Source organism: Heterodontus francisci, unplaced genomic scaffold (genome assembly GCF_036365525.1).
Source record: "Heterodontus francisci isolate sHetFra1 unplaced genomic scaffold, sHetFra1.hap1 HAP1_SCAFFOLD_627, whole genome shotgun sequence".
Taxonomy (NCBI): Eukaryota; Metazoa; Chordata; class Chondrichthyes; order Heterodontiformes; family Heterodontidae; genus Heterodontus; species Heterodontus francisci.
The window spans coordinates 440,628-512,716 of record NW_027141410.1 but is presented as its reverse complement, the minus strand read 5'-3'; positions in this window follow the sequence as shown (position 1 = coordinate 512,716).

Genomic DNA, 72,089 nt, shown 5'->3' with positions numbered 1-72,089 from the left:
TCTCCAGGCCTTGTGTTTAAATTTGTGACAGTTCAGTATTTCCTCCAGGCCTTGTGTTTAAATTTGTGACAGTTCAGTATTTCCTCCAGGCCTTGTGTTTAAATTTGTGACAGTTCAGTATTTCCTCCAGGCCATGTGTTTACAGTTGTGACTGTTCTGAATTTCCCACTGCCCTGTGTTTAAATTTGTGACAGCTCAGTATTTCCCCCTGGACCTGTCTTTAAAGTTGTGACAGCTCAGTACTTCCCCCAGGACCTGTCTTTGAAGTTGTGACAGTTCAGTATTTCCTCCAGGCCTTGTGTTTAAATTTGTGGCAGGTCAGTATTTGCTCCAGGACCTGTGTTTAAAGTTGTGACAGCTCAATATTTCCTCCAGGCCCTGTGTTTGCATTTGTGACAGTTCAGAATTTGCCCCAGACCCTGTGTTCAAAGTTGTGACAGCTCAGTATTTACCCCAGGTCCTTTCTTTAAAGTTGTGACAGCTCAGTATTTACCCCAGGACCTGTCTTTAAATTTGCGACAGCTCAATATTTCCCCCAGGACCTGTGTTTAAATTTGTGACAGTTCAGTATTTACTCCAGACCCTGTGTTTAAATTTGTGACAGTTCAATATTTACTCCAGGCCCTGTGTTTAAATTTGTGACAGTTCAGTATTTCCTCCAGGCCCTGTGTTTAAAATTGTGAAAGTTCTGTATTTACTCCAGGCCCTGTGTTTAAATTTGTGACAGTTCAGTATTTCCTCCAGGCCCTGTGTTTAAAATTGTGAAAGTTCAGTATTTCCCCCAGGCCCTGTCTGTAAATTTGTGACAGTTAGTATTTCCTCCAGGACCTGTGTTTACAGTTGTGACAGCTCAGTATTTCCCCCATGACCTGTGTTTAAATTTGTGACAGTTCAGTATTTCCCCCCGGACCTGTCATTAAAAGTTGTGACAGCTCAGTATTTCCCCCAGGACCTGTGGTTAAAGTTGTTACAGTTCAGTATTTCCCCCAGGCCCTGTGTTTAAATTTGTTACAGTTCAGTATGTCCTCCAAGCCTTGTGTTTAAATTTGTGACTGTTCAGTTTTTCGTCCAGGCTGTGTGCTTAAAGTTGTGACAGTTCAGTATTTCCCCCAGGACCTGTGTTTAAAGTTGTGACAGTTCAGTTTTTCGTCCAGTCTGTCTGTTTAAATTTGTGACAGTTCAGTATTTCTCCCAGGCCCTGTGTTTTAAGTTGTGACAGCTCTGTATTTCCCCCAGGCACTGTCTTCAAAACTGTGACAGATCAGTATTTCCTCCAGGCCCTAAGTTTAAAATTGTGACAGTTTAGTATTTCCTCCAGCCCTGTGTTTACAGTAGGGAAAGTTCAGTATTTATTCCAGGCCCTGTATTTACAGGTGTGACACTTCAGTATTTCCCCCAGGCTCTGTGTTTAAAATTGTGACAGTTCAGTATTACCCCCACACCCCATGTTTACATTTGTGACAGTTCAGTATTTCCTCCAGGCCCTATGTTTACATTTGTGACAGTTCAGTATTTCCTCCAGGCCCTATGTTTACAGTTGTGACAGTTTAGTATTTTCCCCTGGCCCTGTGTTTAAAATTGTGACAGTTCAGTATTTCCTCCAGGCCCTGTGTTTAAAATTGTGACAGTTCAGTATTTTCCCCTGGCCCTGTGTTTAAAATTGTGACAGTTCAGTATTTTCCCCTGGCCCTGTGTTTAAAATTGTGACAGTTTAGTATTTCCTCCAGCCCTGTGTTTACAGTTGTGACAGTTCAGTATTTCCCCTAGGACCTATCTCTAAAGTTGTGGCAGCTCAGTATTTCCCCCAGGGCCTGTGTTTATAGTTGTGGCAGCTCAGTATTTCCCCCAGGGCCTGTGTTTACAGTAGTCACAGCTCAGTATTTCCTCCAGGACCTATCTTTAAAGTTGTTACAATTCAGTGTTTCCCCCAGGCCCCGTGTTTATCAATCTGACAGATCAGGATTTCCCCCAGGGCCTGTGTTTATCAATCTGACAGATCAGTATTTCCCCCAGGGCCTGTGTTTATAGTTGTGGCAGCTCAGTATTTCCCCCAGGGCCTGTGTTTACAGTAGTCACAGCTCAGTATTTCCTCCAGGACCTATCTTTAAAGTTGTTACAATTCAGTGTTTCCCCCAGGCCCCGTGTTTATCAATCTGACAGATCAGGATTTCCCCCAGGGCCTGTGTTTAAAATTCTGTGAATTCAGCATTTCCCCCAAGCCCGGTGTTTAATATTGTGACAGTTCTGAAGTGGCTCAGTGTCAATTTTTTGTGTTTTTTTAAAAAGTTGATTCAAGTGACATGTGTGTCACTGGCAAGGCCAACATCTATTACCCATCCCTAATCGCCCTTTGAGAGGGTGGTGGTGAGCCATGTTCTTGTACCACTGCACTCCATGGCGGGTCGGTACAGCCACAGTGCTGTTAGGAAGGGTGTTCAAAAATTTTGACACCGTGACAGTGAAGGAAGTGCAATATAGATCCAAGTGAGGATGGTGTGTGACTTCAGTTGTTGTGTGTGGCCATATTTTTCAGATTTTGATCTTTTTGATATATTTTTAGCACGGTTTGATGTAAAATCTCTCCTAAAATCTGCCTGTCTCTCCCTCCATCTTTCTGCACATCGCTCCCTCCCTCTCTTTCTTTGTCTCTCTGAGACCAAGATCGCATACGTCTAATGAATTACTCTCTTAATATATCCTATCGCCTTCAAAGATCGCTGGTCATGATCTGCCAGGTCCCTCTGTACCTGCACACGCTTGAGAAATATGACATAGTGCAATCAAACAAAGTCAACATGGTTTCATGAAAGGGAAATCTCCTTTTAATCTTCTCTGCTCTAAGGAGAACAAGCCCAGCTTCTCCAGTCTATCAGTGTAACTGTAATAATCTCATCAAGAACCGTTCTAGTAAATCTCTTCTGTTCATTCACCAAATCATCCATGTACTTCCGAAAGTGTGGTCCCAGAATTAGACACAATACGTCAGCTGGGGACAAACTATTATTTTAGAAAGGTTTCACATCACTTCCTTTTTCAAACAGAAATGCATTGGCAGTGATATTATTAAAGTCCTTAGGAAGACGGAGAAGGCCATTCGGCCCCTCAAACCTGTCCCGCCATTCACTCAGGTCTTGGCTGATTTGCTCCTTATCCACATTGAGCTGTCTCGGCTCCGTAAACATTAATAACCTTTCCTAACAAATCTCTACCGACAATCAGGAATTAATGTCACTGCCTGTTAATACTGGGGAATTCCTTCCCTAAACCTCTCCGCCTCTCGACCTCTAATACTTGCTTAAAGATGTTCCTTAAAACTAACCTCTTTGACCGAGCTTTTAATCTCAACTTATGTGGGTTTGGTTTCAGATTTTGCCTTTTAATGGACCCTGTGCAGCACCTTTGGGACTTTTTATTTCTTGCCTTCTCCATCATCCGGTCTCGCTCTCTCTCTTTCTCCCCCTCACCCACCCCTCTCTCTCTTTCTCCCCCTCGCCCACCCCCCTCTCTCTTTCTCCCCCTTACCCTGTATCTCCCTCTCTCTCCTCCTCACCTCTAAGACAAGTATATCCTTCCTTCAGTACCGAGACCAGGACTGCACACAGTACTCCAGGTGTGGGCTCACCAAACCCTGTACCATTACAGCAAGACTTCCTCACTCTTGTACTCTAACCTCCTTGCAATAAAGGACAACACTCCATTTGCTGCACCTGCATGTTAACTTTCTGTGATTTGTGTACAAGGACTCCCAAATCCCTCTTAGTACCAACATTTAATCGTTTCTCAACATTTTTTTTTAGAACATTACAGCGCAGTACAGGCCCTTCGGCCCTCGATGTTGCGCCGACCTGTGAAACCATCTGACCTAAATTATTCCATTTTCATCCATATGTCTATCCAATGACCACTTAAATGCCCTTAAAGTTTGCGAGTCTACTACTGCTGCAGACAGGGCGTTCCACGACCCTACTACACTCTGCGTAAAGAAACTACCTCTGACATCTGTCCTATATCTTTCACCCCTCAACTTAAAGCTATGTCCCCTCGTGTTTTCCATCCTCATCCGAGGAAAAAGACTCTCACTATCCACCCTATCTAACTCTCTGATTATCTTGTATGTCTCTATTAAGTCACCTCTCCTCCTCCTTCTCTCCAACAAAAACAACCCCAAGTCCCTCAGCCTTTCCTCGTAAGACCTTCCTTCCATACCAGGCAACATCCTAGTAAATCTCCTCTGCACCCTTTCCAAAGCTTCCACATCCTTTCTATAATGCGTTGACCAGAACTGCACGCAATACTCCAGGTGCGGTCTCACCAGAGTTTTGTACAGCTGCAGCATGACCTCGTGGCTCCGAAACTCGATCCCCCTACTAATAAAGGCTAACACACCATATGCCTTCTTAACAGCCCTATTAACCTGGGTAGCAACTTTCAGGGATTTATGTACCTGGACACCAAGATCTCTCTGCTCATCTACACTACCAAGAATCCTCCCATTAGCCCAGTACTCTGCATTGCTGTTACTCCTTCCAAAGTGAATCACCTCACACTTCTCCGCATTAAACTCCATTTCCCATCTCTCAGCCCAGCTCTGCAGCCTATCTATGTCCCTCTGTACCCTACAACACCCTTCGGCACTATCCACAACTCCACCGACCTTCGTGTCATCCGCAAATTTACTAACCCACCCTTCTACACCCTCTTCCAGGTCATTTATAAAAATGACAAACAGCAGTGGCCCCAAAACAGATCCTTGCGGTACACCACTAGTCACTAAACTCCAGGATGAACATTTGCCATCAACCACCACCCTCTGTCTTCTTTCAGCTAGCCAATTTCTGATCCAAAGCTCTAAATCACCTTCAACCCCATACTTGCGTATTTTCTGCAATAGCCTACCGTGGGGAACCTTATCAAACTCCTTACTGAAATCCATATACACCACATCCACTGCTTTACCCTCATCCACCTGTTTGGTCACCTTGTCAAAAAACTCAATAAGGTTTGTGAGGCACGACCTACCCTTCACAAAACCGTGCTGACTATCGCAAATGAACTTATTCTTTTCAAGATGATTATAATTCTGTCTCTTATAACCTTTTCCAACATTTTACCCACAACCGAAGTAAGGCTCACAGGTCTATAATTACCAGGGCTGTCTCTACTCCCCTTCTTGAACAAGGGGACAACATTTGCTATCCTCCAGTCTTCCGGCACTATTCCTGTCGACAATGACGACATAAAGATCAAGGACAAAGGCTCTGCAATCTCCTCCCTGGCTTCCCAGAGAATCTGAGGATAAATCCCATCTGGCCCAGGGGACTTATCTATTTTCACTCTTTCCAAAATTGCTAACACCTCCTCCTTGTGAATCTCAATCCCATCTAGCCTAGTAGGCTGTATCTCAGTAATCTCCTCGGCAACATTTTCTTTTTCTACTGTAAATACTGACGAAAAATATTCATTTAACGCTTCCCCTATCTCCTCCGATTCCGCACACAACTTCCCACTACTATCCTTGATTGGCCCTGTTCTAACTCTTATCATTCGTTTATTCCTGATATACCTATAGAAAGCCTTAGGGTTTTCTTTGATCCTATCCGCCAATGACTTCTCGTGTCCTCTCCTTGCTCTTCTTAGCCCACCCTTTAGATCCTTCCTGGCTAGCTTGTAACTCTCAAGTGCCCTAACTGAGCCTTCACCTCTCATCCTAACATAACCCTCCTTCTTCCTCTTGACAAGCGCTTCAACTTCTTGAGTAAACCGCGGCTCCCTCGCTCGACAACTTCCTCCCTGCCTGACAGGTACATACTTATCAAGGACACGCATTAGCTGCTCCTTGAATAAGTTCCACATTTCGTTTGTGCCCATCCCCTGCAGTTTCCTTCCCCATCCTACACATCCTAAATCTTGCCTAATCGCATCATAATTTCCTTTCCCCCAGCTATAATTCTTGCCCTGCGGTATATACCTGTCCCTGCCCATCGCTAAGGTAAACCTAACCGAATTGTGATCACTATCGCCAAAGTACTCACCTACATCTAAATCTAAAACCTGGCCGGGTTCATTTCCCAGTACCAAATCCAATGTGGCATCGCCCCTGGTTGGCCTGTCTACATACTGTGTCAGAAAACCCTCCTGCACACACTGGACAAAAACAGACCCATCTAAAATACTCGAACTATAGTATTTCCAGTCAATATTTGGAAAGTTAAAGTCCCCCATAACAACTACCCTGTTACTCTCGCTCCTGTCGAGAATCATCTTTGCTATCCTTTCCTCTACATCTCTGGAACTATTCGGAGGTCTATAGAAAACTCCCAACAGGGTGACCTCTCCTCTCCTGTTTCTAACCTCGGCCCATACTACCTCAGTAGACGAGTCTTCAAACGTCCTTTCTGCCGCTGTAATACTTTCCTTGATTAACAATGCCACACCCCCCCCCCCTCTTTTACCCTCTTCTCTGTTCTTACTGAAACATCTAAATCCCGGAATCTGCAACATCCAATCCTGCCCCTGCTCTACCCATGTCTCTGAAATGGCCACAACATCAGGATCCCAGGTACCAACCCATGCTGCAAGCTCACCCACCTTATTCCGGATGCTACTGGCGTTGAAGTAGACACACTTTAAACCAAGTTCTTGCTTGCCAGTGCCCTCTTGCGTCCCTGTAACCTTATCCCCTACCTCACTACTCTCAACAGCCTGTACACTGGAACTACAATTTAGGTTCCCATGCCCCTGCTGATTTAGTTTAAACCACCCCGAAGGGTTTTCTGACACAGTATGTAGACAGGCCAACCAGGGGCGATGCCACATTGGATTTGGTATTGGGTAAAGAACCCGGCCAGGTGTTAGATTTAGATGTAGGTGAGCACTTTGGTGATAGTGATCACAATTCGGTTAGGTTTACCTTAGCGATTGGCAGGGACAGGTATATACCGCAGGGCAAGAATTATAGCTGGGGGAAAGGAAATTATGATGCGATTAGGCAAGATTTAGGATGCGTAGGATGGGGAAGGAAACTGCAGGGGATGGGAACAATCGAAATGTGGAGCTTATTCAAGGAGCAGCTACTGTGTGTCCTTGATAAGTATGTACCTGTGAGGCAGGGAGGAAGTTGTCGAGCGAGGGAGCCGTGGTTTACTAAAGAAGTTGAAGTGTTTGTCAAGAGGAAGAAGAAGGCTTATGTTAGGATGAGACGTGAAGGCTCAGTTAGGGCGCTTGAGAGTTACCAGCCAGCCAGGAAGGATCTAAAGGGAGGGCTAAGAAGAGCAAGGAGAGGACACGAGAAGTCATTGGTGGATAGGATCAGGGAAAACCCTAAGGCTTTCTATAGGTATATCAGGAATAAAAGAATGACTAGAGTTTGATTAGGGCCAATCAAGGATAGTAGTAGGAAGTTGTGTGTGGAATCAGAGGAGATAGGGGAAGTGTTAAATGAATATTTTGCGTCTGTATTTACAGTAGAGAAAGAAAATGTTGTTGAGGAGAATACTGAGATACAGACTACTAGGCTAGATGGGATTGAGGTTCACAAGGAGGAGGTGTTATCAATTTTGGAAAGTGTGAAAATGGATAAGTCCCCTGTGCCAGATGGGATTTATCCTAGGATTCTCTGGGAAGCTAGGGAGGAGAATGCAGAGCCTTTGTCCCTGATCTTTATGTCGTCATTGTCGACAGGAATAGTGCCGGAAGACTGGAGGATAGCAAATGTTGTCCCCTTGTTCAAGAAGGGGAGTAGAGACAGCCCTGGTAATTATAGACCTGTGAGCCTTACTTCGGTTGTGGGTAAAATGTTGGAAAAGGTTATAAGAGACAGGATTTATAATCATCTTGAAAAGAATAAGTTCATTAGAGATAGTCAGCACGGTTTTGTGAAGGGTAGGTCGTGCCTCACAAACCTTATTGAGTTTTTTGACAAGGTGACCAAACAGGTGGATGAGGGTAAAGCAGTGGATGTGGTTTTTATGGATTTCAGAAAGGCGTTTGATAAGGTTCCCCACGGTAGGCTATTGCAGAAAATACGGAAGTATGGGGTTGAAGGTGATTTAGAGCTTTGGATCAGAAATTGGCTAGCTGAAAGAAGACAGAGGGTGGTGGTTGATGGCAAATGTTCATCCTGGAGTTTAGTTACTAGTGGTGTACCGCAAGGATCTGTTTTGGGGCCACTGCTGTTTGTCATTTTTATAAATGACCTGGAAGAGGGTGTAGAAGGGTGGGTTAGTAAATTTGCAGATAACACTAAGGTCGGTGGAGTTGTGGATAGTGCCGAAGGATGTTGTAGGGTACAAAGGGACATAGATAGGCTGCAGAGCTGGGCTGAGAGATGGCAAATGGAGTTTAATGCGGAAAAGTGTGAGGTGATTCACTTTGGAAGGAGTAACAGGAATGCAGAGTACTGGGCTAATGGGAAGATTCTTGGTAATGTAGATGAACAGAGAGATCTTGGTGTCCAGGTGCATAAATCCCTGAAGGTTGCTACCCAGGTTAATAGGGCTGTTGAGAAGGCATATGGTGTGTTAGCTTTTATTAGTAGGGGGATCGAGTTTCGGAGCCACGAGGTCATGCTGCAGCTGCACAAAACTCTGGTGAGACCGCACCTGGAGTATTGCGTACAGTTCTGGTCACCGCATTATAGGAAGGATGTGGAAGCTATGGAAAGACTGCCGAGGAGATTTACTAGGATGTTGCCTAATATGGAGGGAAGGTCTTACGAGGAAAGGCTGAGGGACTTGAGGTTGTTTTCGTTGGAGAGAAGGAGGAGGAGAGGTGACTTAATAGAGACATATAAGATAATCAGAAGGTTAGATAGGGTGGATAGTGAGCATCTTTTTCCTCGGATCGCGATGGCAAACACGAGGGGACATAGCTTTAAGTTGAGGGGTGATAGATATAGGACAGATGTGAGAGGTAGTTTCTTTACACAGAGAGTAGTAGGGGTGTGGAACGCCCTGCCTGCAGCAGTAGTAGATTCGCCAACTTTAAGGGCATTTAAGTGGTCATTGGATAGACATATGGATGAAAATGGAATAGTGTAGGTCAGATGGTTTCACAGGTCGGCGCAACATCGAGGGCCGAAGGGCCTGTACTGCGCTGTAATGTTCTAAATCTAATTCTAAGAGCACTAACAAATCTCCCCCCCAGGATATTGGTACCCCTCTGGTTCAGAGGGAACATTTGAAAAATGTTCTGTGTTTCTATTCTTCCTGCCAAAGTGAAGAACCTCACATCTCTCCACATGATATTCCAGCTGCCACTTTCTTGCCCACTCGCTTAACCCGTCCATCTGCCAATGCAGTATCTTTGTGCCCTCCTCACAGCTTTCAGTACCACCTAACTTTGTATCATCAGCCCATATAAACCCAACATCGGCCGTGTTTGAGAGAGGAACCTTTGTCCTGACAAGTATTAAGAAACAACTGGTTGATATTTTGTGCAGGATATTTCTGCATATTTATTGGAGTTGTTAAGATGGAAGATCTTTAATAAGAGATTAGAGTGTGTCCTTTTGTGTCCTCTCCCACCCTCACATCCAGAATTGGAAACACAAACACACAGAGACACATAGACAGCCAAGTAAACACAGATAGACTAACACGTCCAGATAAAAACACACACGCGCACACACACACACACACACACACACACACACACACACACACACACAGAGAAATCCACACCCAGGCACATCCACTCCCACTGATCGAGAGAGAGAAAAACCCACACAGAGACACATATATTCACATTGACCAACTTAGACAGATAAACACACATACTGCCTTCTGTTTAAATACTGTTTTTACAAACATCATAATCTCTCTTTTCTCCTTTTATATTTCACTCTCGGGTTTTAAATTTATTGTCAATCTGATTTCTCAGGGACCAGGAGAATTTTTGCTTTCCTTTTCTTGCCTTTGGGGTCAGGGGTTATTGGTCAATCCCAGTGTCCGTCCAGTCTGTTTACCCCTGACCCAGCGCTGTGTCCCCGAGGGGGGTGGAGGGAGTAGGGAGAGTGTCAGTCCCAACCTCTTAAAGGGACCCCGCACTGCCAGAAATGCTCCTTCGGTTTAGATCTTCGAAGGAATCAGTAGGAAATTGAACAAGGATGGGAACAAAATGACATTGAATCTTCCAATATTAATTTATTCAGTGATGTTAATAAACAGCAAATTATCTGCCAACCCCAAATTCACACAAATACTATTGTGAATTCGGATTAATAATTTTAAAGGAGAACCTGTTGTTAATTACTTGCATTTCATTTGCTAAAAAATGACCAAGACCTTGTTTATTTCAGGATGTAATATTGATAAAAAACTTAGGAAGACAGGAGGAGGCCGTTCGGCCCCTCGAGCACGTCCAATCCCCAGGAGACATTTTATTCCTCACCCTCTCCCTTACTATGTGTGTGTGTCTCTCTCTCTCAACCCGTCTCTCTCTCTCTCTTTCCCTCACCCCGTCTATCTCTCTCTCTCTCTCTTTCCCTCACCCCATCTATCTCTCTCTCTCTCTTTCCCTCACCCCGTCTATCTCTCTCTCTCTCTCTTTCCCTCACCCCGTCTATCTCTCTCTCTCTCTCTCTTTCCCTCAACCTGTCTATCTCTCTCTCTCTCTCTTTCCCTCACCCTGTCTATCTCTCTCTCTCTTTCCCTCACCCTGTCTATCTCTCTCTCTCTCTTTCCCTCACCCTGTCTATCTCTCTCTCTCTCTTTCCCTCACCCCGTCTATCTCTCTCTCTTTCCCTCACCCCGTCTATCTCTCTCTCTCTCTCTTTCCCTCACCCCGTCTATCTCTCTCTCTCTTTCCCTCATCCCGTCTATCTCTCTCTCAGAAGACGACTAAAAAATCAAATAGGATTGCAGAAAATACGGAAGTATGGGGTTGAAGGTGATTTAAAGCTTTGGATCAGAAATTGGCTAGCTGAAAGAAGACAGAGGGTGGTGGTTGATGGCAAATGTTCATCCTGGAGTTTAGTTACTAGTGGTGCACCGCAAGGATCTGTTTTGGGGCCACTGCTGTTTGTCATTTTTATAAATGACCTGGAAGAGGGTGTAGAAGGGTGGGTTAGTAAATTTGCGGATGACACTAAGGTCGGTGGAGTTGTGGATAGTGCCGAAGGATGTTGTAGGGTACAGAGGGACATAGATAGGCTGCAGAGCTGGGCTGAGAGATGGGAAATGGAGTTTAATGCGGAGAAGTGTGAGGTGATTCACTTTGGAAGGAGTAACAGGAATGCAGAGTACTGGGCTAATGGGAAGATTCTTGGTAGTGTAGATGAGCAGAGAGATCTTGGTGTCCAGGTACATAAATCCCTGAAAGTTGCTACCCAGGTTAATAGGGCTGTTAAGAAGGCATATGGTGTGTTAGCTTTTATTAGTAGGGGGATCGAGTTTCGGAGCCACGAGGTCATGCTGAAGCTGTACAAAACTCTGGTGAGACTGCACCTGGAGTATTGCGTGCAGTTCTGGTCACCGCATTATATTGGTAGTGTTCCCTACTGGATCTCTTGTTGCGGCATCAGTTCTCATGTGGCCTTGGAACCTGCCGTCACCAGCTTAAAAAGAATCCATTGTGGCTCTGCCCCTGAGCCCAATGGGTTCATTTGTCCAATTCTATCTGTCAATTTAGAAATGTAAAATTTAACAATGTCCAATATGTATAAATTTGACTCTCAGCAATGCAAAAAGCTGCAGCGGGTTAAGTTCTTTGTTTGCCTCCAAGGGCGCGGAGCAAAACATTCTCAGCTACGTCACTTTACAAAACTTTTTTTTCTGATCTAAAAGAACTATCCATTTTAAATTTTTTCAATCCTTTTGGTATCCTTAGGGTTTAAAAACAACAAAATCATGTGTAACATTTTCAAATTCAAAGGAAAGCATCTCCATCAGGAAAGACAGCATTTTAGATTACACTCCAATTGTTTCCACATTTTTTCGTATCTTTTGTAAGAGGTTCCTAATCCAAGGATTTTTACAACAAAGATGATTCCAATTCCAATTCATTGCAATAATATTTAAAAATCAAAACTGCCGATGTTATATGAACGAGTCTTCTGTCCGGAACTTAAGACTCCTCCAAAACTCGACATGCTAAACTTGAAAGTTCATTGTGGTTGCAAATGACATTTCCAGTTCTTCAACTTAAACAGGTCAATTACCCTTAACAGTATTAATTCAATTCAGACTTATTAACTTATAATACTTATTAAGTACACACAGAACAGAATAGCACGTGCTTATTTTAAAATATAGGTAAATTACATCATTTTCTTGCTCTTACTTCAGGCGCCTTTTCAAATGACTGTAATAAAACCAAAAACTAAATAAAAAGTTATTTAACATTCTTAGAACAAAAGACTTAACACCAGGTCCTTACACAAACTTAAATCTTTTTAAACAGACAGAATCTTTCCTATACCTCCTTTTCTATCCTTTCTTTCCCTTAAAACAATATAACAGTCAGTAAAACATGTCTTCAAATTTAGACTGCAAAATAAAACAATAGCAGACTTTCCAATTAAAACAATGTTCCAAACCCCAAATTTGATTTCTGCCAGACCTTCAGACCTTCAAGGCTGAAGCTTATCCCTCAGAAAATTGTTCATTGCCTTTTCACAATTGCAAAACCAACTAAAAATAAAACTTTAACTTAAAATATAATTCAATTTTATATCCCATTCCTGGGTGCACAACACTAAATAGAAATGAACACACTGAACAATCACTTTTCACAATCATTCAATTCCAAACAACTTAATAGACTTCAATTTTCAACATGAAAGCCAGACAACAAAGAGTTAACGACAGTTAGTTTTACAGAACACAAACTGTACATCCCAGATATTCAATTCATTCGTGGAAGCTTCCAACATTCTCACAATTGAATCAAATACACCGTAACTTGTTTTTACTTTAAAACATACCTATCTTTAAAACACATATTTACCGTGACACTTCTGCGTCTCCTTCAAGGGGGCAAACAGACGTGGGTCGCCTTTCTCCAGAGGACATGGATTACTCGTCCCCGGGGGCGACCCTTCCTTCTTGGAAGCTGTTGAGTCCATTCTTGCATCTACTTTCTCAAAACCTTCTAATTTTACGAGCTAATTTCTATGGAGTAAACAACATTAACACAAACAAAAGACAAAACCACACACAAAGAGACGAACAGGCGCAGTTAATGTTAAATTCTCAAGGTCAGCGAACCGGCTCATCCCTGTCTCTTCAGGTCAACGGTACTTTCGTTCTCCAACTCTTGTCACCCGCATCTTTCTCCAGGGCCAGATCAGCGGGTGTACTCAGGAGCCCCGAAAACGTGCCTGTTGGGTCAATTTGGTAATTTAGTTACAGCCCCAGTCATCTCTGTCCCATATCTTGTCACCGTATTTTACTCACTTCCCATGTGTGAGAGTTAACTTCGTATACTCAATGGGATCAGGTATTCGGCCCAGCCGATGATGCCAGATTCCTAAATTTACTGGATTTTCCACTTATCTACTTTTCAACTTCCCTTCGCAGAATTACTCACTTCCCATGTGTGAGATTTAACTTACTCAATTTTAGAACTTTTCTGATCAGGTTTCATCCAATTCTTCCTTGACCACTCTGTCCCCCCCTCTCCCAGTTATCTGGCCTTCACGTGGGGCCCATCGCCCTCTTAATTCCGGCTCAGGCAGCGTGATTGAGACACTAGGGTCGCCGAAAAGTTGACTTACCCCTGATCCTGTCGATTAGTTTTTTCACTAGGTTCTTTTGGATCCCGTGAACTCAGGGATCCTGACGACTACACAAAACTGTTGGAGAAAATCCAGATTGTGCCCAATTGTTGAACAAATTCTCTGGACTCAGACGTTGAGAACAAACACTTTATTTTTGATATCATGGGGGAGCAGCACTGGATCGCCTTTAGGTAAGGTGTGCTCCCCCAAGATATCAAAAATAAAGTGTTTGTTCTCAACGTCAGAGTCCGGAGAATTTGTTCAACAATTGGGCACAATCTTGAGTTTCTCCAACAGTCATCCGTCTGCAGTGACAGTTCAGGGGATTGTTTGTCCATGGACCGAGTCACCACACAATCAGTGAGAATGCCAGGGACCTTCTCCTGTAACTGCTCTGTCTCCCTGACCTCTTTTGGTCTCTCCAGAGCTACTGGGGAAGCTGCCACCTTTTCCCCTGTCAGATCATTACCCAGGAGCTGATCGACCCCTCCACCGGTAAACTAGGTACAATCCCCATGGTTAGCAGTCTTGAAACTGGGTCACATTCCAAGTGCAGTTGATATACAGGTATGGTCATATATCATCTTCCGATACCATTCACTAACACTCTAGCATTCACTGCACTCTCTCGGGTAAAGGTCTTTTCCCAGCAGAAGGGTTTGTTTGGCCCCTGTATCCCTCAGTATGACTATGGGTTTGCTTGCCCCTCTCGAGGGGTATGGGGTCACTTTTCCTTGGAATACAAATTCCTGGTAACTCTCAGGGATTTTGTTAAGTTTTCCTGCACTCTCTGTGGTGGGGTTACTGTGTCTGACTGTTACAGTTAAAGGCACAGCCTGACCTGCTGTGCTTTCCATCAGGGCCCGTTTTCCAGCACTGATCTGGTGGACTCTGATTAATCCTACAGGTTTTCCCCATCACTTCCATTAGTCAACTCAATGGTGACCTGCCTTATTACTGTGGAAACACGCAGATCTTCAGCCATTACTCCTGCTCTCAGCACCTATTTGACCTGAGGATGGACCCTTGTATGTCCCGCTTCTTGCCCATGGCTGCTCGGGCTCCGATCTCCCTTCCACCTTTTATTCACGGATCTTTGGGGTGACGAGGAAAGGGTTTTCCTCTGGGGTTAAGGCTTTGTGTACATGGGAAAATTCATCAGCCAGAATACCTTTGAACCTTCTGTCCCTCTATGTGGGTTTTACTGGGAGGGGGCGAGTTTGTGAACTCCTCGAGGAGGATCACCGCTCTGAGGGTTTCATATGTGGGCTCTATCTTGAGAGCTCATATCACTGGCCAAAAACAAACACAAAAATGGACTGTAAAATCTTCTATAGATACGTGAAAAGGAAACGTTTATCTAAGACAAATGTGGGTCCATTACAGGCAGTGTCAGGAGAATTTATAATGGGGAATGGAGAAATGGCAGAGAAGCTAAATGATTACTTTGTGTCTGTCTTCACTGAGGAAGATACAAGAAATCTCCCAGAGTTAGCGATCCAAGGGACTCGGGTGAATGAGGAAATGGATTTAATTAGTATTAGTAAGAAGGTTGTCTTGGAGGAATTAATGCAGCTGAAGGTTGACAAGTCCCCAGGACCTGATATTCTACATCCCAGGGTGTTGAAAGAGGAAGCTTTGGAAATAGTGGATGCATTGGTGAATATCTTTCAATATTCTGTAGATTCTGGAACTGTTCCTGTAGATTAGAAGATAGAAAATGTCTCCCCAGTATTTAAGAATGGACGGAGAGAGCAAACAGGGCACTACAGACATGTTAGCCTTACATCAGTCGCTGGGAACAAGCTATACTCTATTCTAAAGAATGTGATAAATGGATCTGATTAGGTAGAGTCAACATGGATATATAAAGGGAAACAATGTTTGACGAACCTGTTGGAGTTTTTTGAGGATGTTGCTCACAGAATTGATAAAGGGAATTCGGTGGACGTGGTATACTTGGATTTTCAGAAAGCTTTTGATAAAGTCCCCGACAGGAGGTTGGTTAGTAAAATTGAAGCACATGGGATAGGAGATAATGTACTGGCATGGATTAAGGATTAGGTAACAGGCAGAAAGCAGAGAGTAGGAATAAATGGGCAATTCTTGCCTTGGCAGGCTGTGACTAGTGGGGTACTGCAGGGATCAGTGCTTGGGCCCCGGCTCTTCACAATATGTATCAATGACTAGGATGTGGGGACCAGTGTAATATTTCCAGGTTTTCGATGCCAGTAAACTAGATGGGAATGAGTGTTGCGAGGAAGATGCAAAGCGGCTTCAAGGGGATTTGGACAGTCGTAGTGAGTGGGCAAGAACATGGCAGTTGAAATATAATGTGGAAAAATGTGAGGTTATCCACTTCGGTAGCAGGAACAGATGTGCAGAGTACTTCTTAAACGGTAGGAGATTAGAAAGTGTAGTTGTACGAAGTACAACTTTGTAGTATGTCCTCATCAATAAGTCAGTGAAAACAAACATGCAGGTGCAGAAAGCAATTAGGAAGACTAATGGTATGTTAGCCTTTATTGAAGTGGATTTGAGTGCAGTAGTAGTGACGTTTTGCTGAAATTGTATGGAACCTTGGTTAGACTGCCCCTGGAGTAATGTGTGCAGTTTTGGTCCCCTTACCTTAGGAAGGATGTTATGATCATAGAGGGAGTGCAATGACGGTTCATCAGACTTGTTCCCGAGATGGCGGGACCATCCCATGAAGAGAGATTGGGGAAACTGGGCCTGTATTCTCTAGAGTTTCGAAGAATGAGAGGTGATCTTATTAAAACCTACAAAATACTGAAAGTGATAGACAGGGTAGATGCAGCTAACATGTATCCCCTGGTTGGGGAGTCTAGAACCAGGGGAAACAATTTCAAAATAAGTGGAAATGCACTTAGGACAGATATGAGGAGACATGCCTTTTCTCAGAGGGTTGTGAATCTTTGGAATTCTCTACCCCAGAGGGCTGTGGAAGCTCAGTCATTGAGTATGTTTAAAGCAGATATTAACAGATTTATAAATGAAGTCATAGAGTAGTACAGCATAGAAACAGGCCATTCGGCCGTCCACGTCTGGGCTGACTATAATGCCGATCTATACTAATCCCAACTGCTTGCATTAATTCCATATCTCTCTATGCCTTGCTCATTCAAGTACCTGTCCAGATGCCTCTTAAATGTCGTTACTGTTCCTGCCTCCACCACATCCTCAGACAGTTCATTCCAGATACCCACTATTCTTTGTGTGAAACATTTACCCCTTTGATCCCTTTAAACCTCCTCCCTCTCACCTTAAATCTATGCACTCTAGTTTTAGTCACCCCTACCATGGGAAACAGACTCTGGCTATCTCCCCTTTCTATGCCTCTCATAATTTTATATACCTCTATCATGTCTCCTCTCAGCCTCCTTCGTTCCAGGGAAATCAGACCCAGCCTATCCAGTCTCTCTTTATAACTCAAGCCCTTCAAACCAGGCAACATCCTTGTGAATCTTTTCTGCACCCTCTCTAGCTTAATCACATCTTTTGTGTAGTGTGGCGACAAGAACTGCCCACAATACTCCAAATGCGGCCTAACCAACGTTATGCACAACTGTAACATGACGTCCCGACTCTGGTCCTCAATGCCTCGGCCTAAATACCAGTGACATAAAGGGAAATGGGGATAGTGTGGGAAAAAGGCATTGAAGTGGATGATCAGCTATTATCATATTGAATGGTGGAACAGGCTCGATGTCCTACTGCTGCTCCTATGTTCCAATGTTCTGAAATTGCTTAACTCTTTCAAGCGCCAGGTAGGTTTGGTCAGGCTGCTTTACAAAGATTCTGAATTTCTGCTGGTCCAGCTCCAGTACTATCTCATATGGGCCCAGGATAGCATTTTCAGTCCTCTCATAATCTGATGAACTTTCATCTTTCCTGTCATTTTGTTTTGTAAAACCAGCATCCAGTTCTCTGACGGTCATTGCAGTTGCTTTGAAAACTTTTTAAAAGTAATGAAAAGTGCTGCCATATCCTCCTCATTGAACTTTAGAATGAACTGGGAGATCTTTAAGAGCTCAGCACATGATCCTGAGCTAGGGATAGCTCCGTCAGCAGCTGTGCCTTCACTGGGTGTACTGGGACTTCCTCTAGTTGTTTGAGCCACCTTAACTCCCTTTTCTCCTTCTCCTTCTGGAACACTCTTACTTTTTCCCTTTCTTGACTCTCACTCTGCTCTTTCTCGCTCTCTCTGGAATTCTAATTCAAGTCTCTTCTGTTCTCGTTTTACCTTAGCTAACATTACTCTATCTTTTAGTGATTCTAACCCTGTTTGAGCCTTCAGATTCAAGTGAAATATGGTTGGTCACAGTCTTACTATTTCGGGTTTCCTAGCTTTTGGACGGAGTGTAATCCCTAACCTTCCAGCTACATTACTCAACTTTCCAGCAGACAGGGTTTTAACCTGTACCAAGTTACTTCACTCTGTATGTAACACCTTTATTCAAAAAGGGAGGCAGACAGAAAGCAGGAAACTACAGGCCAGTTAGCTTCACATTTGTCTTGGGGAAAAAGTTGGAAGCTATTATTAGAGGTGGTATAATCGGCACTTAGACCAAATCGAGGTAATCAGGCAGAATCAACATGGATTTATGAAAGTTAAATCATGTTTAATCAGTTTGTTGGAGTTCTTTGATGGAGTTACATGTGCTGTGGATCAAGGGGAACCGGTGGATGTACTGTACTGAGATTTCTATAAGGCATTTGATAAGATGCCACATCAAAGTTTACCGCAGAAAATAAAAGCTCATGGTGAAGGGAGTAACTTATTGGTATGGATAGAAGATTGAGTAGCGAACAGGAAACCGAGTGTCGGCATAAATGGGTCATTTTCTGGTTGGCAAGATTAAACAAGTGGTGTGCGACGGGGATCAGTGCTGGGGCTTCACCTTTTTACAATTTATATTAATGAATTGGATGAAGGGACCGAAGGTATAGTTGCTAAATTTTCCGATGACACAAAGATATGTAGGAAACTAAGTTATGAACAGGACATAGGGGACTGCAAAGGAATATAGATAGGTTAAGTGAGTGGGAAAAGACCTGGAAAATGGAGTATACTGCAGGAAAGTGTGAAATTGCCCACTTTGGCAGGAACAATAAAAAGGAAGCCTGTTATCTAAATGGTGAGAGATTGCAGTGCTCTGAGATGCAGAGGGATCTGGGTGTCCAAGTGCATGAATCACAAAAGGCTAGTAAGCAGGTACAGCACGTAACTGGAAAGCTAATAGAATGTTATTGTTTACTGCTAGAGAAATTGAATAGCAAAGTATGGAGGTCATGCTTCAGTTTCACAGGGCATTGGTGAGACCACATCTGGAGTATTGTGTACAGTTTTGGTCTCCTTGTTAATAGAAGAATGTAAATGTATTGGGGGCAGTAAAGAGAAGGCTTATGAGACTGATAGCTGGAATCGGCGGGCCGTCTTATGAGGGAATATTGGACAGGTTAGGCTTGTATCCGCTGCAGTTTAGAAGGGTAAGAGGCGGCTTGATTGAAACATATAGGACTCCGGGGGGTCTTGACGGGGTGGATGTGGAAAGGATGTTTCCCATTGTGGGAGAATCTAGAATTAGGGGTCACTATTTAAAAATAAGGGGTGGGGGTCACCCATTTAACACACAGATGAGGAGATTTTTTTCCTGTGAGGGTCGTGTGTTTTTGGAAATCTCTTCCTCAAAAGGCGCTGGAAGCAGAGTCTTTGAATATTTGTAAGGCAGAGGTAGATAGATTATTGATAAGCAAGGGGTTGAAGGTTATCGGGGGCTGGTGGAAATGTGAAGTCGAGTTTACAATCAGATTAGTCATGATCTTATTGAATGGCAGAGCAGGCCTGAGGCGCCGAGTGCCCTACTCCTGCTCCTAATTCATCTGTTCATATTTTCATAAACTGTGGCTTAGGATGGTACTGTCTCCGAATGTGAACTTTTTAGTGCTGTAGCAGCGAAAGCCACAATAAAATCTACATTGAAATCTTCATTTTTTTCTGGGAATCAATTGTTTTTCCTACTTCTAATTTCTCGTTTGTCATTGGGTTACAATCAATTTCTGTTACAGCCATGTGAGGAGTGGTCCCAGGTCCCCTCTTGTCCTATCTCAGATTTGACCACAGTAGGCTTTATTCCTTTTTAGCAGTGGACGTGCTGACCACCTCAGTGAGTATTTTACCTTATACTTTTATTGTGCTCGTGAAAGAGCCAATCAGACAGGTTTTCTTGAGATTAAACAAGAGGTGAGTTTATTAGACTTAACAAACTAAACTGGATCTAAATAAAATAATAAACATGTACGCCAGACATTCACGCAGACACGAGAATCATACACAAATAAATTAGAGTGAGAAATACACTGGTGTTGGATGAGAGTCCATGATAAATAAAAAAAAATACACAGTCTGTGAGGTTGGATAATTCTGTGGTCTGCGCCTTTGCCACTCTTGCATATGAGTTTCATGTCATCTGCAGGAGTTGAAATTGTTTATTTTTACATTTAATTCTATATCATGTATCTATCTATATGTCAGGAACAGCACTGGTTCTAACACGGACCCCTGAGAAATAGCACTGTACACTCCCCCTCCCCCAGAATAAACAATGTCTGTTCACAACTTCTCTCTGCTTTCTGTCCCTGAGTCAATGTCATATCCACACTATCACTGTCACATTAATTCATGTCTTCCATTTTTCATAACAAGTCTATGAAATGTCATTTGATCACAGGCCTTTTGAAAGTTCATATACATAACACGAAACAAGCTGACCTCATCAACACTCACAGTTATGTCATCAACTAACTTGATCAAGATTATCAGACATGATTGATTATCAAGCTATCCATCCTGTTTGTCATTTATTATCAGATGTTTTTCCAAGAAAGATATATTTTTGAGCTGGGTTATGGCCTCCAGAAATTTCCAATCGCCGACATAAGACTGTTTGGTCAGAAGTTACAGGGTTTATCCCATCTCTTTTTTTAAACAGGGTGCATAATTTACAGTCCTCCACTCCCCTGTCACTACTCCCATAGCCAAGGAGGAGTGAAAGCTTCTGGCCAGTGACTCTGCCACTCCTTCCCTTAACAAACCTCATACATAACATCCAGTCTGGGTAAATGTTCTACTTTATTTTGGGACACTAAATGTTGGTTTGACAGGGGTTAACTGAATATGTTTGTTCAGTGTGTGTAATTAATGTCAGTCTCCATGCACCCTAATTGAGTCATTGGAGAGTGTTCCACTTCCATTAATAAGGGATTTCTTTCAATGTGTTATTCCAAGCCGGGAGCATCACCCCCACACTAACAGCAGCTCCAGAGAGTGGGAAAGGATTGATCAGAATCTGAGAACAATAGATTGGAATTTTACAAAAATGGTCAGCAAGAGTTTATCCTATTGGTTTGGCGAAGTTACTGCAGATTATTATTGGAGAAAATTAGAAATGCAAATCTATTATGCACTAAAGATGATTCAAACGATTTACTATCCCATCCTCGCTATTATTGGTGTCCCTGGTAAGTCTCTGTATCCAACTATTATATCTATAAACTATATGTCACTGACTTGTGCTCTTTGCATGTAAATCCTGGGAATACTGAAGCCTCTGACTTCAGTCTCTCTCACAAAGTCTGCTCCCTATCCACTGTCTATATCGACCTCACTAGCCAATGGCTGAGGCTGAAACAGACTGTTTACAACCTCTATGTTCTATTTATACCTGAGCTGAGTTCATCGTCATGTTCTCTCCATCACTTAACCTGCCTAATACCACTTCTGTAATATCACCCATGTCCACCTCTGTCTCAAAACATCTTCTGCATAAGCCCTCATCCGTGTTTTTGTTAAATCCACACTTGACTATTCCAATTCTGTCCTGGTCACCCTCCCAGTTATAAACCTCCATAAACCACAGACCATCCAGAGCTCTGCTGCCTGTAAACTAATATACACCAAATCCCGATCACCCATCACCCCAAATCCTGATCACCCATCAACCCTGTGCTCACTGATCTACATTGGCTCCCGGTCTGGCAGCACCTTAATTTAAATATTCTCACTCTTGTGTTTGAATCCCTCCATGGCCTCACCCCTCCAATTAGTCCCATTTCCCTGTCCATATCCCATATTCTTGAAAATCTTATGCCTTCAACTCTTTTCCCAATTCCCCATTGAAAGTGAGTTGCTTTTTCTCTCTATCCCTCCCGGCTGTGAATTTCGTGCTGGTGCCAATGTTACAGAAACCTTGATCCATAAAATGATGCTATCTGCACAGCTGGTCGCTTCTAGTGTGGCCAACACAGTGCCCCATGCTGGGCAGGGGACTTGCCCGGGCGTACTTGGTATGTGCTGTTAGTGTAAGGAGGGTTCAAGGTGACGTCAGTGCACCAGCCCAACAGTGTTGATGTCTTTCCTTGAAACTTGGTCTGTGGATGTCCACTGACAACCTGTGTTAGTCACTTGTTATTTCAAAGGACCAGGCATCCAACTTACAGGTCAGGGGCTTTTGACTTGCTAATGCCATTGTAAAGTTAGTGGAGGTGCTTTGGATGTTTTTCTGGACGTTGTGTTGTGAGCTGCTGCAGACATTCAGGCAGGACAGAGGACTTTGTGACCCAATTCTGGACGAGGTTTGGGGACTGTAGTTACTGTGTCTCTGGGTCTGTAACATGACCAACAAATGGAGCAGAGGCTGCAGAGAGGGGAATCTATGTCAAAAGGCAAGAGGAGGGGGCTCTGCCCTACCCACCAGAGAAGCTTGATCCTGCATGGCAGCAAGCATGGATCACATGACCTCAGTCTGAGCTTCCATTGCAGCACTGAGACGTTGGGTGTCTGCCGTCTGTGCTGCAGTGGAAGCTGAGACAATGATTACCAGATACTGTATCATGGCTGGGTCTGCTAGTGATGTCATGGAGTTAGTGACCACTTCCACAGGGGAAAGAATGGGCTTCAGTCTCTGTGAAATGCCCTGTGCCATGTTGGAGCCGGACTCCTCCATGTTCCTTAACAGTGATAACAGACTGTCTGACAGGCCTGTCAATGGACAAAGTATCTCAGTGTACATGTCCATCAGCATTCTCCTGTATGCAGTTCCAGCAATGTTCATATCTGAGTCCTGTGTATTATAACTCGTTTGTGACCTCGCCCTCTGGTGAGCTGACACATGAACTATCCTTTCCCCCTGGCCTGGCTGCAGCTCACTTGTGCTCGGTGACTCACCACGTGTAGATTCCGACTCTATACCAGCCTCTAAAGCACACACAGTGTAAGTATTTGATCTGTTGGCTGTGAGTATTAGACCAAGTGATGGTGCTTCGCCATCAGTGCTGTGCTGCTGCTCTCTCTCTGTCTCCTGGAGCTGCTGTGACTGGAAAGCTGGTAGTTTTGAGTTATAATTGGAAAGTTTAAAATTAGAAGGGGAAAGTTGGGGTGAGGGATTGAGGGTGGGATGGAAAGCAGGAGGTCAATGGTCCCACCATCTGAAGCTTGTACATCATCCCAGACAGCAGGATGAGGGGGAAGTGGGAGTTAACAAGGGACATAAGGCAGGAACATAGCATCATCCTGAATACTGTCGGTGATGCCGGATGCTACGGGCACTGTCACAGCCGTACCCATGATGTGAAGAACCATCTCGTCCCTCAGGCTCAGGGGATGAAGGTATGCCTGGCCCTCGCCGGAACACGGCTGTATCCTGTGATTATGGGCCGCCTTGTCCTGTAAGAGAGAGAGCAGAATGGCAGTGATTGTGTTTCACTGTGTTTGGGTGATTTGCCGACCATAGCTGAATAGTTGGAGGTATGTGGAGGCATTGAGAGGTGGGTGTGAGGCTGGCATCAGTGGAATGTGTGTGAGGGTGAGGTGGAGTAAGTGAATGTTTGGTTTGAATCCTGAGTGTTGGGGATTGCTGATGGGTGAGTGATGGGGGTGTGGAACATTGAGCAATGTGCGAGGTTGGTTGTGTTGGGGTAGGAGATGCCATGTGGAGATGAATTCACCGGCATTGATCACCCGTGTGAGCTCATTAAACTTCTTCCGACTCTGCTGCCAGGTCCTCGGGGCCGGACTTCTTGCATTGACCTCCCTGGCCACCTGCTCCCATTCCCTTCAGAGAGTGTTACTTGAGGGTCTCGGCCAAACGCCATGAAAACGTGGCCTCCCTCCTCCTGTCCCCCTCCATGACTAAGGCCTCCATCACCACATCCGTGAACTGCAGATCCCCCTCTCTGTCCTAGGATTCCATTTACCTTGTTTCCAATTGCAGAATTCACAGTCAGCAGCACACACAGCCTCCTGTGATTCAGTGCAGCTTCCCTTTAAGAGGGACAGACTGCCTTTAAAAGCTGAATGCTGGCTGAAACACAAACCAGCCTCACGCACACTTCGCTCACAGTTAATGTGCAGACAGACATCAGCGTGGGTCACCCTGGGCAGCAAGAAGAATTCATGGAAATGAGGAGAAAGCAGGAGCTTTGTGTGTCACCTGCCTCAACAAGAACGGGCACGGGGAAATCATGAATCACAAACCCTACGCACAGAAGGAGGGTATTCAGCCCATTGTGTCAGTGCAGTCTCTTTGAAAGAGTTATCAAATTAGTTCCTCTCTCCTCCTCTTGACCCACACCCCAGCTTTTTAAATTCCAATTCATGTATTTGCTGAATTCTCTTTTGAAAGATATTATTGAATCTGCTTCCACCATGTTTGCAGGCAGTGAATTCCAGATCCCAACAACTCGCTGTGTAAGAAAATTCTCCTCATTTCACCTTTGGTTCTTTGTCAATTACCTTCAATCTGTGTCTTCTTAATACTGAACTTACTGACACTGGAAACAGTTTCACATTAATTAACCTATCAAAACCCTTCATGATTTTGAATTCTATATTTAATCTCCCCTTACCCTTCACTGCTCTAAAGAGAACAATCCCAGCTTTTCCAATCTCTCCACGTAACTGAATTCCCAGATCCCTGGTACAATTCTAGTAAATCACCTCAGTATATTCACTAAGTCCTTGACATCCTTACCAAAGTGTGGTGATCAGAATTGGACACAATTCTCCAGCTGGGACCTAACCAATGATGGATAAACATCAGCATTTCCTCCTGAGTTTTATTACTCTGTGCCTCTCTCTCTAACACCAAGGACACTACATGTTACATTCAAAGATCTGTGTGTGTACACCCCAGGTCGCTCTAATCCAGCACCCACTTTATAATGGTACCATTGAGTTTACGTTGTTTCTCCTCATATTGTATACCCAAATTTTGCGAGGAGCAGCTTGGACAGAAGGAGGTGTGGAGCGAACTTACAGCTGAGCGGTCAATTTCAGTGCAAGTTACAATTTAATCCACTTTTGTTTCGGAGGACCAGAGGACTGCTGGGTAAGGGAAAACTATTTATTTGGGCAGTTTTTAAATCATTTTCTTTTTGCGAGGAGCAGCTTTGACAGAAGGAGGTGCGGAGCGAACTTACAGCTGAGTGGTTAATTTCAGTGTAAATTACAAGTTAATCCCCTTTTGTTTCGGAGGACCAGGGGACTGCTGCGTAAGGGAAAACTATTTATTTGGGCAGTGGCAGTACCAGAGATACTACACGTGTAGTGTCTCCCACCCACCCTCCTCCTCTAACCAAAAAAAAAGGACTCTGGTGTGTTGATAAGGTAAGCTTTTTATTTAAAACGTTCAGTCCGTCGGATTGCTAAGCGAACAAGTTTTGACTTTGTTTTTTTTGTTTTTTCAGTAGACTTGTTGGGAATCTAGAATAGTGGGAATGGAGGTTAAGGCAGTTGTATGTTCCTCCTGCAGAATGTGGGAGGTAAGGGTCGTCAAGAGTGTCCCTGCTGACTGCATCTGCGGGAAGTGCAACCAACTCCAGCTCCTCGCAGACCGCGTTAGGGAAATGGAGCTGGAGCTGGATGAACTTCGGATCATTCGGGAGGTGGAGGGGATTATTGACAGGAGTTATAGGGAGGCAATCACACCTCAGGTAAAAGAAGTAGATAGATGGGTTACCGTCAGGGGAAGGAGAGGGAACCAGCAGGCAGTGCAGGGATCCCCTGTGGCCGTTTCCCTCAACAACAGGTATACCGTTTTGGATACTGTTGCGGGGGAAGACTTACCAGGGGTAAGCAATGGGGTGCATGTCTCCAGCACAGAGTCTGTCCCTGTTGCTCAGAAGGGAAAGGGGAAGAGGAGCAGAGCATTAGTCATTGGGGACTCCATAGTTAGGGGAACAGATAGGAGGTTCTGTGGGAACGAGAGAGACTCACGGTCGGTGTGTTGCATCCCAGGTGCCAGGGTACGTGATGTCTCGGATCGTGTTTTAGGGATCCTTCAGCGGGAGGGGGAGCACCCCCAAGTCGTGGTCCACATAGGCACCAACGACATAGGTAGGACGAGAGATGGGGATTTAAGGCAGAAATTCAGGGAGCTAGGGTGGAAGCTTAGAGCGAGAACAACCAGAGTTGTTATCTCTGGGTTGTTGCCTGTGCCACGTGCTAGCGAAGAGAGGAATAGGGAGAGAGAGGAGTTGAACACGTGGCTGCAGGGATGGTGTAGGAGGGAGGGTTTTGGTTTCCTGGATAATTGGGGCTCTTTCTGGGGTAGGTGGGACCTCTACAAACAGGATGGTCTTCACCTGAACCAGAGGGGTACCAATATCCTGGGGGTGGGGGGGGGGGGAGATTTGCTAGTGCTCTGCGGGGGGTATCAACTAAATCAGCAGGGGAATGGGAACCTAAATTGTAGTTCCAGTGTACAGGCTGTTGAGAGTAGTGAGGTAGGGGATAAGGTTACAAGGACGCAAGAGGGCACTGGCAAGCAAGAACTTGGTTTTAAGTGTGTCTACTTCAACGCCAGGAGCATCCAGAATAAGGTGGGTGAGCTTGCAGCATGGGTTGGTACCTGGGATCCTGATGTTGTGGCCATTTCGGAGACATGTGTAGAGCAGGGGCAGGAATGGATGTTGCCGGTTCTGGGATTTAGATGTTTCAGTAAGAACAGAGAAGAGGGTAAAAGAGGGGGGCGTGTGGCATTGTTAATCAAGGAAAGTATTACAGCGGCAGAAAGGACGTTTGAGGACTCGTCTACTGAGGTAGTATGGGCCGGGGTTAGAAACAGGAGAGGTGAGGTCACCCTGTTGGGAGTTTTCTATGGACCTCCGAATAGTTCCAGAGATGTAGAGGAAAGGATAGCGAAGATGATTCTCGACAGGAGCTAGAGTAACAGGGTAGTGGTTATGGGGGACTTTAACTTTCCAAATATTGACTGGAAATACTATAGTTCGAGTACTTTAGATGGGTCTGTTTTTGTCCAGTGTGTGCAGGAGGGTTTTCTGACACAGTATGTTGACAGGCCAACCAGGGGCGATGCCACATTGGATTTGGTACTGGGTAGTGAACCCGGCCAGGTGTTAGATTTAGATGTAGGTGAGCACTTTGGCGACAGTGATCACAATTCGGTTAGGTTTACCTTAGCGATGGGCAGGGACAGGTATATACCGCAGGGCAAGAATTATAGCTGGGGGAAAGGAAATTATGACGCGATTAGGCTAGATTTAGGATGTGTAGGATGGGGAAGGAAACTGCAGGGGATGGGAACAATCGAAATGTGGAGCTTATTCAAGGAGCAGCAAATGCATGTCCTTGATAAGTATGTACCTGTCAGGCAGGGAGGAAGTTGTCGAGCGAGGGAGCTGTGGTTTACTAAAGAAGTTGAAGCGCTTGTCAAGAGGAAGAAGGCGGCTTATGTTTGGATGAGACGTGAAGGCTCAGTTAGGGCGCTTGAGAGTTACAAGCTAGCCAGGAAGGATCTAAAGGGAGGGCTAAGAAGAGCAAGGAGAGGACACGAGAAGTCAATGGCGGATAGGATCAAAGAAAACCCTAAGGCTTTCTATAGGTATATCAGGAATAAAAGAATGACGAGAGTTAGATTAGGGCCAATCAAGGATAGTAGTGGGAAGTTGTGTGTGGAATCAGAGGAGGTAGGGGACGCGTTAAATGAATATTCTTCGTCAGTATTTACAGTAGAGAAAGAAAATGTTGTCGAGGAGATTACTGAGATACAGCCTACTAGGCTAGATGGGATTAAGATTCACAAGGAGGAGGTGTTAGCAATTTTGGGAAGTGTGAAAATAGATAGGTCCCCTGGGCAAGATGGGATTTATCCTAGGATTCTCTGGGAAGCCAGGGAGGAGATTGCAGAGCCGTTGTTGTTGATCTTTATGTCGTCATTGTCGACAGGAGTAGTGCCAGAAGACTGGAGGATAGCAAATGTTGTCCCCTTGTTCAAGAAGGGGAGTAGAGACAGCCCTGGTAATTATAGACCTGTGAGCCTTACTTCGGTTGTGGGTAAAATGTTGGAAAAGGTTATAAGAGATAGGATTTTTAGAAAAGAATAAGTTGATTTGCGATAGTCAGCACGGTTTTGTGAAAGGTACGTCGTGCCTCACAAACCTTATTGAGTTTTTATCGAAGGTGACCAAACAGGTGGATGAGGGTAAAGCCGTGGATGTGGTGTATATGGATTTCAGTAAGGCGTTTGATAAGTTTCCCCACGGTAGGCTATTGCAGAAAATACGGAAGTATGGGGTTGAAGGTGACCTCGAGCTTTGGATCAGAAATTGGCTAGCTGAAAGAAGACAGAGGGTGGTGGTTGATGGCAAATGTTCATCCTGGAGTTTAGTTACCGGTGGTGCACCGCAAGGTTCAGTTTTGGGGCCACTGCTGTTTGTCATTTTTATAAATGACCTGGATGAGGGTGTAGAAGGGTGGGTTACTAAATTTGCGGATGACACGAAGGTCGGTGGAGTTGTGGATAGTGTCGAAGCGTGTTGTAGGGTACAGAGGGTCATAGGTAGGCTGCAGAGCTGGGTTGAGAGATGGCAAATGGAGTTTAATGCGGAGAAGTGTGAGGTGATTCACTTTGGAAGGAGTATCAGCAATGCAGAGTACTGGGCTCATGGGAAGATTCTTGGTAGTGTAGATGAACAGAGAGATCTTGGTGCCCAGGTACATAAATCCCTGAAAGTTGCTACCCAGGTTAATAGGGCTGTTGAGAAGGCATATGGTGTGTTAGCTTTTATTAGTAGGGGGATCGAGTTTAGGAGCCACGAGGTCATGATGCAGCTGTACAAAACTCTGGTGAGGCCGCACCTTGAGTATTGCGTGCAGTTCTGGTCACCGCATTATAGGAAGGATGTGGAAGCTTTGGAAAGTGTGCAGAGGACATTTACTAGGATGTTGCCTGGTATGGAGGGAAGGTCTTACGAGGAAAGGATGAGGGATTTGGGGTTGTTTTCATTGGAGAGAAGGAGGAGGAGAGGTGACTTGATAGAGACATACAAGATAATCAGAGGGTTAGATAGGGTGGATAGTGAGAGTCTTTTTCCTCGGATGATGATGGTAAACACGAGGGGACATAGCTTTAAGTTGAGGGGTGAAAGATATAGGACAGATGTCAGAGGTAGTTTCTTTATTCAGAGAGTAGTAAGGGCGTGGAACGCCCTGCCTGCAACAGTAGTAGACTCGCCTACTTTAAGGGCATTTAAGTGGTCATTGGATAGACATATGGATGGAAATGGAATAGTGTCGGTCAGATGGTTTCACAGGTCGGCGCAACATCGAGGGCTGAAGGGCCTGTACTGCGCTGTAATGTTCTAATTCTAATTCCAATTCAAATGTCTCACTTCACACTTCACTGTGTTAAAATACATCTGCCATGTTCCTGTCCATTTCACCAGTCAGTCTCTGTCCTGCTGAAGTCTGTTACTATCCATCACACTGTTTATTAACATTTCTGAGATTCCTGCCTTCTGAAAACGTTGAAATTGTCCTCTCTGTACACAAGCCCATTGCATTAACATACAGCAACAGTGATTCCAACAGTGACGCTGGGGAACCGCACTTTGTATTTCCCTACAGACTAAACAACAACCATTCTCCGCTACTCTCTGCTTTCTGTCACTGACCTAATTTCCTGCATGCTGACATTGAAAATAAAAAAAGGACTTCCATTTATGTAACGCCTTCATGACCACTGCATGTCCCAAAGCGACTGACAACCAACGAGTACTTTTTACCGTTTAGTCTGTCTTGTAATGTAGGCAAAAGACTGCCAATTTCCGCACAGCAAGATCCCACAAGCAGCAGTGTGGTCATGATCAGATCTGTTTCTGTAATGTTAATTTGAGGGGTAAATGTTGACCAGGACACTGGGAATAATTCCCCTGACCTTCTAAATAATTCCATAGGATCTTTACATCCACCTGAGAGGGCAGACGGGGCCTGGCTTTCCCTTTTCTTTGATAAGGCGGCACCTCGGACAGTGCAGCACTCCCTCAGTACAGGACTGCAGTGTCAGCCTTGATTCTTGTCATCAAGTCCTGCAGTGACACTTGATCCTAGAAGCTTGTGACTGAAAGGGGAGAGAGCGACAAACGGAGTCACTGCTGACATTGGTGCTTTAATCCCATGTGTTTCTAATTCGGTAACACAGCTGTTATGTGCTACTTTATCAAACAGCTGCTGAAAGGATAGGAATATTGGGAAAATACAGGCAGGAACAATCATAGAATCATAGAATAGCACAGCCCTGATGATGTCATTCTGCCCATCAAGTCAGTGCTGGCCCATTCAAAGAGCAATCCAGTTACACCCACTCCCTGACTCTTTCACTATATCCTAACATTTTTCCTGCTTCAGATATTTATCCAATTCCCTTTTGGGATCTACTATTGAATCTGTATCCATCAGCCTATCAGACAGTGCATCCCAAATCCAAACCACTCAGAAACAAAAATCCTCAGATCTGCTTCTCTTTCCAATCGCCTTAAATCTGTGTCTCTGGTTAGTGACCCCTTGGACATTGGAAACAGTTTCTCTTTATTTAATTTATCTAAACCCTTCCTAATGTTAAACAGCTCAATCAAATCTCCTCTGTGAGTTCTCTGCTCTAAGCAGAACAACCACAGCTACATAACTGTAATCCCTCATGCCTGCACAAATTCTCGTAAAACAGTTCTTTACCCTCTCCGAAGGCTTCATGTCCTTCCTAAAGTGTGGTTCCCAATATTCGACACAAGACTTCAGGTGCAGCTGAACTAGTATTTTATATATGTTTCACATAATGTCATTGCTTTTGCTTTTTTTGCCTCTATTTATAAAACCGAGGATCCCATATATTTATTAAAGGTTTGGCTACAAAGATTTGTGTACAAATACTCCAGGTGTCTCTGTTATTTCACCACCTTTATAGTTATACCATTTAACTTGTATTGTCTCTCCTCATTCCTCCTTTCAAAATGTATTACCTCACACATCTGCAATGCCAATTAAATATTGAGAAGATTGAAGCCATTGCTTTCTGTCTCTGCTTCAAATATTTCCTAGCTACACACTCCATCCCTCTCCTTTGTAAATGTTTGAGACGAAAAGCCAAACTGTTCACACACTTGGTTACATAGTTAACCTTGAGATGCCTTGCGATGAGCTTCTGACCAAATATTCACACCATCAGTAAAATGGCGTATTTCCACCCGCGGTGGAGTTGCATTTCTGGTTAAAAAGGGAAGTAATACAATAGTGAGGAAGGATATGAGATCTGATGATGTGGAGTCTGTATGGGTCGAGCTGAGAAACACTAAGGGGCAAAAAACGTTAGTGGGGGTTATACATAGACCCCCAAACTGTGGTGGTGATGTGGGAATGGTCTTAAACCGGAAATAAGAGATGCATGCGATAAAGCAACATTTGTAATTATGGGTGACTTAAATCTGCATATAGATTGGTCAAATCAAAGTTGTCACAATAACGTAGAGGAGAAATTACTGGAGTGTATACGGGATGGTTTTCTGGACCAATATGTTGAGGAACCAAATAGAGAACAGGCCATCCCAGACTGGGTATTGTGTGAAGAGAGAGGAATAATTGACAATCTAGTTGTGTGAAATCCCTTGAGGATGAGCGACCATAATATGATAGAATTTGTCATGAAGAAAGCCAACAGTGACGTCAGAGGAGAGCTGCAAGCTGATTGGTTGGGTGAGTAGCAGCTATTAGTGCATGTAGATATCTTTAAAAAAGTGAAAAGTTTATTTTTGTGGGAAAAGAACTCTGGTGATAAGGTGAGTACTACTGAAGTGTTTCTTTTTTTAATTCAGTGCAGTTTATTAAGAATCTTAGATTGAAGTGGGTAGAAAAAGGCCCCTCATGTAATTAGTATTTTTTTTTATTAAGGGTGTAACTAATTAGTCTAAGGGTAGGTCATGACAGGAGAGTTCAGCCCCGTGATCTGCTCCTCCTGCCCTTTGTGGGAAATCAGGGATGCTTCCAGTGTCCCTAGTGAGCATGTGTGCAGGAAGTGGATCCATCTGCAACTACTGGCGACCCGCATTATGGAGATGGAGCTGCAGGTGAAATCACTGTGGAGCATCCATAATGCTGAGGAAGTCGTGGATAACAGGTTTAGCGAGGTGGTCACACCGCAGATAATAGCTGCACAGGCAGAAAAGGGACGGGTGATCACCAGACAGAGTAGTAGGCACAGGCAGGTAGTGCAGGAGTCCCCTGTGGCCACAACCTCTCAAACAGATAGACCACTTTGGATACTGTTGGGGGGGATGACCTCCCTGGGGAAAGCAGCAACAGCCAGGCCCATGGGACCACAGAGGGCTCTGCCTCACAGCAGGGCAGGAAAAGGGGTGTAAGAGCTATCGTGATAGGGAATTCTATCGTAAGGGGTGCAGGTAGGCGTTTCTGTGGCCGCAAAAGAGGCACCAGGATGGTATGTTGCCTCCCTGCTGCGAGGGTCAAGGATGTCTCGGAGTGGCTGCAGGAAATTCTGAAAGGAGAGAGTGAGCAGCCAGAGGTCGTAGTCCATATTGCTGCGAACGACATAGATAGGAAAAGAGATAAGGTCCTGCAAAGTGAATATAGGGAGTTAGGCAGAAGGTTAAAAAGTAGAACCTCTAGGAGTAATCTCAGGATTTGGCCTAACCATCAGCCTCAAGAAAATGAACATCATGGGACAGGATGTCAGAAATGCTCCATCCATCAATATCGGCGGCCACGCTCTGGAAGTGGTTCAAGAGTTCACCTACCTAGGCTCAACTGTCACCAGTTACCTGTCTCTAGATGCAGAAATCAACAAGCACACGGGAAAGGCTTCCACTGCTATGTCCAAACTGGCCAAGAGAGTGTGGCAAAATGGCGCACTGACACGGAGCACAAAAGTCCGAGTGTATCAAGCCTGTGTCCTCAGTACCTTGCTCTATGGCAGCGAGGCCTGGACAACGTATGTTAGCCAAGAGCAACGTCTCAATTCATTCCATCTTCGCTGCTTCCGGAGAATACTTGGCATCAGGTGGCAGGACCGTATCTCCAACACAGAAGTCCTCGAGGCGGCCAACATCCCCAGCTTATACACCCTACTGAGTCAGCGGCGCTTGAGATGGTTTGGCCACGTGAGCCACATGGAAGATGGCAGGATCCCCAAAGACACTTTGTACAGCGAGCTCGCCACTGGCATCAGACCCACCGGCTGTCCATGTCTCCGCTTTAAAGACGTCTGCAAATGCGACATGAAGTCCTGTGACATCGATCACAAGTCGTGGGAGTCAGTTGCCAGCGATCGCCAGAGCTGGTGGGCAGCCATAAAGGATGGGCTAAAGTGTGGCGAGTTGAAGAGACTTCACAGTTGGCAGGAAAAAAGGCAGAAGCGCAAGGGGAGAGCCAACTATGTAACAGCCCCGACAGACAAATTTTTCTGCAGCACCTGTGGAAGAGCCTGTCACTCTAGAATTGGGCTTTATAAACACTCCAGGCGCTGCTGCACAAAACACTGACCACCTCCAGGCGCTTACCTATTGTCTCTCGAGGTAAGGAGGCCAAAGACAAAGAAGAAGAAGAATCTCAGGATTACTCCCTGTGCCACGTGCTAGTGAGGATAGGAATAGGAGGATTAGGCAAATGAAAGTGTGGCTGAAGAGCTGGTGTAGGCGGGAGGGCTTCAGCTACTTGGATCATTGGGATCTCTTCTGGTGCAGAGGTGACCTGTTGAAGAGGGTCAGATTGCACCTAAACTGGAAGGGGACCAATATCCTTGCGGGGAGGTTTGTTACTGCTGCTCGGGAGGGTTTAAACTAGTCTTGCAGAGAGGTGGGACTCAAAGTAGTAGTCTCTCCGATGAGATAGTTAAGGTAAATGTAGAGGTTAATGCAAGCAAGTCCAGTAGGCGGGCCTGGCAGTGGCCTGACAGGGAGCGTGGAAGGTCTGGTCAACTAAACTGCAAGTACTTTAATGCAAGAGGCCTTACAGGTAAGGCAGATGAACTCAGAGCATGGATCAGTACATGGGATTGTGATATTATAGCTATTACAGAAACGTGGTTGAGGGATAGGCAAGACTGGCAGCTCAATGTTACGGGGTACCGATGCTTCAGTTGGAGGGAAGAGAGGATGGGGAGTTGCACTATTGATGAGGGAGCACATCACGGCAGTAGTTGGAGAGGATATCCCGGGGGGAACGTCCAGTGAGGCCATATGAGTGGAGCTTAGAAATAAGCAAGGGGTGGTCTCTTCGATGGAATTATACTATAGGCCCCCCAATAGTCAGAGGGAATTGGAGGAGCATATATGCAGGGAAATCACAGATAGGTGTAGGAATTTTCGGGTTGTAATAGTAAGTGATTTTAACTTTCCTGATATTGACTGGGACTGCCTTAGTGCTAAGGGATCAGATGGGCAAGAATTTGTTCAGTGTGTCCAGGATAGTTTTATGAAACAGTATATGGATGGCCCTACGAGAGAAAAGGCGACACTCGACCTCCTCTTTGGAAATGAGGATGGGCAGGTGGATTATGTGTTAGTGAGGGAGCACTTTGGGACCAGTGACCATAACTCTATTAGCTTCAAGATAGTTATGGAAGAGGATAGGACTGGTCCTCAGGTTCAAGTCCTAAATTGGAGGAAGGTTGATTTCGATGGCATCAGACAGGAACTCTCAGAAGCTGAATGGAAGGGGCTGTTTACAGGTAAAGGGACTTCTGGCAAGTGGGAGGCTTTTAAAAGTGAGATAGGAAGAGTTATGGGCCGGCATATTCCTGTTAGATGGAAGGGCAAGATTGGCAAGTTTAGGGAACGTTGGTTGACGAGGGATATTGAGGGTCTGGTCAGGACAAAGAAGGAGGAATATGTCAGGTATAGGCAGTGGGGATCAAACGAGTCCCTCCAGGAGTACAGTGGATGGAGGAGTACACTAAAGAAAGAAATTAGGAGGGAGAAATTGGGCCATGAGATTTCCCTGGCAGCTAAGATAATGGAGAATCCTAAAATATTCTATAAGTATATTAAGAGTAAAAGGGTAGCTAGGGTGAGAGTCAGTCCCCTTAAGGATCAGTGTGGTAATCTACGTGTGCAGCCACGTGAAATGGGCGAGGTCTTAAATGAATACTTCTCGTCTTTATTTACCATGGAGACGACATGGAAGCTACTGAGTTCACAGGAGGGAACAGCGATCTCCTGGAGCATATCAACATTACAAAGAAGGAGGTGTGGGAGGTTTTGAAGCTCATTAAGGTAGATAAATACCCAGGGCCTGACCAGGTGTATCCTAGGATGCTATGGGAAGAAAGGCAGGATATTCCTGGAGCCCGAGCAGAGATTTTTGCATTATCGTTAGCCACAGGTGAGATACTGGAAGACTGGAGGATAGCTAATGCTGTGCCTTTATTTAATAAGGGCGGCAGTGATAAGCCAGTGAACAACAGGCCGGTGAGCCTTACATCAGTGATGGGAAAGTTACTGGAAGGGATTCTGACAGACAGGATTTATATGCATTTGGAAAGGCAACGTCTGATTAGGGATAGTCAGCATGGCTTTGTGCATGGAAATGATGTCTCAGGAATTTGAGTGCGTTCTTTGAGGAGGTGACCAAGAGGATTGACGGGGGCAGGGTGAAGGACGTTGTCTACATGGACTTTAGCAAGGCCTTTGACAATTTCCCGCATGGTCGGCTGGTCCAGAAGGTTCAAACACATGGGATCCAGGGTGTGCTAGCCAATTGGATACAAATTTGGCTTCGTGATCGGATGGTAGTGGGGGGTTGTTTTTCAGATTGGAGGCTGTTGAACAGTGGTGTGCCGCAGGGATCGGTTCTGGGCCCTCTCTTGTTTGTCATATATATTAATGACTTGGATATGAATGCAGGGGGCATGATTGGTAAGTTTGCTGATGATACAAAAATTGATGGAATAGTAGAAAGTGAAGAAGGTTGTCTAAGGTTACAACAGGATATAGATAAACTTGGAAAGTGGGCAAGGGATTGGCAAATGGAATTTAATGCAGACAAGTGCGAAGTGATGCATTTTGGGAGGTTAAACCAGGGCAGGTCATGTACAGTGAATGACAGGGCCTGGGGAGTGTTGTTGAGAAGAGAGACCTTGGGGTGCAAGTGCATAGTTCCCTGATTGTGGCAACACAGGTAGACAGGGTGGCGAAGAAGGTGCATGGCATGCTTGTCTTCATCAACTGCGGCATGGAGTACAAGAGTTGGGACGTCATGTTACAGTTGTACATAACATTGGTTATTCCGCATTTGGAGTACAGTGTGCAGTTCTAGTCGCAGCACTACAGGAAAGATGTGATTAAGCTAGAGAGGGTGCAGAAAAGATTTATAAGGATATTGCCTGGTTTGGAGGGCTTGAGTGATAAAGAGAGATTGGGTAGGCTGGGTCTGTTTTCCCTGGAGCAAAGACAGCTGAGAGGGGACATGATGGAGGTATATAAAATTATGAGAGGCATAGACAGAGCAGGTAGTTAGAGTCTGTTTCCCATGGTAGGGGTGACGAAAACTAGAGGGCATAGATTTAAGATGAAAGGGAGGAGGTTTAAACGGGATTAAAAGGGTAAATTTTACACACAAAGAATAGTGCGTATCTGGAATGAGCTGCCAGAGGAGGTGGTGGAGGCAGGAACAGTGGCCACATTTAAGAGTCATCTGGACAGGTATTTGAATGAGCAAAGCATAGACGGATATGGAATAATGCAGGCACGTGGAATCAGTATAGATCGGCATTATGGTCGGCATGGACGCAGTGGGCCGAAGGGCCTGTTTCTATGCTGTACGAATCTCTGACTCTAAGATGGAGAGTGACGTAGTTGATTCTGAGACTAGGGTCGTGAATCTTAATAAAGCAAAGTATGAAGGTATGAGGCACGAGTTGGCTATGATGGATTGGGAAACGTTACTTAAAGGGATGATGGTGGAAAGGCAATGGCAATATTCAAAGAGTGCATTGATGAACTGCAACAATTGTTTACTGCTGTCTGGCGCAAAAGTAAAATGGGAAACGTAGCCAAACCATGGCTTACAAGGAAAATTAGAGAAAGTATCAGATTCAGGGAAGAGGCATATACATTCGCCAGAAAGAAGCAACAGACCTGAGCATTGGGAGCAGTTTAGAATTCAACAAAGGAGGACCAAGGGATTGATTAAGAAGGGGAAAATAAAGTACACGAGTGAGCTTGCGGGGAACATACAACCTGACTGTAATGGTTTCTGTTGGTATGTGAAGAGGAAAGGATTGGTTAAGACAAATGTAGGTCCCTACAGTTAGAAACATGGAAATTTATTAGGGGAAACAAAGAAATGGCTAACCAACTAAATGCATACTTTGATTCTGTCTTCACAAATGATGACACAAATATCTTACCAGAAATGTTGGGGAACACAGGGTTTAGTGAGAGGAAGGAACCGAAGGAAATCAGTATTAGTAGAGAAATTGTGTTGGAGAAGTTGATGGGATTGAAGGCTGACAAATCCTCAGGGCCTGATAATCTGCATCCCAGATTACTTAAGGAAGTGACCCTGGAAATCGTGGATGCATTGGTGGTCATCTTTCCATCTTCCTTCGACTTTGGAACAGTTCCAGCTGATTGGAGGGCAGCTAATGTAACCCCACCATTTAAAAAGGGAGGGAAAAATAAAGCAGGGCATTATAGACAAGTCAGCCTGACGTTGGTAGCGGGAAAATTCTGGAGTCCATTATCAAATTTTTTAGGGCAGAGCACTTGGAGAACAGTGGTAGAATCGGATAGAGTCAGCATGGATTTCCGAAAGGGAAATCATGCTTGATAAATCTATTAGAATTCTTCGAGGATGTAACTAATAGAGTTGATGAGGGGGAGTCAGAGAATGTGATTTATTTGGACTTTCAGAAGGCTTTCGACAAAGTCCCACATAAGAGATTAGTGAGTACAATTAAAGCGCATGGGATTAGTGGAAGTGTATTGCGATAGATAGAAAACTGGTTGGCAGATGGAAAAAAAGTGTAGGGATAAACGGATCTTTTACCAAAAGGCAGGCAGTGATTAGTGGGGTACCACAGAGATCGGCGCTAGGACCCCAGCTATTCACACTCCATATTGCCGATTTCGATGCGGGAGCTAAATGTAATATCTCCAAATTTTGAGAAGACACACAACTGGGTGGGAGGGTGAGTTGTGAGGAGGATGCAGAGTGGCTTCAGGGTGATTTGGACAAGTTGAGTGAGTGGGCTATTGCATGGCAGATGCAGTATAATGTGAATAAATGAGAGGTTACCCACTTTGGTAGCAAAAACAGGAAGGCAGATTATTATCTGAACTGCGATAAACTGAGAGAGGGGAATACGCAACGAGACCTGGGTGTTCTCGTACACCAGTCACTGAAGGTAAGCATGCAGGTGCAACAGGCGGGAGAAAAAGGCGAATGTTATGTTGGCCTTCATGGAGACAGGATTCGAGTACAGGAGCAGGGATGTCTTGCTGCAGTTATACAGGGCGTTGGTCAGGCCGCAATTGGAATATTGTGTGCAGTTTTGGTCTCCTTCTCCGAGAAAGGATGTTCCTGCTATAGCAAGAGTGCAATGAAGGTTTATCAGACTGATTCCTGGGATGGCGGGACTGACGTATGAGGAGAGATAGGATTATATTCGCTGGAGTTCGGAAGAGTGAAGAGGGATCTCATAGAAAGCACTAAAATTCTAACAGGACTTGACAGGGTAGTTGCAGGAAGGATGCTCCCGATGGTGGGGGAGTCCAGAACAAGGTGTCATAGGCTAAGGATACGGGGTAAACTTTTCAGGACTGAACTGAGGAGAAATTTCTTCACCCAGAGAGTGGTGAGCCAGTGAAATTACGTCATCACTCCCATGTACAAGACGGATTGGATTATGCTGGCCAGTGCCTCTGCTACTTCCACCATTCCATCCCTCAGCAACCCTCATGCATCCCATCCAGACTGGGTAAATGATCTACTTTATTGTGATACAAAAAGTGCTGTATTGAAAAGGGTTAACTGAATCTGTTTGTTCAGTGACTGCAAATAATGTCAGTCTCCATGGACCCTAATTGTGTCACTGGAAGTTTTCCATCTTCTATTAATAAGGGGCTGTCATGTGTTGTCCCATAGTTTCAGCCGGAACATCAACCCCGGCACAACAGAGATCAGCGGCTCCAGAGAGAGAGAAAGGATAGATCAGAATCTGAGAACAACAGATTGGAATGTTACAACAATGGGTCAGAATCTGAGAACAACAGATTGGAATGTTACAACAATGGGTCAGAATCTGAGAACAATAGATTGGAATGTTACAACAATGGACAGGAGTTTATCCTTGGATCTTTACTACCTTTCGACATATTATGATCGGTACTCATTAAACTCTCGTATACATCTCGCACTGAAGATTATTCAATACATTTACTATCCCATCCTGGCTATTATTGGTGTCCCTGGTAAGTCTCTCTATCTAGATATTAATTCTATAAACCAAGTCTAACAGCATTACTGCTCCTATAATTTACTCTGCACTTTTTGCTGCCGTTGTATTCCTGGTGAATATGTCCAGCTATTAGCTCGATAAACCATTGCCAACTTTATTGGCTTTCTTGACATTTGCTCTCTCATCTTTACTACTGTTGCTGTCTCTATTTCCCGGTAGGGCATTGCAAACCCCGTTTCACTGAAATACTGTTCTGTTATGTAAATTTTGGGAAGACTGAAGCCAGTGTCATTGGTCTCCATCACAAACTCCATCCCCTATCTGTGAAACAAATACACCACCCTGCCCAATATCTGAGGCTGAACCAGACTGTTTGCAATCGGTGTGTTCTATTTAAACCTGAGCTGAGTCCATCTCCATATTCTCTCCATTACCAACCCTGTCTATGGCCACCTCTGTAATATCCCCCACCTCCACCTCTGTCTCAGCCAATCTGCTGCATCAACCCTCACCTGTACCTTTGTTAAATCCACACTTAACTATTCCAATTCTATCCTGGTCACCCTCCCAGTTATAAACCTCCATAAACCACAGACCATGCAGAACTCTGCTGCCTGTATCCTAACTCACACCAAATCCTGATCACCCATCACCCCTGTACTCACTGATCTACATTGGCTCCTGGTCTGGCAGCACCTTAATTTTAATATAGTCATTCTTGTGTTTGAATCTCTCCATGGCCTCACCCCGCCAATTAGCCCCATTCTCCTGCCCAATCTCATATTCCTGAAAATGTTTTGACTTCAATCTTTTCTCATTAGTCCTTCTGAAGTGAATTCCTTTCCCACTGTATCTGTCCCGAGCCACTATTTTAGACTGTACAGCACTACTGGTGCTGACGGTACAGAAGCTGGGATCCATACAGAGATGTGAACTGCACAGGCAGGCACTTCTAGTGCGGCGTGCAAAGTGCCCCATGCTGGGCAGGGCTCCAGCTCAATCGTACCATGTTTGTGTTGTTGCTCTGCGGATGGTTTTGAATGTGATGTCAATGTACCATACCGGCAGCATTGATGTACGTCTTTGAAACTTGGTCTGTACATGTCCACTGACCGCATGTGTTAGTCACTCTCAGCTGAACATACATTCAGCAACATGAGGAACCCCCTCTAGTATCAATTAAAAGGACCAGGCATCCAACTTACAGGTTTACTTACAGGCTTTTGACTTACTTCTATTATTGTAAAGTTAGTGGAGGTGCTGTGGATGGTTTGTTGGAGGTTGTGTTGTGAGCTGCAGCAGATATTCAGGGAGGACAGAGGATTTGGTGACCCAACTCTGCACGAGGTATGGCCTATCAGGGGAAAACAGCAGCAGCCAGAGCAGTGGTACCACGGCTGGCACTGTTGTTCAGCAGGGAGGGACAAAGCGCAGAAGAGCAATAGTTATATGGGACTCTGTAGTTATGGGCACAGATAGGCGCTTCTGTGGACGTGAAAGAGACTGCAGGATGGTATGTTGCCTCCTTGGTTTCAGGGTCAAGGATATCTCTGAACGGACAGGGGGCATTCTGAAGGGGGAGGGTGAACAGCCAGAGGTTGTGGTACACATCGGTACCAATGACATAGGCAGGAAGAGTGATGAGGTCCTACAGGGGGTGTTTAGGAAGTTCGGCAGTAAGTTACAAAACAAGACCTCGAGGGTTGTAATCGCTGGATTCCTCCCAGTGCTACGTGCTAGTGATTCTAGAAATAGGAAGATAGTGCAGCTAATCACGTGGCTGAGCAGCTGGTGCAGGAGGGAGGGTTTCAGATATCTGGACAATTGGGATCTCTTCAGGGACAGATGGGACCTGTACAAGAAGGACGGGTTGCATATAAACTGGAAGGGCACTAATATCCTGGCTGCAAGGTTTGCAAGCATCACTCGGGAGGGTTGAAACTAGTGTGGCAGGCGCGGGGGTGGGGGGCGGGGGGGGGACCACAGCAGTAGGACAGCTAGTGAAATAAATGAGGAGGACATAGTAAATAAGGCCAGTAGGACGAAGAGGAAGAACAGGCAGGGAGATGTTTCTGAGCACAGCGGGACTGGTGGTCTGAAGTGCATTTATTTCAATGCGAGAAGTATAACAAGGAAGGCAGATGAACTTAGAACTTGGATTAGTACTTGGAAATATGATGTTTTTGCTATTTCTGGGATCTTGGTTGAGGGAAGGGCAGGATTGGCAGCTAAATGATGCAGGTTTTAGAAGCTTCAGGCGGGATAGAGGGGGATGTAAAAGGGGTGGGGTAGTTGCATTACTGGTTAAGGAGAATATCACAGCTGTACTGCGGGAGGACACCTCAGAGGGGTCATACAGCGAGGCAATATGGGTGGAGCTCAGGAATAGGAAGGGTGCAGTCACGATGTTGGGGGTTTACTACAGGCCTCCCAACAGCCAGCGGGAGGGAGAGGAGCAGATATGCAGACAGATTTTGAAAAGATGTAAAGGTAACAGGGTTGTTGTGGTGGGTGATTATAACTTCCACTATATTGACTGGGATTCGCTTTGTGCGGCTTGGATGGGGCAGAGTTTCTGAGGAGCCTCCAGGAGGGCTGCTTGAAACAGTATGTAGATAGTCCAACTAGGGATGGGGCCATTCTGGACCTGGCATTGAGGAATGAGCCCGGCAAGGTGGTCGAAGTTGCCGTGGGGGATCATTTCCGGAACAGTAACCATAATTCCATAAGTTTTAAGGTACTTGTGGATAAGGATAAGGGTAGTCCTCTGGTGAAGGTGCTAAATTGGGGAAGGCTAATTATAACAATATTAGGCAGGAACTGAAGAATTTAGATTGGGGGCGGCTGTTTGAGGCTAAATCAACATCTGACATGTGGGAGTCTTTCAAACGTCAGCTGATTAGAATCCATGTTCTGGAAAAAAGACAAGTTTGGCAAGTTTCGGGAAGCTTGGATAACACGGGATATTGTGAGCTTAGCCAAAAAGAAAAAGGAAGCATTTGTAAGGGCTTGAAGGCTAGGAACAGACGAAGCACTTGAGGAATATAAAGGCAGTAAGAAGGAACTTAAGCAAGGAGTTAGGAGGGCTAAAAGGGGTCATGAAAAGGCATTGGCAAACAGGATTAAGGAAAATCCCAAGGCTTTTTATACATATATAAAGAGCAAGAGGGTAACCAGGGAAAGGGTTGGCCCACACAAGGACAGAGATGGGAATCCATGTGTGGAGCCAGAGGAAATGGGCGAGGTGCTAAATGAGTACTTTGCATCAGTATTCACCAAAGTGAAGGACTTGGTGGATGATGAGCCTAGGGAAGGGAGTGCAGATAGTCTCAGTCATTTCATTAACAATAAGGAGGAGGTGTTGGGTGTCTTGCAAAGCATTAATTTAGATAAGTCTCCAGGGCCTGATGGGATCTACCCTAGAATACTGAGGGAGGCAAGGGAAGAAATTGCTGGCGCCTTGACAGAAATCTTTGCATCCTCATTGGCTACAGGTGAGGTCCCAGATGACTGGAGAATAGCCAATGTTGTTCCTTTGTTGAAGAAGGGTGGCAAGGATAATCCACGAAATTATAGGCTGGTGAGCCTTACGCCAGTGGTAGGGAAACTATTAGAGAGGATTCTTCGGGACAGGATTTACTCCCATTTGGAAACAAACGAACTTATTAGCGAGAGGCAGCATGGTTTTGTGAAGGGGGGGTCGTGTCTTACTATTTTGATTGAGTTTTTTGAGGAAGTGACGAAGATGATTGATGAAGGAAGGGCAGTGGATGTTACCTGTATGGACTTTACTAAAGCCTTTGACAAGGTCCCGTATGGCAGACTGGTACGAAAGGTGAAGTCAAACAGGATCAGAGGTGAGCTGGCAAGATGGATACAGAACTGGCTTGGTCATAAAAGACAGAGGGTAACAGTGGATGGGTGTTTTTCTGAATGGAGGGATGTGACTAATGGTGTTCCGCAGGGATCACTGCTGGGACCTTTGATGTTTGTAGTATATCTAAATGATTTGGAGGAAAATGTAGCTGGTCTGATTAGTAAGTTTGCGAATGACACAAAGGTTGGTGGAGGTGCGGATAATGATGAGGATTATCAGAGGATACAGCAGGATATAGATCAGTTGGAGACTCGGGCAGAGAAATGGCAGATGGAATTTAATCCGGAAAAATGTGAGGTAATGCATTTTGGAAGGTCTAATGCAGGTGGGAGGTATACAGTAAATGGCAGAACCCTGAGGAGTATTCATAGGCAGAGGGATCTGGGCGTACAGGTCCACAGGTCACTGAAAGTAGCAACACAGGTGGATAAGGTAGTCAAGAAGGCATACAGCATGCCTGCCTTCATCGGATGAGGCACAGAGTATAAAAACTGCCAAGTCATGTTGCAACTGTACAGAACCTTAGTTAGGCCACAGTTGGAATGTTATGTGCAATTCTGGTCGCCACACTACCAGAAGGATGTGGAGGCTTTGGAGAGGGTACAGAGGAGCTTTACCAGGATGTTGCCTGGTCTGGAGGGCATTAGCTATGAGGAGAGGTTGGATAAACTCGGATTGGTTTCACTGGAACGACGGAGGTGGAGGGGCGACATGATAGAGGTTTACAAAGCTATGAGCGGCATGGACAGAGTGGATAGTCAGAAGCTTTTTCCCAGGGTGGAAGAGTCAGTTACTAGGGGACAAAGGTTTAAGGTGCGAGGGGCAAAGTTTAGAGGGGATGTGCGAGGCAGGTTTTTGACACAGAGGGTGGTGTGTGCCTGGATCTTGCTGCCAGGGGAGGTGGTGGAAGCAGATACCATAGCGACGTTGAAGAGACATCTTGACAAATACATGAATAGGAAGGGAATAGAGGGATATGGGCCCCGTAAGTGCAGAAGGTGTTAGTTTAGGCAGGCATCAGGATCGGCGCAGGCTTGGAGGGCCGAATGGCCTGTTCCTGTGCTGTACTGTTCTTTGTTCTTTGTTCTTGACTGTAGTTACAATGTACCTTGATCTGTAACGTGATCAACAAATGGAGCAGAGGCTGCAGAAAGGGGAAGCTCTGTAAAGAGGGAGGAGGACCGGGTTCTGCCCGCTTATATTCAAACCTGAGCTGAGCTCATCTCCATTTTCTTTCCATCACCAACCGATTCAGCATTTCGTGTCTGCACTGGCTCTCCGAATGAACAATTCACCTAATGCCGTTCCCTGCATTCTCCCTGTAACCCAACACATTCTTCCTTCTCACATAACAGTCTATTCAGCTTCAATTGAACCTGCCTCCACCACACTCTCAGGCAGTGCATTCCAGACTCTAACCACTCACTGTGTGAAAAAATATTTTCCTCAGGTCGTCTTTGCTTCTTTTACCCATGACTTTAAATCTGTGCCCTTTCGTTCTCGATCCTTTCACGAGTGGGAACTGTTTCTCTCCATCTACTCTGTCCAGACACCTCATGATTTTTGAAACCTCTACGAAAGCACCTCTCAGCCTTTTCCGAGGAAAACAGTCCTAACTTCTCCAGCCTATCTTCATAACTGAAAATCCTCATCCCGGGAATCATTCACGTGAATATTTTCTGTACTCTCTCCAATGCCCTCACGTCTTTCCTCAAGTGTGGCACCCAGAACTGGACGCAATGCCACAGCTGAGGCTGAAATAATGTCTTATATAAGTTCAACATAACTTCCTTGCTCTTGTACTCTATGCGCCTATTAATAAAGCCCAGGATACTGCATGCTTTATTAAACACTTTCTCAACCTGTCCTGCCGCCTTCAATGACTTCTGCACATATACACACAGGTCCCTCTGCTCCTGCATACCCTATAGAGTTGGACCCTTTATTGTATATTGTCTCCCCGTGTTCTTCCTATCAACATGAATCACTTCACATTTCTCTGTATTGAACTTCATCTGCCACCTGTCTGCCCATTCCACCAAATTGTGTGTGTCCTTTTGAAGTTCTACACGATCCTCCTCACAGTTCACAATGCTTCCAACTTTCGCATCAGCTGCAAACGTTGAAATTGTGCCCTGTGCACCCAGGTTTAGGTCCTTAATATATATCAGGAAAAGCAAGGATCCCAACACTGATGTCTGGGGGACTCCAATGCAAACCTTCCTCCAGCCTGCAAAACATCCATTAACCACTACTCTTTGTTTCCTGTCACTCAGCTAATTTCGTATCCATGTTGCGACCGTCCCTTTTATTCCATGAGCTACAAGTTTGCTCACAGGTCTGTTGTGTGGCATTGTATCAAAAGGTTTTTGCATGCAGGGAATAGTTAAATGTCTGGAATGCACTGCTTGAGAATGGTGGAGGCAGGTTCATTTGAAACTGAATAGTCCGTTATATGAAAATCAATGAACATCAACAGAATTGCCCTCATCAACTTTCTCTGATACCACCTCAAACATCTCCACCAAATTAGTTAAACATGATGTACTCTCAAGAAATCCATGCTGGCTTGTTTAATTAACTCGCATTTGTCCATGTGACTATTAACTTTGTCCAGGATTATTTCTTTCTAGAAGTTTTCCCACCACCGAAGTTTAACTGACAGGCCTGGAGTTGCTGGCCTTATCTTTACACCCTTTTTTGAACAAGGGTGTAACGTTTGCAATTCTCCAGTCCTCTTGCATCACCCCCAAGTCTAAGGAAGATTGAAAACTTATGTCCAGTGCCTCTGCGATTTCCACCCTCACTTCCCTCAGTATCCTTGGATGCATCTCATCTGTTCCTGGTGCTTTATTCAATTTAAGTACAGACAGCCTATCTAAGACTTCCTCTTTATCAATTTTAAACCCCACTAGTGTCCGACTTACCTCCTCTTTCAACATTGCCTGGGTTGCATCTTAGAATCATAGAAAGTTTATGGCACAGAGAGAGGCCACTTGGCCCATCGTGTCTATGCTGTCCAAAAAACGACCCATCCATTCTGATCCTGCCTTCCAGCATTGATAGATTACAGCAGTTGAGGTGCATGTCCAGACAACTTTTGAATGAGTTGTGGGTTTCTGCCTCAACTACCCTTTCAGAAAGTGAGTTCCAGGCTCCCACCACCCGCTGGGTGAAAAATAAAATCCGCAGCTCCCTTTTAATCTTTCTGCCAATTACTTTAAGTCCATGCCCCCTCGTCACTGACCTCTTTGCTAAGGTGAATGGACCCTTCACCTCCACTCTATCCAGGCCCCTCCCGGTTTTGTACATTTCAATCAGATTTCCCCTCAGCCTTCTCTATTCCAAGAAGAACAAACCCAGCCTGTCCAATCTTTCCTCATAGCTACATTTTTCCAAACCTGGCAACATCCTCGTAAATCTCATGTGTACCCTCTCTAGTGCAATTACATCCTTTCTGTAATGAGGTGACCAGAACTACACACAGTACTCAAGTTGTGTCCTAACCAATGAGTTAAACAAATCTAGCATGACCTCCCTGCTCGTATATTCTGTACCTCGGCTAATAAAGGAAAGGATTCCATATCTTCTGCCTTGGGTAAGACAGGTGGAAATTATTCATTTAGTACCACAGCTATATCCACTGCCTCCATGTGCAAATCCCCTTTATGGTCCTGAGTCGGCCCCATGGATCCTTTTACTACCCTTTTACAGTTTAGATGCCGAAAGAAATTAAAATTAGAACATTACAGCGCAGTACAGGCCCTTCGGCCCTCGATGTTGCGCCGACCTGTGAAACCATCTGACCTACACTATTCCATTTTCATCCATATGTCTATCCAATGACCACTTAAATGCCCTGAAAGTTGGCGAATCTGCTACTGCTGCAGGCAGGGCGTTCCACGCCCTTACTACTCTCTGAGTAAAGAAACTACCTCTCACATCTGTCCTATATCTATCACCTGTCAACTTGAAGCTATGTCCCCTCGTGTTTACCATCACCATCCGAGGAAAAAGACGCTCACTATCCACCCTATCTAACCCTCTGATTATCTTATATGTCTCTATTAAGTCATCTCTCCTCCTCCTTCTCTCCAACGAAAACAACCTCAAGTCCCTCAGCCTTTCCTCGTAAGACCTTCCCTCCATACCAGGCAACATCCTAGTAAATCTCCTCTGCACCCTTTCCATAGCTTCCACATCCTTCCTATAATGCGGTGACCAGAACTGCATGCAATACTCCAGGTGCGGTCTCACCAGAGTTTTGTACAGCTGCAGCATGACCTCGTGGCTCCGAAACTCGACCCCCCTACTAATAAAAGCTAACACACCATATGCCTTCTTAACAGCCCTATTAACCTGGTTAGCAACCTTCAGGGATTTATGCACCTGGACACCAAGATCTCTCTGTTCATCTACACTACCAAGAATCTTCCCATTAGCCCAGTACTCTGCATTCCTATCACTCCTTCCAAAGTGAACCACCTCACACTTCTCCGCAGTAAACTCCATTTGCCATCTCTCAGCCCAGCTCTGCAGCCTATCTATGTCCCTCTGTACCCTACAACATCCTTCGGCACTATCCACAACTCCACCGACCTTCGTGTCATCTGCAAATTTACTAACCCACCCTTCTACACCCTCTTCCAGGTCAGTTATAAAAATGACAAACAGCAGTGGCCCCAAAACAGATCCTTGCGGTACACCACTAGTAACTAAACTCCAGGATGAACATTTGCCATCAACCACCACCCTCTGTCTTCTTTCAGCTAGCCAATTTCTGATCTGAAGCACTAATTCACCTTCAATCCCATACTTCTGTATTTTCTGCAATAGCCTACCGTGGGGAACCTTATCAAACGCCTTACTGAAATCCATATACACCACATCCACTGCTTTACCCTCATCCACCTGTTTGGTCACCTTCGCGAAAAACTCAATAAGGTTTGTGAGGCACGACCTACCCGTCACAAAACCGTGCTGACTATCTCTAATGAACTTATTCTTTTCAAGATGATTATACATCCTGTCTCTTATAACCTTTTCCAACATTTTACCCACAACCGAAGTAAGGCTCACAGGTCTATAATTACCAGGGCTGTCTCTACTCCCCTTCTTGAACAAGGGGACAACATTTGCAATCCTCCAGTCTTCCGGCACTATTCCTGTCGACAATGACGACATAAAGATCAAGGACAAAGGCTCTGCAATCTCCTCCCTAGCTTCCCAGAGAATCCTAGGATAAATCCCATCTGGCCCAGGGGACTTATCTATTTTCACACTTTCCAAAATTGCTAACACCTCCTCCTTGTGAACCTCAATCCCATCTAGCCTCGTAGCCTGAATCTCAGTATTCTCAACAACATTTTCTTTCTCTCCTGTAAATACTGACGCAAAATATTCATTTAACACTTCCCCTATCTCCTCTGATTCCACACACAACTTCCCACTACTATCCTTGATTGGCCCTAATCTAACTCTTGTCATTCTTTTATTCCTGATATACCTATAGAAAGCCTGAGGGTTTTCGCTGACCCGATCCACCAATGACTTCTCGTGTCCTCTCCTTGCTCTTCTTAGCTCTCCCTTTAGATCCTTCCTGGCTAGCTTGTAGCTCTCAAGCGCCCTAACTGAGCCTTCTGCTTCCTCTTGACAAGCACTTCAACTTCTTGAATAAACCACGGCTCCCTCGCTCGACAACTTCCTCCCTGCCTCACAGGTACATACTTATCAAGGACACACAGTAGCTGCTCCTTGAATAAGCTCCACATTTCGATTGTTCCCATCCCCTGCAGTTTCCTTCCCCATCCTACGCATCCTAAATCTTGCCTAATCGCATCATAATTTCCTTTCCCCCAGTTATAATTCTTGCCCTGCGGTATATGCCTGTCCCTGCCCATCGCTAAGGTAAACCTAACCGAATTGCGATCACTATCACCAAAGTGCTCACCCACATCTAAATCTAACACCTGGCCGGGTTCATTTCCCAGTACCAAATCCAATGTGGCATCGCCCCTGGTTGGCCTGTCTACATACTGTGTCAGAAAACCCTCCTGCACACACTGGACAAAAACTGACCCATCTAAAGTACTCGAACTATAGTATTTCCAGTCAATATTTGGAAAGTTAAAGTCCCCCATAACAACTCCCCTGTTACTCTCGCCCCTGTCGAGAATCATCTTCGCTATCCTTTCCTCTACATCTCTGGAACTATTCGGAGGTCTATAAAAGACTCCTAACAGGGTAACCTCACCTCTCCTGTTTCTAACCTCGGCCCATACTACCTCAGTAGACGAGTCCTCAAACGTCCTTTCTGTCGCTGTAATACTCTCCTTGATTAACAATGCCACACTCCCCCCCCCCCCTCTTTTACCATCTTCTCTGTTCTTACTGAAACATCTAAATCCCGGAATCTGCAACATCCATTCCTGCCCCTGCTTTACCCATGTCTCCGAAATGGCCACTACATCGAGATCCCAGGTACCAACCCATGCTGCAAGCTCACCCACCTTATTCCGGATGCTCCTGGCGTTGAAATAGACACACTTTAAACCAGGTTCTTGCTTGCCAGTGCCCTCTTGCGTCCTTGTAACCATATCGCTGACGTCACTACTCTCAACATCCTGTACACTGGCACTACAATTTAGGTTCCCATTCCCCTGCTGAATTAGTTTAACCCCCCCGAAGAGCACTAGCAAACCTCCCCCCCAGGATATTGGTACCCCTCTGGTTCAACTGAAGACCATCCTGTTTGTAGAGGTCCCACCTACCCCAGAAAGTGCCCCAATTATCCAGGAAACCAAAACCCTCCCTCCTGAACCATCCCTGCAGCCACGTGTTCAACTCCTCTCTCTCCCTATTCCTCGCTTCGCTATCACGTGGCACGGGCTACAACCCAGAGATAACAACTCTGTTTGTTCTCGCTCTAAGCTTCCACCCTAGCTCCCTGAATTTCTGTCTTAAATCCCCATCTTTCTTCCTACCTATGTCGTTGGTGCCTATGTGGACCACGACTTGGGGATGCTCCCCCTCCCCATTAAGGATCCCAAAAACACGATCCAAGACATCACGAACCCTGGCACCTGGGAGGCAACATACCAACCGTGAGTCTCTCTCGTTCCCACAGAACCTCCTATCTGTTCCCCTAACTATGGAGTCCCCAATGACTAATGTTCTGCTCCTCTTCCCCCTTCCCTTCTGAGCAACAGGGACAGACTCTGTGCCAGATACCTGTACCCCATTGCTTACCCCTGGTAAGTCGTCCCCCGCAACAGTATCCAAAACGGTATACCTGTTGTTGAGGGAAACGGCCAAAGGGGATCCCTGCACTGCCTGCTAGTTCCCTCTCCTTCCCCTGACGGTAACCCATCTACCTACTTCTTTTACCTGAGGTGTGACTACCTCCCCAAAACTCCTCTCAATAACCTCCTCCACCTCCCGAATGATCCAAAGTTCATCCAGCTCCAGCTCCAGTTCCCTAACGCGGTTCTCGAGGAGCTGGAGTTGGGTGCACTTCCCACAGATGCAGTCAGCAGGGACACTCTTGGCGACCCTTACCTCCCACATTCTGCAGGAGGAACATACAACTGCCTTAACCTCCATTCCCACTATTCCAAATTCCCAACAAATCTACTGAAAAACCAAAAACAAAAAGTCAAAACTTGTTAGGTTAACAATCCAACGGACAGAACTTCCTAAATAAAAAGCTTACCTTATCAACACACCAGAGTCCTTTTTTTTTTGTTTGGAGGAGGAGTGTGGGTGGGAGACACTACACGTGTCGTGTCTCGGGTACAGCCACCACACAAATATATACCTTTTTCCTTACCCAGCAGTCCCCTGGTCCTCCGAAAACAAAAGGGAATTCACTTTTAAACTTACACTGAAATTGACTTCACAGCTGTAAGCCCGCTCACGCACCTCCGTTGCTATCAAAGCTGCAGTCACCGAAACTAAAGGAAAGAGATTTTAAACCACACAAATATATACCTTTTTCCTTACCCAGCAGTCCCCTGGTCCTCCGAAAACAAAAGGGAATTCACTTTTAAACTTACACTGAAATTGACTTCACAGCTGTAAGCCCGCTCACGCACCTCCGTTGCTATCAAAGCTGCAGTCACTGAAACGACAAGAAAGAGCTTTTAAACCACACAACCATATACCTTTTTCCTTACCCAGCAGTCCCCTGGTCCTCCGAAAATAAAAGGGAATTCACTTTTAAACTTACTCTGAAATTGACTTCACAGCTGTAAGCCCACTCACGCACCTCCGTTACTATCAAAGCTGCAGTCACCGAAACTAAAAGAAAGAGATTTTAAACCACACAAATATGTACCTTTTTCCTTACCGAGCAGTCCCCTGGTCCTCCGAAAACAAAAGGGAATTCACTTTTAAACTTACACTGAAATTGACTTCACAGCTGTAAGCCCGCTCACGCACCTCCGTTGCTATCAAAGCTGCAGTCACCGAAACTAAAAGAAAGAGATTTTAAACCACACAAATATATACCTTTTTCCTTACCCAGCAGTCCCCTGGTCCTCCGAAAACAAAAGGGAATTCACTTTTAAACTTACACTGAAATTGACTTCACAGCTGTAAGCCCGCTCACGCACCTCCGTTGCTATCAAAGCTGCAGTCACCGAAACTTTTTCCTAACCCAGCAGTCCCATGGTCCTCCGAAAACAAAAGGGAATTCACTTTTAAACTTACACTGAAATTGACCTCTCAGCTGTAAGCCCGCTCACGCACCTCCGTTACTATCAAAGCTACAGTCACCGAAACTAAATCTTTGGGATTTCCTTCAATGCTCGCCATTTTCATGCTCACTCTTTGCTTCTCTTATTTGCTTTTCACTTCCCCACTGGACCTTCAATATTCAGCCTGCTTCTCAATAGTGTTTTCCACCTGATGTCTGTTATATCAGGCATAAACTTGTCAACTTTTCGTGCGGCCTTCAAATATCTGTCTGAATACACACCAAGTCTCTCTGTTACTGTCTCCTCATTGAAACAATACCAATTTGTTTCTGTTTCCTTCCCTTGCACTTCCTACCCAAATGTCTCACTTCTCACTTCACTGTGTTAACTAATATTTGCCATCCGCCTGCAAATTTCACCAGTCAGTCTCTGTCCTCCTGAAGTGTGTTACTATCCTTCTCATTGTTTATTAACATTTCTGCCTTTCCTGCCATCTGAAATATTTGACATTATCACCTCTGTACACAAGCCCATTGCATTAACATACAGCAACAGTGACCCTGGGGAACCCCATTGACTATTTCACTCCAGACCGAACAACAACCATTCTCCACTATTCTCTACTTTCTGTCACTGAGCTAATTTCCCACATGCTGACATTGAAAACAAAAGAACAGACTTCCATTTATGAATCGCTTTTCATGACCACTGCATGTTCCAAAGTGAATACTTCTTAATGTATACTTCTTAATGTGTACTTCCAATGAATACTTCTTAAAGCGAAGTCACTCTTGTAATGTAGGAAACAGGCAGACAATTTCTGCACAGCAAGATCCCACAAGCAGCAATGTGATAATGATCAGATCTGTTTTTGTGATGTTGATTGAAGGAAACATTTTGACCAGGACACCGGTAATAATTCCCCTGCTCTGCTTCTACATTGTGCGGTGGGACATTTAACATCCACCTGAGAGGGCAGACTGCAACTTGGTTTAAAGTTTCATTCGCTAAACTGCACCTCTGACAGTGCAGCACACCCTCAGTACTGCACTGCAATGTCAGCATTGATTCTTGTGATCAAGTCCTGCTGTGACACTTGATCCTGGAAGCTTGTGACTGAAAGGGGAGAGAGCGACAAACTGAGCCACAGCTGACATTGGTCCTTTTATCCCGTGTGTTTCTAATTCGGTAACATGGCTTTTATGTGGTACTTTATCAAACTCCTTGTGAAAGGATAGGAATATTGTGAAAGTCCAGGTGGGAACCATCATTGATTCATAGAATAGCACAGACATAATGAGGTCATTCGGCCCATCAAGTCTGTGCTGGCCCTTTCAAAGAGCAATCCAGTTAGTCCCACTCCCTGGCTCTTTCACTATATCCTTGCATTTGTTCTCCTTCAGATATTTATCCAATTCCCTTTTGGGATCTACTATTGAATCTGTATCCATCAGCCTATCAGACAGTGCATTCCAAATCCAAACCACTCAGAAACAAAAATCCTCATATCTGCTTCTTTTACCAATCGCCTTAAATCTGTGTCTCTTGGACATTGGAAATAGTTTCTGTTTATTTAATTTATCTAACTCCTTCCTAATGTTAAACACCTCAATCAAATCTCCTCTGAAAGTTCTTTGCTCTAAGCAGAACAACCCCAGCTACATAACTGTAATCCCTCATGCCCTGACAAATTCTAGCAAAACAGTTCTGTACCCTTTCCGAAGGCTTCATGTCCTGCCGAAAGTGCGGTTCCCAGTATTCGACACAAGACTCCAGGTGCAGCTGAACTAGTATTTTATATATGTTTCACATAATGTCCTTGCTTTTGTTCTTTTTGCCTCTAGTTATAGACCCAAGGATCCCATACATTTATTAACTGTCAAGATAACCTTTCCTGCCAACTTCAAAGATTTGTGCACAAACACCCCAGGTGTCTCTGTTATTTCACCACCTTTATAGTTGGACCATATAACTTGTATTGCCTCTCTTCATTCATCCTTTCAAAATGTATTACTTCACACATCTGCAATGCTAATTAAATATTGAGAAGATTGAAGCCATTGCTTTCTGTCTCTGCTCCAAACATTTCCTAGTTACACACTCCATCCCTCTCCTTTGTAAATGCTTGGGACGAAGCCAAACTGTTCACAGACTTAGTTACATAGTTAACCCTGAGATGTCTTGAGATAAGTTCTGACCAAATATTCACACCATCACTAAAACGGCCTATCTCCAACCCCGGTGGAGTTGCATTGCTGGTTAAAGAGGAAATTAACGCAATAGTGAGGCAGGATATTAGCTCTGACGATTTCGAATATGTATGGGTAGAGCTGAGAAACACTGAGGGGCATAAAACGTTAGTGGGGGTTGTATATAGACTCCCAGACTGTAGTGCTGAATTTGGGAATGGCAATGAACAGGAAATTAGAGACGCATGTGATAAAGGAACATCTGTAATGAGTTTCCTGAATCTGCATATAGATTGGGCAAATCAAATTGGTCACAATACATTGTGGAGGAATTGCTGGAGAATATACGGGATGGTTTTCAGGACCAATTCTTTGAGCAACCAACTGGAGAACAGGCCATCCTAGACTGGTTATTGTGTCATGAGAGAGGAATAATTGACAATCTGGTTGTGCGAGATCCCTCGGGGATGAGCGACCATAATATGATAGAATTCTTCATCATGATGGAGAGTGTCCTAGTTGATTCTGAGACTAGGGTCGTGAATCTTAATAAAGTAAGCTACGAAAGTATGAGGCATGAGTCGTTGATGATACATTGGGAAATGTTACTTAAAGAGATGACCCTGGATAGGCAAAGGCAAACATTCAAAGAGCGCATGGATAACCTGCAACAATTGTTTATCCCTGTCTGGCACAAAAGTAAAACGGAAAAGGTAGCCAAATCATGGCTTACAAGGTAGATTAGAGACAACATTAGATCCAAGGAAGAGGCATATAAATTTGCCAGGAAACACAACAGACCTGAGGATTGAGAGCAGTTTAAAATTCAGCAAAGGAGCACCAAGGGATTGATTGAGAAGGGAAAAATGGAGTACGAGAGTAAGCTTACGGGTAACATAAAAACTGACTGTACACGAATCTATAGGTATGTGAAGAGGAAAAGATTGGCGAAGACAAATGAAGGTCCGTTACAGTCAGAAACAGGGGAATTTATTATGGGAAACAAAGAAATGGCTGACCAACTAAATGCATACTTTAGTTCTGTCTTCACAAAGGAGGACGCCAATATCATACCAGAAGTGTTGGTGAATACAGGGTTTAGTGAGAGAGAGGAACTGAAAGAAATCAGTATTAGTGGAGAAATGGTGTTGGAGAAGTTGATGGTATTGAAGGCCGATAAATCCCCAGGTCCTAGTAATTTACATCCCAGAGTACTTAAGGAAGTGGCCCTAGAAATAATGGATGCATTGGTAGTCATCTTCCAAGATTCTATGGACTCCGGAACAGTTCCTACAGATTGAAAGGTAGCTAATGTTTCCCCACTATTCAAAAAGGGAGGAGAGAGAAAGCAGGAAATTGTAGGCCAGTCAGCCTGACATCGGTCGTGGGAAATATCCTGGTGTCCATTATCAAAGATTTTGCAGCAGAGCACTTGGCGAACAGTGGTGGAATCGGACAGAGTCAGCATGGATTTATGAAAGGGAAATCATGCTTGATAAATCTACTAGAATTCTTCGAGGATGTAACTAGGAGAGTTGATGAGGTGGAGCCAGTGGATGTGGTTTATTTGCACTTTCAGGAGGCTCTCGCCAAAGTTCCATGTAAGGGTTTAGCGTGTAAAATTTATACGCATGGGATTTGGGGGAGTGTATTGCGATGGATAGAAAATTGGTTGGCAGACAGGAAACAAAGCATTGGAACATACAGATCTTTTTTCTGAATGGCAGGCAGTGACTAGTGGGGTACTGCAGGGATCGGAGCTGGGACCTCAGTTATTCACAATATATATTAATGATTTAGATGAGGAAACTAAATGTAATATCTCTAGATTTGCAGATGATACAAAATTGGGTGTGAGGGTGAGTTGTGAGGGGGATGCAGAGAGGCTTCAGGGTGATTTGGACAAGTTGAGTGAGTGGACAAATGCATGGCAGATGCAGTATAATGTGGATAAATGTGAAGTTATCCACTTTACTAGAAAAAACAGGAAGGCAAAATATTATCTTAACGGCTATAAACTGAGGGAGAGTAATATGCAGTGAGACCTGGGTGTTTTCGTACACCAGTCACTGAAGGTAAGCATGCAGGTGCAACAGGTGGTAGAGAAAGGCGAATGTTATGTTGGCCTTCATAGAGACAGGATTCGAGTACAGGCGCAAGGATGTTTTGCTGCATTTATGCAGGGCCTTGGTGAGGCTGCACTTGGAATATTGTGTGCAGTTTTGGTCTCCTTATCTGAAGAAGGCTGTTCTTGCTATCGAGGGAGTGCAGTAGAATTTTACCAGACTGATTCCTGGGGTGGTAGGACTGTCGTACGAGGAGAGATTGAGTCGGTTAGGACTATATTCACTGGAATTCAGAAGAGTGAGGAGGGTTCTCATCGAAACCGATAACATTCTAACGGGACTTGACAGGGTAGATGCAGGAAGGATGTTCCCGATGGTGGGTGACTCCCGGACAAGGGCTTATAGTCTAAGGATACGGGGTAAAAATTTCAGGACTGAGATGAGGAGACGTTTCTCCACCCAGGGAGTGGCGAGCCTGTGGAAATCTGTCATCCCGCCCATATCCAAGGGGGATTGGAATATTCTGGCCAGTGCCTCGGCTATTTCCACCATTCCTTCCCGCAGCAACCCTCATACATCCCATCCAGACTGGATAAATGTTCAACTTTATTGTGGTACAAAAGTGTAGGATTGAAAAGAGTTAACTGAATCTGTTTGTTCCGTGACTGTACATAATGTCAGTCTCCATGGACCCTAATTGTGTTTTCCATCTTCTATTAATAAGGGGCTTCTTTCAATATGTTATTCCATAGTGTCAGTGGGAACATCAGCCCCGGCACTTACAGAGATCAGCTGCTCCAGAGAGATGGAGAGAGGATAGATCAGAATCTGAGAACAAAGGACTGGAATGTTACAGCAATGGGTCAGAATCTGAGAACAATAGATTGGAATGTTACAACAATGGATCTGAGAACAATAGATTGGAATGTTACAACAATGGACAGGAGTTTATCCTCGGTTATTTACTCCCTTTTTACATATTATGATCGGTACTCATTAAACTTCCGTATCTATCTCGCACTGAAGATTATTCAATACATTTACTATCCCATCCTGGCTATTATTGGTGTCCCTGGTAAGTCTCTCTATCTGGCTATTAATCCTTTAAACCATGATTAACTGAATTACTGCTCCTGTAATTTACTCTGCCCTTCTTGATGCCGTTGTATGCCTGGTGAATATCTCCAGCTATTAGCTCTATAAACCATTGTCAACTGTATTACAGTTCTTGTCATTTACTCTCTCATCGTTGCTGCTGTTGCTGTCTCTATTTCAGGCCAGGAGATCTGTAAACGCTGTTTCAATGAAATACTGTTCTGTAATGAAAATTTTTGGATGACTGAAGCGAGTGTCATTGGTCTCCATCACAAACTCCATCCCCGATCTCGGAAGCACATACTCCACCCTGCCAAATATCTGAGCTTGTACCAGACATTTTACAACTTCTGTGTTATATTTAAACCTGAGCTGAGTTCATCTCCATATTCTTTCCATCACCACCCTGCCTACTAACACCCATGTAAGTTCATCCGTCTCCACTTCTGCCTCAACCCATCTGCTGCATAAACCCTCATCCGTGTCACTGTTAAATCCACACTTGACTATTCCAATTCTATCCTGGTCACCCTCCCAGTTATAAACCTCCATAAACCACAGTCCATCCAGAACTCTGCTGCCTGTATCCTAACTCACACCAAATCCTGATCACCCATCACCCCGTGCTCACTGATCTACATTGGCTCCCAGTCTGGCAGCACCTTAATTTTAATCATTCCTGTGTTTGAAACTCTCCATGGCCTCACCCCTCCAGATATTCCCATTTCCCTGTCCATTTCCCATATTCCTGCAACTCTTTTGACTTCAATCTTTTTTCAGTTCTCCTTTTAAAGTCAATTTATTTCCCTCTGTATCTGTCCAGAGCCACGATTTTAGACTCTGCAGCACTACTGGTGCTGACGGTACAGAAGCTGGGATCCATAAAATGATGAGAACCGCAGACCCGACCATCGCTAGTGCACAATACCCCATGCTGGGCAGGGCTCCAGCAAACTCGTATCAGCTACGTTCTATTCATGTGGTCTTCACTGCCGGCCACTTCTAGTGTGGCCTGCACAGTGTCCCAATCTGGGCGGGGCTCCAGCACAATCGTACCGGATATGTGTTGTTCCTTTGAGGATGGATTTGAAAGTGATGTCAATGTACCATACTGGGAACTTTGATGCACGTCTTTGAAAATAGGTCTGTGCATGTCCACTGACCGCCTGTGTTAGTCACTCTCAGCTGAACATACATTCAGCAGAACCAGGCATCCAACTTACAGGTGAGAGGCTATTGACTTACTTCTGCTATTGTAAAGTTGGTGGAGGTTCTGTGGATGGTTTTGAACAAAGAAAAGAACAAAGAAAATTACTGCACAGGAACAGGCCCTACGGCCTTCCAAGCCTACGCCTATCCAGATCCTCTATCTGTATCTCTTTTCTTCCTGCCCCTTCATGTATCTGTCTAGATACATCTTAAAAGACGCCATCGTGCCCGCATCTGCAACCTCCGCTGGCAACGCGTTCCAGTCACCCACCACCCTCTGCGTAAAGAACTTTCCACGCATATCCCCACTAAACATTTCCCCTTTCACTTTGAACTCGTGTCCTCTAGTAATTGAATCCCCCACTCTGGGAAAATGCCTCTTGCTATCCACCCTGTCTATACCTCTCATGATTTTGTACACCTCAATCAGGTCCCCCCTCAAACTCCGTCTTTCTAATGAAAATAATCCGAATCTACTCAACCTCTCTTCATAGCTAGCGCCCTCCATACCAGGCAACATCCTGGTGAACCTCCTTTGCACCCTCTCCAAAGCATCCACATCCTTTTGATAATGTGGCGACCAGAACTGCACGCAGTATTCCAAATGTGGCCGAACCAAAGTCCTATACAACTGTAACATGACCTACCAACTCTTGTACTCAATACCCCGTCCGATGAAGGAAAGCATGCCGTATGCCTTCTTGACCACTCTATTTACCTGCGTTGCCACCTTCAGGGAACAGTGGACCTGAACACCCAAATCTCTCTGTACATCAATTTTCCCCAGGACTTTTCCATTTACTGTGTAGTTCACTCTTGAATTGGATCTTCCAAAATGCATCACCTCGCATTTGCCCTGATTGAACTCCATCTGCCATTTCTCTGCCCAACTCTCCAATCTATCTATATTCTGCTGTATTCTCTGACAGTCCCCTTCACTATCTGCTACTCCACCAATCTTCGTGTCGTCTGCAAACTTGCTAATCAGACCACCTATACTTTCCTCCAAATCAATAATGAATATCACAAACAACAGTGGTCCCAGCACGGATCCCTGTGGAACACGACTGGTCACACGTCTCCATTTTGAGAAACTCCCCTCTACTGCTACTCTCTGTCTCCTGTTGTCCAGCCAGTTCTTTATCCATCTAGCTGGTACACCTTGGACCCCATGCGCCTTCACTTTCTCCATCAGCCTGCCATGGGGAACCTTATCAAACGCCTTACTGAAGTCCATGTATATGACATCTACAGCCCTTCCCTCATCAATCAACTTTGTCACTTCCTCAAAGAATTCTATTAAGTTGGTAAGACATGACCTTCCCTGCACAAAGCCATGTTGCCTATCACTGATAAGCCCATTTTCTTCCAAATGGGAATAGATCCTATCCCTCAGTATCTTCTCCAGCAGCTTCCCTACCACTGACGTCAGGCTCACCGGTCTATAATTACCTGGATTATCCCTGATACCCTTCTTAAACAAGGGGACAACATTAGCAATTCTCCAGTACTCCGGGACCTCACCCGTGTTTAAGGATGCTGCAAAGATATCTGTTGAGGCCCCAGCTATTTCCTCTCTCGCTTCCCTCAGTAACCTGGGATAGATCCCATCCGGACCTGGGGACTTGTCCACCTTAATGCCCTTTAGAATACCCAACACTTCCTCCCTCCTTATGCCGACTTGACCTCGAGTAATCAAACATCTGTTCCCAACCTCTACATCCGTCATGTCCCTCTCCTCGGTGAATACCAATGCAAAGTACTCGTTTAAAATCTCACCCATTTTCTCTGAGTCCAAGCATAACATTCCTCCTTTGTCCTTTAGTGGGCCAATCCTTTCTCTAGTTACCCTCTTTCTCCTTATATATGAATAAAAGGCTTTGGGATTTTCTTTAACCCTGTTTGCTAAAGATATTTCATGACCACTTTTAGCTCTCTTAATTCCTCGTTTCAGATTGGTCCTACATTTCCGATATTCTTCCAAAGCTTCGTCTTTCATCAGCCGCCTAGACCTTATGTATGCTTCCTTTTTCCTCTTATGTAGTCTCACAATTTCACCTGTCATCCATGGTTCCCTAATCTTGCCATTTCTATCCCTCATTTTCACAGGAACATGTCTCTCCTGCACGCTAATCAACCTCTCTTTCAAAGCCTCCTATATATCACATGTGGATTTACCTTCAAACTGCTGCTCCCAATCTACATTCCCCAGCTCCTGCCGAATTTTGGTACAGTTGGCCTTCCCCCAATTTAGCACTCTTCCTTTTGGACCACTCTCGTCTTTGTCCATGTGTATTTTAAAGCTTACGGAATTGTGATCACTATTCCCAAAGGAGTCCCCTGCTGAAACTTCAAACACCTGGCCGGGCTCAATCCCCAACATCAGGTCCAGTATGGCCCCTTCCCGAGTTGGACTATTTACATACTGCTCTAGAAAACCCTCCTGGATGCTCCTTACAAATTATGCTCCATCTAGACCTCTAACACTAAGTGAATCCCAGTCAATGTTGGGAAAATTAAAATCTCCGATCACCACCAACCTGTTGCTCCTACATCTTTCCATAATCTGTTTACATATTTGTACCTCTATCTCACGCTTGCTGTTGGGAGGCCTGTAGTACAGCCCCAACATTGTTACCGCACCCTTCCTATTTCTGAGTTCTGTCCATATTGCCTCACTGCTCGAGTCCTCCATAGTGCCCTCCTTCAGCACAGCTGTGATATCCGCTTTGACCAGTAATGCAACTCCTCCACCCCTTTTACCTCCCTCTCTATCCCGCCTGGAGCATCGATATCCTGGGATAAATAGTTGCCACTCATGCCCTTCCCTCAACCAAGTCTCAGTAATAGCAATAACATCATACTCCCAGGTACTAATCCAAGCCCTAAGTTCATCTGCCTTACCTACTACACTTCTTGCATTAAAGCAAATGCACCTCAGACCACCAGTCCCTTTACATTCATCATCTGCTCCCTGCCTGTTCTTCCCCTTAGTCACACTGACTTCATTATCTAGTTCCTTAACAGGCTTTTGTTACTACCTCCTTACTGTCAACTGACCTCCTCAATTGGTTCCCATCCCCCTGCCACATTAGTTTAAACCCTCCCCAACAGCGTTAGCAAAAGCACCCCCAAGGACATTGGTTCCAGTCCGGCCCAGGTCTGGACCGTCCAATTTGTAATAGTCCCACCTCCCCCAGAACCGGTCCCAATGTCCCAAAAATCCGAACCCCTCCTTCCTGCACCATCTCTCAAGCCACGCATTCATCCTGACTATTCTTTCATTTTTACTCTGACTATCACGTGGCACTGGTAGCAATCCTGAGATTACTACCTCTGAGGTCCTACTTTTTAACTTGGCTCCTAACTCCCTAAATTCTGCTTGTCGGACCTCATCCCGTTTTTTACCTATATCATTGGTGCCTATGTGCACAACGACAACTGGCTCTTCACCCTCCCCCTTTAGAATGTTCTGCAGCCGATCTGAGACATCCCTGACCCGTGCACCTGGGAGGCAACATACCATTCAGGAGCCTCGTCTTCGACCACAGAACCGCCTATCTACTCCCCTTACAATCGAATCCCCTACGACTATAGCCCTTCCACTCTTTTTCACTCCCTTCTGAACAGCAGAGCCAGCCACGGTGCCATGAACCTGGCTACTGCTGCCTTCCCCTGGTGAGCCATCTCCCTCAACAGTATCCAAAACGGTATACTTGTTTTGGAGGGAGATGACCGCAGGGGACTCCTGCGCTGCCTTCCTGCTCGTTCTCTGCCTTTTGGTCACCCATTCCCTTTCTCCCTCAGCAATCCTAATCTGCGGTGTGACCAATTCACTAAACGTGCTATCCACGACCTCCTCAGCAGCGCGCATGCTCCAAAGTGAGTCCATCCGCAGCTCAAGAGCCGTCATGCGGTCTAACAAGAGCTGCAGTTGGACACACTTCCTGCACGTGAAGGAGTCAGGGACATCAGCCATGTCCCTGAGCTCCCACATTGAGCAAGAGGAGCATGACACGGGTCTAAGATCTCCTGCCATTTTTAATCTTATGCTTAACTTAGTTAAATGAAAAAGGAACGAAAAGTTTTCTGGAGGTTGTGTTGTGAGCTGCTGCAGACATTCAGGGAGGGCAGAATATTTGGTGACCCAACACTGCACGAGGTATGGGGACTGTAGTTACAGTGTCTCTGGGTCTGTAACATGACCAACACATGGAGCAGAGACTGCAGAGATGGGAAGCTCTGTAAAGAGGGAGGTGGAGGGGGCGTTGCCCGACCCACCCCGGGTTTTCCAAGAGCAATTTTCCTACCTACACCTAACCCAGGAGCAGTGTGTGAGGTGACTCTGATTCAATAAGGAGGTGGTCACAGAGCTGTGCCACCTCATGTAACACGACCTGGAGCCTCTCACCAGGGTGAGGACGGAGCTGTCAGTGGCTGTTAAGGTCACAGCTTCATTGAAACTCTATGTATCTGGATCTTTCCCGGTAGGAGCCAGAGACATATCCAACATACAGTCATAGAGAGCAATAGGGTCATAGAGTGATTTACAACACAGAAGGAGGCCATTCGATCCCTCCATGCCAGCTCTGTTTGGAACAATCCAGTCAGTCCCATTCCCCCGCTCAATCCCCGTATCCCTGCAAGTTCATTTCCTTCAGGTATCCAACCAGTTTCCTTTTGAAATCATTGATTGTCTCGGCTTCCACCACCCTCCTGGGCAGTGAGTTCCAGCTCATTAACATCAACTGTGTAAAAAAGTTCTTCCTCATTTCCCCCCTGCATCTCTTACCCAAACCTTCCATCTGTGTCCCCTATGCCTTGTTTCATCAGTTAATGGGAACAGTTTTTCCTTGTCTTTCTTATCTAAGCCTAGCATAATCTTGTACACCTCTATCAAATCTCTCTCAATCTCCTTTATTCCAGGGAGAACAACTCCATCTTCTCCAAACTAACCTTGTAACTAAAACCCCGCCATCCATGGAACCATTCTGTTAAATCTCCTCTGCACCCTCTCAAGGACCTTCACATCGGTCCTAAAGTGTGGTGACCAGAACTGGACACAGTTCTCTAGTTGGGGCCTAACCAAAGCTTTATGAAGGTTCTGCATAACTTCCCTTATTTTGTATCTTTGTCTCTCATGATAAATCCCAAGATAGAACATAGAGCATAGAACAGTACAGCACAGTACAGGCCCTTCGGCCCACGATGTTGTGCCGAACCTTTACCCTACTCTAAGATCAAACTAACTGCCTACCCGTCATTCTACTATAATCCATGTACCTATCATGGATGATACCAGTCATGGATGAGCTGGACATACAGCCAACCAAATCGGAACTCAGTGATGCCATTGATTCCCTAGCCAGCGGAAAAGCCCCTGGGAAGGACAGCATTACCCCTGAAATAATCAAGAGTGCCAAGCCTGCTATACTCTCAGCACTACATGAACTGCTATGCCTGTGCTGGGACGAGGGAGCAGTACCCAAGGACATGCACGATGCCAACATCATCACCCTCTATAAAAACAAAGGTGACCGCGGTGACTGCAACAACTACCGTGGAATCTCCCTGCTCAGCATAGTGGGGAAAGTCTTTGCTCGAGTCGCTCTGAACAGGCTCCAGAAGCTGGCCGAGCGCGTCTACCCTGAGGCACAGTGTGGCTTTCGTGCAGAGAGATCGACTATTGACATGCTGTTCTCCCTTCGTCAGATACAGGAGAAATGCCGTGAACAACAGATGCCCCTCTACATTGCTTTCATTGATCTCACCAAAGCCTTTGACCTCGTCAGCAGACGTGGTCTCTTCAGACTACTAGAAAAGATCGGATGTCCACCAAAGCTACTAAGTATCATCACCTCATTCCATGACAATATGAAAGGCACAATTCAACATGGTGGCTCCTCATCAGAGCCCTTTCCTATCCTGAGTGGTGTGAAACAGGGCTGTGTTCTCGCACCCACACTTTTTGGGATTTTCTTCTCCCTGCTGCTTTCACATGCGTTCAAATCCTCTGAAGAAGGAATTTTCCTCCACACAAGATCAGGGGGCAGGTTGTTCAACCTTGCCCGTCTAAGAGCGAAGTCCAAAGTACGGAAAGTCCTCATCAGAGAACTCCTCTTTGCTGACGATGCTGCTTTAACATCTCACACTGAAGAATGCCTGCAGAGTCTCATCGACAGGTTTGCGTCTGCCTGCAATGAATTTGGCCTAACCATCAGCCTCAAGAAAACGAACATCATGGGGCAGGATGTCAGAAATGCTCCATCCATCAATATTGGCGACCACGCTCTGGAAGTGGTTCAAGAGTTCACCTACCTGGGCTCAACTATCACCAGTAACCTGTCTCTAGATGCAGAAATCAACAAGCGCATGGGTAAGGCTTCCACTGCTATGTCCAGACTGGCCAAGAGAGTGTGGGAAAATGGCGCACTGACACGGAACACAAAAGTCCGAGTGTATCAGGCCTGTGTCCTCAGTACCTTGCTCTACGGCAGCGAGGCCTGGACAACGTATGCCAGCCAAGAGCGACGTCTCAATTCATTCCATCTTCGCTGCCTTCGGAGAATACTTGGCATCAGGTGGCAGGACTATATCTCCAACACAGAAGTCCTTGAAGCGGCCAACACCCCCAGCTTATACACACTACTGAGTCAGCGGCGCTTGAGATGGCTTGGCCATGTGAGCCGCATGGAAGATGGCAGGATCCCCAAAGACACATTGTACAGCGAGCTCGCCACTGGTATCAGACCCACCGGCCGTCCATTTCTCCGTTATAAAGACGTCTGCAAACGTGACATGAAATCGTGTGACATTGATCACAAGTCGTGGGAGTCAGTTGCCAGCATTCGCCAGAGCTGGCGCGCAGCCATAAAGACAGGGCTAAATTGTGGCGAGTCGAAGAGACTTAGTAGTTGGCAGGAAAAAAGACAGAGGCGCAAGGGGAGAGCCAACTGTGCAACAGCCCCAACAAACAAATTTCTCTGCAGCACCTGTGGAAGAGCCTGTCACTCCAGAATTAGCCTTTATAGCCACTCCAGGCGCTGCTTCACAAACCACTGACCACCTCCAGGCGCGTATCCATTGTCTCTCGAGATAAGGAGGCCCAAAAGAAATCCAAGAGTCGCTTAAATGCCCCTAATTTATCTGCATCTACTACCACCGCTGGCAGCGCATTCATCACACCCACCACTCTCAGTGTAAAGAACTTACCTCTGACATCTCCCCGAAACCTTCCTCCAATCACCTTAAAATTATGCTCCCTGGTGATAGCCCTTTCAGCCCTGGGAAATAGGCTCTGGCTATCCACTCTATCTGTGCCTCTCATCATCTTGCACCCCTCTATCAAGTTACCTCTCATCCCTCTTCGCTCCAATGAGAAAAGCCCTAGCTCCCTCAATCTTTCTTCGTAGGGCATGCCCGCCAGTCCAGGGAGCATCCTATTAAATCTCCTCTGCACCCTCTCGAAAGCTGCCACATCCTTCCTATAATGAGGCCACCAGAACTGAACACAATATTCCAAGTGTGGTCGATACGTTTTGCTAAACACTCTCCTAATAGGTCCTGCCTAGATAAATGCATTTGGAGCCCCAGATCTTTCTGTTCCTGCAGAAACGTTAGAGCCGTGCCATTAAGTCTATATTGCCTTCCTATTCCTTCTGTCCAAATGCATCAGCTCACACTCCTCTTTATTAAATTCTACCTGCCACTTCTCTGTCCATTCTGCTACCCTATCTAGATCCAGTTAAAGGCAGTTTGTATCATCTTCACTGCTTACCACTCCTCCAAGTTTGGTATCTTCGGATAATTTTGAAATTCTACTCTGTTTTCCAAGATCCATGTCATTTATATACAGCAAAAATAATTAAATAAATTAGTATTCCTAGCACTGACCCTTGGGAACATCACTGTCTACCATCCTCCAGTCTGAAAAACAACCATTTAACACAAGACTCTTTTTGCTGTCCTTTGGACAATTTTTGATCCAATTGCATGCTATTCCATGAGCTTCAATTTTGTTAACAAAGCTTTTGTTTGGTTCTTCATCAAATACTTTCATAAAATCCATGTAGACAACATCCACCACATTCCCTTCATCAACCTTCTCTGATCATCGAAATAAATTCAATTAGTTCATCAAGCATAATCTGCCTTTTAGAAATCCGTGATGACAATCCTTAAATAACTCAAACCTCTCCGTGTGTCCTTTTTCCCATATTATTGTTTCTAAAACCTTACTCACCACTGATGTTACACTAACTGACCAGTAGTTACTAGGCCTGTGTGTTGTCCATTGATAATTCTGGGAGGTGAGGGTGACCATCTATGTCATCATTTTCTCCATCAGCAGGTAGAAGCAGGATGAGAGATCCCGTGGCTTTGTCAGGATAGCGGGATTCCTGATGGTGTAGGTTGCTCTTCCGTTCCCCCAGTTCAATAGGGAGAGTCACAGGAACTGAAAGAACTCTCACTTCATTAATGTACAGTTGGTGTGAGAGCATGCCCAGTACATCATATTGGTGAATGTCCACTATCCTGTCAGCAGCCACCATACCTTCATTCTGAAGCAGTCAGCCGGTCCCAACACTTCGGGCACCGGGCCCCTCGGAGACAAAGGAAACGCCATCTGGACACAGCTCATGTTTCTACTCCCCCAAACCACCTCCCACCTCCAACCAACATCACACAATTAACTTGTGTATAACGTGGGCAATGGGGTCACCAGGAACATGGTGGAATAGACCATAGGTGTGATGAAGCAATGCTTACGATGTCTGAACCGCTTGGGAGGAGCCCTCCACTACACACTGGATCAGGTGTCCAAGTTCATGGTGTTCTGCTGCACCCTTCATATCATCAACATAATGAGGACACAGTCATTGGCACCAGGAATTCTGAGGACACTTAAGGAGCTGGATGAAGCAGGGAGGATATTTCCTGGATGCCCTTGACCCGGACAATTCTTGCTAAGATTTCGGTTCCCATAGGACAACTTCCCTTTCCCACCATGGATCCCCCATTCTCCACCGTTATACCCATCTGAGACGCCCCATTACAGTGTTATTACCGCACAAAAGGAATTATTCAGCCCGTCGTGTCTGCACCGGCTCTCCGCATGAGCAATTCACCTAATCCCATTCCCTGCCTTTTCCCCGTACCCCTGCACATTCTTCCTTCTCATATACCAGTTTATTCAGCTTTAGCATGTTTATAGATGTGGTCACCCCTCTGCTTAAGAGTATGCAGGGAGAGAGGGAATGGATGATCACCAGACAGTCAAAAAGATTCAGGCAAGTAGTGCAGGAGATCCCTGAGTGCATCTCACTCTCCAACAGGTATTCAGTTCTAAATACTGAGGAAAGTGATGCTTCACCTGGGGAGTACAGCCAGAGCCAAGTCCATGGCACCACGGGTGGCTCAGCTGTAGAGTGGGATACAGGGATGACTGAAAGAGCCAGAGTGATCGGTGGTTCAATAGTCAGGGGAACAGACAGGCGTTTCTGTGGCCACAGACGTGAATCCAGGATGGTGTGTTGCCTCCCTGTTGCCAGGGTCAAGGATGTCACTGAGCGACAGCAAAGCATCCTGAAGGTGAAGGGGAACAGCCAGAAGTCGTGGTTCACATTGGAACCAACGACATAGGTAGAAAGAGGAATGTTGTTCTGTGGTCAGAATTTAGGAAGCAAGGGAAGAAATTGACAAGCAGGACGTCAAAAGTAGCAATCTCCAGATTACTCCCAATGCCATGCACAACTGAACACAGAAATAGAAAGAGAAGACAGCTGGATGTTTGTCTGGAAATATGGTGCAGAAAGGAGGGCTTCATATTCCTGGGACACTGGGAAAGGCTCTGGGCGAGATGGGTCCTGCATAGGCCGGATGATTTGCACCTGAACAGAGCCGGGACTGGGTTCCTTGCGGAATGTTTTGCGAGTACTGTTGGGGAGGGTTTAAACTAGTTTGGTAGAGGGATGGGGACCTGAGGGTGGGGCAAATTCAGAAATGAAAATGGAAGGCGGAAAATTAATGGAGGAGTCTGGAAGACAGAGGAAACAAAGGTTATAAAATAAAGATGAAGAGCTTAGCAGTGCTCAAGGGTATCTATTTCAATGCAAGGGGAATAGCAAATAAAGCAGATGAGCTGAGGGCACAGATAGACACGTGGTAGTATGATATCATAGCTATTACAGAAACATGGCTTAAGGAGGGACAGGAATGGCAGCTCAACGTTCCTGGTTACAGGGTTTTCAGACGCGATAGGGAAGGTGATAAGAAAGCAGGAGGAGTGACAATTGTGGTCAAGGTATCTATTGCAGCTGTGAGGAGGGATGATATGTTGGAGGTTCATCAAGTGAGACCATATGGATTGAGCTAAGGAACCAAAAAGGGACAATCACACTGCTGGGAGTGTTATCTCGACAGCCAAATAGTTAGAGGGAGATAGAAGATCGGATATGTAGGCAAGACTCTGAGAAGTGCAAGAACAATAGGGCAGTAATAGTAGGGGACTTTAATTACCCCAATATTAACTGGGATAATTTTAGTATGAAAAGAATTGAGGGAGCAGAAATCTTGGGGTGCATTCAGGAGAACGTTTCTGACCAGGATATAACAAGTCCAACAAGAGAGGGTGCATTTAGACATTGTTTTAGGAAATGAAGATGGGCAGGTGGAAGGAGTAGCAGTGGGAGAGCATTTTGGTGGGAATGATCATAATTCAGTTAGTTTTAACATAATTATGGTACAGGACAAGAGATATATCAGCAGTTAGAGTTCTCAATGGGGCAAGGCTGATATTACTAAACTGTGGAGCGAAAGTGGACTGGAAACAGCTGCTTGAAGGTAATTCAGTCTCAGAGCAGTGGGAGACATTCAAAGGGGGGATTGAAGAGGTTCAGGATAAACATGTTCCCACAAAGCAAAAGGGTGAGTCGGCCAAATCTCGAGTCCCATGGATGTCAAGGTGCCGGCAGGGTAGGACAAGACAGAAAAGGAAAGCATATATCCGACACTGAGAACTCAATACAACAGAAAGTTGAGAGGAGTTTAGAAAGTGGAGGGGTCAAATCAAAAAGGAAATTAGGAAAGGAAAGAGAGGGAATGAAATAATATTGGCAAGCAAAATGAAGGTGAACCCAAAGATGTTTTCTCAAGACATTACGAGTAAGAGGATAACTAAGGGGAGAGTAGGACCCATAACAGATCAGAAAGGTAACCTTTGTATAAGGGTGGAAGATATTGGTATGGTTCTTTATTGAGCACTTTGTGTATGTCTTCAGAAAAGAGGGGGGATTTAGATATTGTCGTTAAGGAGGAGGAGTGTGAATCATTGGATGTGATAAACATAGGGAGAGAGGAAGTATTAATGGGATTAGCATCCTTGAAAGTTGAACAATCACCAGAGCCGGTTGAAATGTACCCCAGGCTGTTCGAAGAAGCAAGAGAAGAAATAGCAGAGGGTCTGCCCACCATCATTTTCCAATCCTCACTAGATACAGTTGTGGTGCTGGAATATTGGAGAATTGCTAACATTGTACCTCTGTTTAAAAAGGGAGCGAAGGATAGTCTGAATAATTACAGGCCAGTGAGTCTAAACTCAGTAGTGGGCAAATTATTGTAATCTATTCTGAGAGACAGGATAAACTGTCACTTAGAGAGGCACAGGTTTATCAAAGATAGTCGGCATGGATGTGTTAAGGGACGCTCTTGTTTGACCAAATTGATCGAATTTTTTGAAGATGTTACAAGGAATATAGATGAGGGTAGTGCAGTTGATGTGGTCTTCATGGATTTTAGCAAGGCCTCTGACAAGGTCCCACATGAGAGACTGGTTCAAAAAATAAAAGCCAATGGCATCCAGAGAAATGCAGCAAAGCGGATACAAAATTGGCTCAGTGGCAGGAAACAAAGGGTAATTATTGACAAGTATTTTTGCGACTTGAGGACTGCCTCCAGTGTCATTCCACAGGGCGCAGTAATGGGTCCCCTGCTTTTTGTGGTCTATAGTAAAGATTTAGACGTAAATGTAGGGGGTATGATCAAGACTTTTGCAGACGACACAAAGATTGGCCATGTGGTCGACAGCGAGAAGGCTGCAGGAAGATATTGACGGTCTGGTCACATGGGCAGCAAAATGGGATTCGACCCGGATAAGTGTGAGGAGCTCAAGCAAGCAAAGGAATACACGATTACTAGGACAATACTGAGAAGTGTACAGCAAGTAAGGGACTTTGGAGTGAATGCCCACAGATCCCTGAAGACAGCAGGATAGGTCAATAAGGCAGTTAAGAAGGCATATGGAATCATTTCCCTTTTTAGCTGAGGTATAGAATGTAAGAGCAGGGAGGTTATGCTGGAACTGTATAAATCATTGATTAGGCCACATCTTGAATATTTTGTGCAGTTCTCGTAACCACATTACAGAAAGGAAGTAATTGCACGAGAGGGTATAGAGGAGATTTATGAGGATGTTGCTCGGACTGGAAAAATGCAGCTATGAGTAAAGATTGGATAGGCTGGGGTTGTTCTCCATGGAACAGAGAAGGCTGAGGGGAGATCTGATTGAACTGAACAAAATTTTGTGGAGCCTGGATAGAGTGGAGGTGAAGGCTCTATTTACCTTAGCAGAAAGGTCAGTGACTAGGGGACATAGATTTAAAGTGATTGGTAGAACTTTCAGAAGGGAGTTGAGGAAAAACATGTTCACCCAGAAATACAAAATTGTCTCAGTGACAGGAAACAAAGGGTAATTGTTGACGGGTATTGACTGGAGGACGTTCCCGTGGTTTTCCACAGGGCCTGGTACTGGGTCCCTTGCTTTTAGTGAGGGTCTGGAACACACTTCCTGAAAACATGGTTGAAGCAGAAACCCTCTACTCATCCAAAAAGAGCCTGGATGTGCACCTCAAGTGTCATAATCTGCAGGCCTATGGATTAACTGTTGGAGGGTGGGATTAGAATTGGTGGATAACTTTTCGGATGGCACAGACACGATGGGCCAAGTGGTCGCTTTCTGTGTCTTAAATTTTCAACGATTCTATGACTCTAAAACACGAATCACGCTATCCTCGTTAAAACTTACAATTATGTCAACAAACTATCAAGATGATCAGAAATGATTTTCCATGAAGCTATCCGTGCTGCTTGTCATTTATTAAGATATGATTTTACAAGCAAGAAATATTTTTGTGCTGGGTTATGGCCTCCAGAATTTTCCAAGAATCAACATCAGACTGATAGTTACAGGGCTTATCGAACCTCCCCTTTTTTAAACAGGGTGTAACATTTACAGCCCTCCAGTTCTCTGGCATAATTTTTTTTATGCATTCATGGGATGTGGACAACGCTGGCCAGGCCAGCATTTATTGCCCATCCCGAATTACCCTTGAGAAGGTGGTGGTGAGGTGCCTTCTTGAAACACTGCAGTCCACGTGGGGTAGGTACACCCACAGTGCTG